The 72,089-nt window shown below is 34.7% G+C and overlaps 5 protein-coding genes across 9 annotated transcripts; 2 read left to right on the forward strand and 3 right to left on the reverse strand.

Annotated features, from left to right (window-relative positions):
* Nucleotides 1–1,302: 1,302 nt before the first annotated feature.
* LOC132545981 (endonuclease III-like protein 1) lies at nt 1,303–6,215 on the reverse strand. 3 transcript variants are annotated; one of them, XM_060209668.1, is made up of 5 exons: nt 5,325–6,215; nt 4,514–4,684; nt 3,884–4,149; nt 1,951–2,086; nt 1,555–1,665 (listed from the first exon to the last, which is right to left on the reverse strand). In XM_060209668.1, exons 1-5 carry the CDS (start codon nt 5,988–5,990, stop codon nt 1,645–1,647), a joined length of 1,260 nt encoding a protein of 419 aa, XP_060065651.1. In that variant the 5' UTR covers nt 5,991–6,215; the 3' UTR covers nt 1,555–1,644. The 3 variants fall into 3 exon arrangements, with proteins under 3 accessions (XP_060065650.1, XP_060065651.1, XP_060065649.1); XM_060209667.1 differs by lacking the exon at nt 1,951–2,086 and having other exon boundaries at nt 1,303–1,665; XM_060209666.1 differs by having other exon boundaries at nt 1,603–2,086.
* Nucleotides 6,216–6,878: 663 nt separating this feature from the next.
* On the forward strand, nt 6,879–25,735 carry LOC132545965 (phosphoribosyl pyrophosphate synthase-associated protein 2-like). 2 transcript variants are annotated; one of them, XM_060209647.1, is made up of 10 exons: nt 6,880–7,005; nt 9,392–9,444; nt 9,919–9,985; nt 10,188–10,360; nt 10,893–11,008; nt 12,461–12,671; nt 14,027–14,097; nt 14,343–14,489; nt 18,352–18,496; nt 23,172–25,735. In XM_060209647.1, exons 1-10 carry the CDS (start codon nt 6,923–6,925, stop codon nt 23,183–23,185), a joined length of 1,080 nt encoding a protein of 359 aa, XP_060065630.1. In that variant the 5' UTR covers nt 6,880–6,922; the 3' UTR covers nt 23,186–25,735. The 2 variants fall into 2 exon arrangements, with proteins under 2 accessions (XP_060065631.1, XP_060065630.1); XM_060209648.1 differs by lacking the exon at nt 23,172–25,735 and having other exon boundaries at nt 6,879–7,005; nt 18,352–18,510.
* Nucleotides 25,736–29,597: 3,862 nt separating this feature from the next.
* LOC132545989 (uncharacterized) lies at nt 29,598–40,441 on the reverse strand. The gene is made up of 10 exons (XM_060209677.1): nt 40,388–40,441; nt 38,842–38,901; nt 38,003–38,218; nt 36,269–37,828; nt 34,418–34,576; nt 33,704–33,864; nt 32,953–33,177; nt 30,971–31,061; nt 30,562–30,686; nt 29,598–29,956 (listed from the first exon to the last, which is right to left on the reverse strand). Exons 1-10 carry the CDS (start codon nt 40,409–40,411, stop codon nt 29,767–29,769), a joined length of 2,811 nt encoding a protein of 936 aa, XP_060065660.1. The 5' UTR covers nt 40,412–40,441; the 3' UTR covers nt 29,598–29,766.
* Nucleotides 40,442–40,566: 125 nt separating this feature from the next.
* On the forward strand, nt 40,567–58,763 carry LOC132545988 (26S proteasome regulatory subunit 6A-B). The gene is made up of 17 exons (XM_060209675.1): nt 40,567–40,915; nt 41,692–41,752; nt 42,093–42,153; nt 42,882–42,959; nt 43,838–43,900; nt 52,412–52,492; nt 52,745–52,870; nt 53,259–53,366; nt 53,522–53,584; nt 54,004–54,050; nt 54,699–54,789; nt 54,954–55,026; nt 55,947–56,156; nt 57,038–57,144; nt 57,367–57,512; nt 57,703–57,784; nt 58,387–58,763. Exons 1-17 carry the CDS (start codon nt 40,744–40,746, stop codon nt 58,495–58,497), a joined length of 1,680 nt encoding a protein of 559 aa, XP_060065658.1. The 5' UTR covers nt 40,567–40,743; the 3' UTR covers nt 58,498–58,763.
* A 3,954-nt stretch (nt 58,764–62,717) lies between these two features.
* On the reverse strand, nt 62,718–69,976 carry LOC132545980 (monocarboxylate transporter 14-like). 2 transcript variants are annotated; one of them, XM_060209663.1, is made up of 5 exons: nt 69,898–69,976; nt 66,179–66,424; nt 65,627–65,770; nt 63,725–64,840; nt 62,718–63,394 (listed from the first exon to the last, which is right to left on the reverse strand). In XM_060209663.1, exons 2-5 carry the CDS (start codon nt 66,378–66,380, stop codon nt 63,210–63,212), a joined length of 1,647 nt encoding a protein of 548 aa, XP_060065646.1. In that variant the 5' UTR covers nt 66,381–66,424; nt 69,898–69,976; the 3' UTR covers nt 62,718–63,209. The 2 variants fall into 2 exon arrangements, with proteins under 2 accessions (XP_060065646.1, XP_060065648.1); XM_060209665.1 differs by having other exon boundaries at nt 69,908–69,935.
* Nucleotides 69,977–72,089: the final 2,113 nt, after the last annotated feature.

The following is a 72,089-nucleotide window of genomic DNA, read 5'->3' on the forward strand; positions in this document are numbered from 1 at the left end:
ATAGTCACCAGCTGAACATGAAAAATATCATTACATCAATCAAAATGCAATCAAGTTTAAAGAAGAATACATTCCAGTCATAATAGAAACTTAAAATAAATATGAAGTGAGGATAGTAATTTTTTTTAATACTTGGAGGTAATGGCTTTCTCTGAATTTCATATGGCTAAAGAGGAAAGTGTTGCTTTGTTTTACACATATCTGACATACTTATGTAAAGTAACTGAAATATTATCATGATATAATCAAGCATTTGAAAGCTATCAATAATCAATAATTTGAAATATGATAAATTACATGATATTTAAATAAAAAAAAAATCAAAATATATTTTTTGGCATTGATATTTTACACAAAGTATCAATAACTTTCAAAATAGAAAATGAAAAATGCAAGAAATATCAGTTGCTGAATACCAACAGGTAAGTTTTATGAGTAAATTCACTTGTTGGAACTCACTATATTTTGAGGGAAAAGACTACAATCACTTTCAAAACAAATTTCCCTGTAGGGATATTAAAAATGTTGGCATTCAGAGACACACCTGGTCTTATTGCAAGATAAACAAATCTACGTAAATATGTGGTTTTAATATAGGCAAGAAAGTCAGGAACATACAACAGGCTTAAAATACGGATGACAAGCTTACATTTTTTCAATGGGAAAATTAAGTATATGCCATAAAATATTGTAAAAGACAACATGTAACTTCTTGTGTCTTGAAATAAATTTGAAATCTTCCAGGTACTGAAAACCAAATGATGTTAAAGACAGATTATATACAGTCGTTGCTTACAAGTCAGAACCTATGACCACAATGGTTAATTTCATTTCTTGAGAAAACCAATGATATTTTAGGTACACCATAAATATCAACATCCTGATCTGAAACCATGAAGACACAGGAAGAATTTAAATATATCAATAAGATCAAATATTTCATTGACTTTGCTGACGTTTGAAAAACTGTTAGAAAGATACTATTTATTTAGAACAAGTAACTGGTTAAATAATGAAAAGACATCAAATTACCAGCTATAATATTCAAATAATTTAGCTTAAGTGCGCCAAAATATAAAACTCCTGTTTGTAATCAAACTTAAATGTCAAATCAAATATTTAAAATTTGCTTATCAATCATATCTATAAATCAAGAAAACTATGATTTTAAAAATTATTTTTGCATGATTTTTTTTCTGTTTTTTTAAAACTAGACTTTAAGAAAAAATTGCAAAGTGAAAAATGAAAAAATATCACAAGTTTATTAAGCAGTATCTTTGAATAAACATATTTTATGCATGTACTGCTTTTCCAAACTTGTAAAAGATTAAACAAACACAGGCATGTATGAGATATTATGTTTGCATTTACAGAGTATCCATTTAGAACACTTGAGATATAGGATAAGATACTGCAAAAGATGTGTATTTTCAAAGTAGCCTTTGCTTGCTTTAACTTGTAAATTAGTCATAGAGAAATGCTATTTATGATTCTTCCTTCTCGTCTTTCTTTTCTTGTTTGACTTTGACCTTTGATGCTTTAATAGATGCCTTGCCTATAGCACATATCTGCTGATTTAGACAAGTAGAACATTTTGGATTGCTGGCTGTACAAATCTGCTGACCGAAGCCCACCAACAGAAGATCAATGTTGCCCCAATACTCCCTACAAAAGAGTACATTCTTATATCAATTAACAAAATAACACAACAAAAATCAAGGATCAACAACTTGTTATCAATAAACACATAAATGATTAGTAAATTGTAATGCCCTAAATCTTTCGGTGATCATCACATTGAAAAGACCATCCTTCCAGATCATGATATTGACAGGATTACTTGAAGAAACAAGTCAATGACAGATAGTCACAACTTTCAACTTTAAAACTGATTTTGGCAGAAATTCATCTTTCTTCTTTTTTAATTTTCATCTCTTTCTTGATCTTGACCCCCATTTTTTTCACAGTAGCCCTGCCGACAGCACAGATCTGTTGGTTGAGACAGGAAGTACATTTTGGTCTGACAGGCAGGCAGGTCTGCTGGCCAAAGCCTACCAACAGGTGGTTGATGGTCTTCCAATGTTCTCTGTGGAAAAACAACACAGCAAGCAACTGTAACTAAACAGGATATACACTGGCTCAGCTCAGGACATACACAGATTAAGCTGTACCAAAACCGAACATACACTGATTCAACTGAGACTATACAAAACATACATTCAGCTTTAACTGAACAGGGCAACCAGACTCAGTTGAGACTATACAAAACATACACTCAGCTTTAACTGAACAGGACAACCAGACTCAGTTGAGACTATACAAAACATACACTCAGCTATAATTGAACAAGACAAACAGACTCAGCTAGAAATAAACAGGACATACACTCACTCAGCTATAACTTAATAGGACAAACACAGACCCAACCATACCAAACAGGACATACACTGATTCAACTGTAACTAAGCATGATCTTCAGTGAGTCAATTTACACTAACAGCATTATGTAAAACATTGATCATTTAATTACCATGTTCAGTGCATTAACAGATGTATGTCTGAATTAACGTATTTAGTTAATATCCATCATATTTAACACATAACCTGTAACGTTCTAAATACAGTGTACCTTATATTTCAACATCTATATGACCTTTGCTGTTGCAAGGATATTAAGTCCACCAATCTAATGCAGAAGTAAACCTATGTCTGGTTTAATTTTTTGAGTTTTGAACTCCAAAATCGATTATAATTATATACAGGTGTGATATGTTTTTCAATTGCAATCCCCTTTAGTCAAGCATTGTAAACTTGAACATTTTCGACTTCAGGAAAAATCCAGAACTGATTTCAAAAAACTTCCATGGCTAAACACACATGAAAATTGTAAATTATATGGTCCCCGAGCCCCAATAGCCAGAGGGGCGGGGCCAAAAATGGCCAAATTGATAGAAACTTCAAAAGTCTTATTCTCAAATCCCAGGTATGGTAGCATCAAGTAATCTTCATGGATGGAAAGGCCTTTAGATGCTTTTACAAAATTTTGAATTTCATCACCCCAGGGTCTCACATTTACCCCTGGGAAGGGGGTAAATTTTACTATAGTTTATATGGGTCAAATAGACTGAAATTTCAAAAATCTTCTTTTCAACACCCAGATAATGCAGAACAAAATACTCTTTACAGGCTGTAAATTCCATGACCCCAGGGTCTCGCATTCCTCTTGGGGAGGGAAAAATTGACTATATATTGGAAAATTACATTTTTGTGCATACCCGGTAATTTGTTTATTTTCTTTCAGAAATAGCTAAAACTTGGTTGGAAATAATTGTTTTCAGTATAAGCTGACGGTTTGATGACTGACCCCCTTGGGCTGATGGGTAGGGCCAAAAATGGGTCAAATTGACTGAAATTTTAAAGACGTTCTACTGTTCTTGGAAAGAAGATTTTATACAGGAGAATTCAAATCATGAATATTCATTTCTTTTCATTCAAACTTGGTTAGAAGCCTTTGTATTGGACAGCGGTTTATATTTGCACTGTGTGTACAATATAGTGTAAGTTTAATTACTTTTTTTAAACAAAATCATGTTACTAGAAGCATTGTGACTCAGGTGGCCATCAAGACCTTTGGGCCACTTGTTTCACTGATGTTGACCTCCAAGTAAGAAAGACACTCAACTACGCATAAGGGGTATTTTTAATTTTTGATTTATAATTCATAGGTGCTGCCAAATAGTCATTCAAATCATTTCAAAATAGAATCATCTCAAAAAAAATGTATGTTCGATTGTACCATCTACCTTGTTCCACAAATAAAGATGCCTGCCTCAACCCCTGTGATTGTAATTGTAGGAGATAACAAATGAAAATGCTATCTTACCTTGGTAACCACTCCTCCAATGCTTTTCGTGTCTGTTCTGGATCTTTTGTAGGCTTCTTTACCCAACCTAGCCAGTTACAGATCCTGTGTACATGTGTGTCAACACCTATGCCCACCACCTGGTCCCAGGCACATTTCATGGTAAGATAGGCCATTTTGGGTCCTACCCCTGGAAGTTTGCACAAGTCTGCTACAGTATCAGGAATGTCACCGTTGTATTCATCTCGAAGAATGACACTAGTTTTCTTTATGTAAATCACCTTTTTCTGAAAATTGAAAAAAATACTCCATATAAATCAATCCATCCAAAAAAACAGAAACAGCTTTCCTTACCTATGTAGAAGATTTTAAAAATAAGTTCTGTCACTTTACACACTTTCCAAAATTTAAAGAGTTACTTCCCTTCTCAACATTTCTTTATGGAAACTTTTCCATCATTTGAGCATAAAACGTTAGAGTAAGAAGAAACTTGCTTCAAAATTGGCAATATGGAAACTTACAAGATTCTTCACACCCCTACCTGAATCCTTAACAATTTTTTTGTTTCCCATCATTCTAAATGCCTTCATATCATGAAATACATACCTGCTACTTACATGCCTACTTCCTAAAAACTAACTCATGACTTACCTTCCAGAAACCTACAGGGTATATCAGTTTTCCAAGTTTTTCATCAGATGTTTTGAGGATATTGTCAACAGTACAGCCATGTGAGCGAAGCTTAGACATTGCTGCAGATGTCACCTGATCTTTAGTCTGACTGGATAGCATAAGTGAAAGCAGTACTTGATAACGATACACCTGTAAGATAATTTAGAGTGTATAAGTGAAAGCTTGATAACAATACACCTGTATGATAAATTTGACAATATAATAAAACAGTACTTAAAAGTGATACACCTGTAAGATTATTTAGATAGTATAAGTGACAGCGATACTTGATAGCAATACATCTGTATGATAAGAAAGGCAGTTTAAGTGACACTAGAATTTAAAAATGATTTACCTGTAATACATGCATAATTTAGATAATATTCATATAAGTCAATGTTAGTGATAAAGAACACTTTCAATTATATGATTTAGACAGTATAAGTGGCAGCAGTACTTCGTGAGAGCAGTACACACGACATTCAGTTGAAGTATTATGATTTCATACCCGACACCCTTTGAATATAACCTAGACAGTACAGTGGTAATGTAAATCTGTCATACAATGCAAAATCATCCAGAAGTGACGGTTGTCATTGTTTATAAACACTTGTAAAGTAGACGCCTAGCCAAAAAATTTATTATCATCTTCAGATGTAGGTGCACTCTCCACGGCATCACTGAACTACATCGACTTACACATATACAACCTTAACACTTTGTGTCTTTAATCCTTCTTATGAAAATACTAGATTCTCTACTGATGAAAGCTTTGACAGTGTATACCAACCTCAGGCTTTGAATCTTTATCACTAATTTCATCACAACCCATGGAGTCTACTGGTGCACTCTTGTCCTTTCTCATTTCAATAATATTTTCAAGATGTGTTTTCCAGAGTGGTGGCTCCCATTTTGTTTTCTTTTGGTCGCTATCATCATAAGAAGTCTGAAAATCAGTATCTGTTGGCTCAGATTTTATGGGGCCATTTTCATATTGGATTGTCTGTTTGCCTCTTTTCCTTGTTTTAGATCCTTTCTTTGTAGTTCTGGTATCTTTGTCCAAATTAGGTTCAACACTGTCCACAGACGGCTCTTGTTTAATCTCCAGTGTTTCTCCAACATTCGTTTCCGACTTCACGCAGATGTTATCACATTTATTAAACGGCTCCGTTCTTCTTTGGTCGAAAGCATCGAAGGTTTGGGCATAGTCATCGTCTCGAGGCTCTTCTTTGACTTTCAACAGTGTTTCTGTAGGAAATGACGGGTGTATTTTTGGGGGATTACAAACAGTTGGTCTGTTCAATGCTAATTTTGATCTGGTTACTCTACCACGTTTGAAATATGGAGATTCAGCCATTTTCAATAATCCTAATGTCATGTAAGTATATCGGTTATATGTTTCACTCCACAACTGACGTAAAATGTTCCTATCTACAAGAATGAAGTTTCTAGGCATTGGTTACATATGTACAGCATCGCACATTTTGTTTATGTAACAGGTCATTTTCCCGCGAAATCTAAGAGGCGTTCCGAATGGTACTTTCATTTTCGCTAATATCTTGGGTGGGGTGATTTATGTACGTTGTTCCCGGCCCAGCCCCGGCCCAATTCCCGTACAAGAAAAGTAAGAAATAATTAATATCTGAAGATAAAAAAAATCTTATAAATCTCAAACGGTCCGCGATCATAACTAATGCGAAATTAGATGTGAAATATGCCTCTCTTGTGGAGAAAACTGATGTATTTACAATCAGTCATGTATAAATCTGTTTGGAATTTCAAAAAATCTTAAATCAAACCGTATGGTCAGAGACATATATAATACTGTCTATATGTCTCTGGTATGGTAGCTGTGATTTGCGACAAATCGGAAAATTTCACAGTTGCGTGCGGCGTACAAGCTTTCGCACCCTGAATACAAACAAATCGTCAATTAAAAACCCATTCGGTAATTACGTTATTTCATTCAAACTGTCAGAGTCTTACGATATATTTAAGTGGAACTGTGTTTTTAAAAAATGAGAAATTATTAGATTTTTTGTTCTAGAGATATAAATTATTTCTTACTTTCCTGGTACGGGTATCGGTATTGGGAACGGCGTACACGAACTCACCCCTACCTATGTCTTGACTTTCTCGTGCGATACAAACGCTTTGTAGATAGAATTTCGTCTCTACTTTCGGTTTGAAAGTATCTGATAATTGAATTACAACTATAGCATAAATCAGATAGTTGAAAGGATATGATTTTTAATGCTATGATATATAAACAATCAAATTCCGAACAGGATGTAACGATCACTAACACTGGATTGTTTCCCATGACATAGTTCTTGGTTGGAGGCTTCTTCGATGAGGTGAAGGCCGTCTGACCACAAAACAAGAAGCATGGCGGCCTCAGCAGGACAGAAATGCCCAATGGTTATTTTGGCAGGGAATTCTCATCCGGAACTTGCGCAACTGATCGCAAGGTGTGTGAGGATACATACTTACAGTTAAATGCGTGTTTGTTTTAAGTTAGTCATAATCTGCCATGTTGTACAAAAAACAAAATGCCTTTTAATCATATCAATAAACTAGGACACCAAACGTATATTGAGAGTTTCGACGATCACATTCACAAAAGCTCATTCTGATTGTCATGGCATGCAATCATAATCAACCTTGAGATGTTGACTAATTGACTCATATTCTTTTATGGGATATATGCATGTTTAATATTTAAAATTTCTATTTCTAGAATTCATTTAAACCAATAGACCGAAAATTTCTGCCTCTAAATGATCATTTAATGTCAGTATTCCCATTTATTTTGCCGTTAGTGATGTTTACATTTTTAGCCCAACATCATCAGATGGTAGCTATTCAAATTGCAATACGCCCGTATTCTGTCATCTGTTCATCCATAAACAATTTTTGTTAAAGCTATTTCTTTAGTACTGGATGGATCTTTCTCAAATTTCATGTGAATGCTCCCAATAGTCCCTTGTTGTGCCCAGCTAATTTGGTACTGATCAGAAAAACAAAATGGCTAACAGGCAGTCATCTTTGATTTTTTCAATGATGTTTGTTATCGCTATTTCTTGAAAAGTACCCAATGGATCTTTCTCAAATTTCATATGTAGGTTCCTGATTATCTCTTGTTGTGCTCATTTAAGTAAGGGGCAGATCAGAAAAAGACAATGGCAAACAGGCAGCTGTCTTGGATTGTCACTTTGAAAAGTTGTTGTAATGACCATTTCTTGAGAACTACAGAAAAGATCTTTCCCAAATTTAATGTGTAGTCTGTCCTTGATCTCTAGTTGTGCCTGTTTGATTTTGATACTGATCAGACACAGTTTTGGGCTAAAAGTAACCAAGTTTTATTCATTATGTAATATATAACATTACAAAATATATATCTGTGGACAACTCAGTCTACAAATAATGAAATACTGGTCTTTTGCTAAGAGAAAATTACAAACTAATTACTACAACATGAAAGGCTGAATCTAAAGGGATGGTGAGTTTCATTCAGTATCTTAAAACCATGTCAGTGCTGGAGGCCTGGACCTGGTTAATCCACAGTTCTTTGGAGATTGTGACTGAGTAGGTCAGTGCATGTGTAACCTACAAACCTGTTAGGTTGTTAATGGCTGGAACCTGTCAAGGTGAGGAGGTGATTGGCTGACCATATAAATCCCCTTCTAAGACAAGAGGGGTCCCCAAGGTTCCATTGCCCCAAATGTGACATGCCATGATTGGAACACTGATCCCAGGATGACCAACTTGATAGTTGGGACAGCCAGAAAGGAATGATGATCCATCCCACCTCATTAATGTATTAATTACTTAATACCTATGAGAAAATGGCCAACAGGTGGCCATTTTGGATTTCGCCTAGTAAAGATTGTTATCACTATTTCTTGAAAAGTACTTCATGGATCTCTCTCAGATTTCATATGTAGGTTTTCCCTTTGTCCCTAGTTATGCCCATTTAATTTTGGAACTGATCAGCGAGACAAAATGGTCATCAGGTGGCCATCTTAGATATGACAGGTAAAGATTATCGTTGCTAGTTAAGCAGAGGAATGTTCAAAATATGTTATCTTTAAGAGCAAAAACAGAGAAGAGAAGAAAAATGAGGGAAAAGATCCAACTTTCAAATTAGAAATAAAGATGAAACTATGGTGGGCACCAAGACCTCTTTGGGATCTCTTGTTATTGACTATGCTTATTTTAGACACAGAAAGGACCTGTTCATAAAAGTCGTAGAAATGTATAAAATGCTGGAATATCCGGACTAAACAGTATCAGGCTGTTTTGGATAGTACTGGACTGTACAGGGGAGGTGCCAGGATTTTATTAGTAAAACATCTTAAATTCTAAGTGTAAGTGGAAAGGGGAAAAACCCAACAGAATGGCTTAGAAATAGCTAACTATAAGGTCTGAAAAGGTAAATGAGGCAAACAAACTTGTTTTGCTTTGAAGATTTTTGGATATATTTGCTGGAATCGTCATATAATTCACTGCATCCATGATGGATGTGTTTCTAACACTTATATGAACAGGTCATTTCTGTCTCTAAAATGAACATAGTCAATGAAAATATAGATACCAAAAACAGCATAAAAAATAATACATATTTATATATATGTGAGTGATATGTACTCTAGAATCAGATTTATCACACCCATCAGATGGACTGTATAAACCTATGATCTTATCAAAACATTGTGTTTAAATGTGTTACAGTATTTAGACAGGGCCATGTTATAAACCAAATATAAAATCCTTAGTATGAAAATTATTGAAACATTTACAATAGTAGCTAAGTAATAATGCTAAAATTCAGGTGTTATTTTCTGTATGTTGCAGCCGATTGGGAGTACGACTTGGGGATATGACAGTTTACCACAAATCTAACAGAGGTAATAAGTGCACATACACAAAATAGTAAAACAATAAATACTTTTTTTTAACAAAAAACTGCTGTAAGCTGTGTTCCTGAAATAATTCCTATTTGCTGACCACATTCTTCTTCCATTGGTTCTGTAATATAAATTACTTGTTGGTATTGAATTTTGAGTACTAAATAAGGAAAAGTAAATGGCTCAATTTGCATTGTCAAACAGCAATGTTTTTTTTTTTTTTAATGATATTGTAGTAAACTTAATGAAAGATGGATCATCATTATCATCATCATCATCATCATCATTAGGATCTTCTTCTTGTAAACTAAATGATATAAGTGGGACTTAATTAATAATGTAAATTACCAGTATTAGCAAACTGAATCAAGGGTATATATAACAAGACATCTGTATTTGGACACTAGAAGAAAATAATAAGATATATATAGCTTGCACTCTGTAATGTCGTTATTATGCTTGTTTTCTTTAAAGAAACCAATGTTGAAATTAAAGAATCTGTTCGAGGAAAAGATGTTTACATCATCCAGACTGGTACCAAGTAAGTCCCAATTTTACAGTAGAGTTTTTGGGTTACATAAATACATTGTACAGGTGTACATGTGTACCGTACTACAATGACCATGCTGTAATCATTTTTGTATAATTCTTTTTGTATTTGATAGTTTGACAGCTGTTTATCCTACTCTCTCAGCATCAAATATTGGATTTCTGTTTTTTTGTTACATACATTTATATTGTAGGGATGTAAACAATGATGTGATGGAGCTTCTCATAATCTCGTATGCCTGTAAGACTAGCTGTGCCAGTACCATTGTGGGTGTCGTTCCATATATACCCTACTCAAAACAGAGCAAAATGCGAAAGCGTGGATCTGTGGTATGCAAACTTATGGCTACCATGTTTGGAAAAGCAGGTAAACAGCTGAAGATGACTATTGGTGATGATGAGAGGATGTACAAGCACTTTATCTGAAGTGAATGTTATGAATATGTATGTTGTTTGAGGTGAAATTAGTGAGTAATTTGTCTTAGATTTACTTGGACTTAGGTTAACATAGGTTAACCTCATATTCTTCCAGGTTTTATCAGTGTGTACTATGTCAGAGGTAAATTTTGTGTGTACTAATTCTAAGGTATAGTTAAGGTGTATTTTGTCTGAGTCTAGGTTAGTGTGTTGCTTCAAGATTGTGTGTACATTGTCCAAGGTTTACTTTGTAGTATACTTAATCACACAATAACATTGTGAATTATTTTGTCAGATGTTTACTTTGTGATAAGCTTCATCTCAAGTTTACTTAATAACCTACTTTTTTATATAATGATGTACTTAATCTGGGTTTTACATTTTGATATACTTTATCAGAAATTTGCTTTGTGATTTAATCAGTGTCAGGTTTAATGTATGATGTATGTAGTCACATGATCACATGATATACTTTGTCTCAGGTTTAACACATATCATTACGATGGATCTTCATCAGAAGGAAATCCAGGGCTTTTTTGACATCCCAGTTGAGAACCTTAGAGCCTCACCTTTCCTCATCGACTATATAGAACAGTCTGTAAGTGATCTGGCCAGCTAAATACCACTACTTTTATCATTGAAATGTTATTGTACTGTAAAATCTTTTATTGTTGGAAGGTGTTTATTTCTTTATTATCTTTAAGGTACAATGTATCCAAACACCCACATGACCATGAGATGATAGACATTTAATTTTGAGCCTCACAAAAACAGGATTTTACAGTAGTTTTCTCCCTTTGACCGTCTTATCCCAAGGAAGAATATTTAAGGATGAAAATATCATATTTAAGTGACTTTTGAGAAGTGTACAAGATATGATATTTTCATTTTGTGTTTTGTATTGCATCAATATTTAATCATGAAAAACAGTGTATATTCGGGAGGGAGGGGACATAAATTTTAAGGTCTTTAAAGTCTTGTGGTCTATTGCTATCGCTTTTGTCTGACATAATGTTTTTTGTGCATCTGTAAACTTTTAACATTTTCAACTTCTAAAAAATCCCTTCACCAATTACAACAAAATTTTGCAGAAACCTTCCCTGGCAAGAGTTGAACCAAAATGGTGAATGATATGGTCCTCCACACTTGAATGCCTGTGGGGTGGGGGAGGGCCAGAAGTGACAGGTTGACTCAAATTTCAAAAATCTTCTTCTCAACACCCAGAAAATAAAATGCAATTCATTGATGGAAGCGTCTTAAGGTGCTTAACCAAAATTGTGAATTTCATAGCCCCAGGATTTTACCCCTGTGAGGAGGGGGTAAAGTTGACTAAAGTTTATGTAGGAAAAGTACATTTCGAGCATAATTTGTTTATTTTTCCATTGGAAATATTTCAAACTTTGTTAGAATTATAAACAAAGGATAACGACTTGACAGTATGCACATATTGATCCTAGCTGACCTCCAGGGGCTGATGGATTGGCCCGAAAAGGGTCAAATTGACTCCCGATTTCAAAAATCTTTTTTCATGTGAAGTTTACTTCAGTTTTTATAGGAAATACAGTAATATAGGAAAAATATAGGAAAATTGCATTTTTGAACTATATGAAGACTGTTTTGATGGTATGTTTATACTGACACTGGCTGACCACCAAAAACATATCACTTGTCTTACTATCATCAATATCATAGTTTCTTTTCACGACACTTGCAAGCTAATACTTTACTATTATCACTGTCACATTTTGTTTTTTGTGACACATGGAAGCTAATTACCCTACAACTTTTATACCTGATATGGCTTAACTCAGGTGACCATCAAGATTGCTATTTGTGAATTTTGCATTTAAAATTACAATGTACCACATTAACAAACTAGAAAGGCGAAATGCATGATTCTTGTTTGAAATGTTTGTTTTACCACTTTATCAGTATGTCGTTTTTTCCAACTTTCTTTTCTCTAGCCATATTAATAGGCAATTTATTTATATTTCATCAGAACAATTGTATTGCAAGCAATATTTATGTATCTTAAAATTGTTCTTTAAAGATACCAGATTACAGAAATGCCATAATAGTTGCTAGAAATCCGAATTCTGTGAAGCGTGCTACATCTTATGCTGAACGGTTACACCTGGGAATAGCTGTTATACATGGAGATGATAAAGTCACAGAAACAGACTCCGAGGATGGACGCAATTCCCCACCGTTGCAAAGACAGGCACACCATAAAATGGAATTTGGTCTTGAAATATTACCAGGTAATTCTATAAGATTCTATTGTGTCCTAGAGAGTAGGGTTGAAAATGAATCTGCATAATTTTGGCTAAACAATGTATTATTTCTGACCATGATTTGCCAGGAAAAACTCAGAAAAAAGACAGGATTTTCTGTGACAGATACCATTTCTCAAATTTCATTTGTAGATGCCCTATAGTCCCTGGTTATGCCCCTTGATTTTAGGATTGATCAGAAAAACAAAATGGCAGACAGGCGGCCATTTTTTATTTGACAATGAAAGATTATTATTCCATTTTCTTCAGAAGTTTAAGATGGATTTTTTTAAAGTTCCTCTTGGTCCATACCGGTGCTGTATTCATTATTGGATGTACCAAAAAAATCAAATAGCTGACAAGTGACCATGTCCATTTATAGATAAAGGTTATTGTTGCTAAATCTTGGGAGGAATAAACAAATTCCTCTAAATTGGAAAGGGTAGTATTCCTCATACTGAAAGCATGGAAAATTTCCTGAAATAGAGACTAAGCAGCATATTTTACTGAACATATTTTCAAATTATGCCATCATGAAAAAGAATTATCAATCAAAACTCGCCATTGTTATATTTTATTCGTGTCATCTCCATGTATGTCATATATTTTACCCTATCCCTTTTTTGAATTATGAGGAAAAGGGCTGTCCAAAATTTCTCAATTTTTTAAAGAGACATCACAATACAAACATTAATTTTGCTATTAATTGTACACGCCTTTTATACTCTCAATTACGTTTATATATGGTAAATGTTATTTGATAACTATAAGTCAATTCAGAATTAGGAAATAAATGACATTAATTGCCAACATTGTTGCGAATGATTCCGGCGGGAAGCCTTTTAATGCTTTCAGGCGACCATGCTTTTCGCCATGCATTATCATATATGATTAAAAAATTTCCATAAACAGACTGTTGTTCAACAGATAGGGATTTCCTTTTTATCTTTATACCATGATGCCACTTTAGAATAAGCCAAAAATTCCCCTTTTTCCACTGTGGGTATTATTTCACAAATTCTAGATTAACTCATGATTAAGAGCAAAAACGGAGGAAAGAAGAGAAAAGAAAGGGAAAGCTAAAGAGCTAATAAAAATCTGATGATAATGGATGACAAGATTCCTCTAGGATCTCTTGTTATCATCCAGTTTTCTCATCTGTGCAATGCCTGTAGCAGTATTGGAAATTTCTTGGGTTAGCAATGTTACATCATTGTTGATCCATTGTAACATCACACACATAAATAAATGGTACATAAAGAATATCACAAGAGTTCCAATAAAGGGAGAAAATTGTTCACTTGTTTTTCAACATATATTTACAATATGTTTTTTATTTACAGTGTTGTTGCCTAAAGAGAAACCACCTTTAAATGTAGTAGGAGATGTTGGAGGAAGAATAGCTATAATAGTGGTGAGTAGGTTTGCTGTATCTAGCCAGTCATAACACTACCATGTTTTGCCACAAATAGGTACCATACTCCTCACTAGTAAAAAGAAGATTGACGAAAAGAGTTTATTTGCAGTAAAATACAGTTTATTGATAGCCTTTATTGCGCTAATGTGTACCTGGTATACATAATGGATGAAACTGCTGTTCATGTGTGATTTGTACATTGTACATTTCTAAACAAGAAGTTCTATATTTTTTCCTAACAGGATGACATGATAGATGATGTGAAATCCTATGTTAACATTGCCGAGGTGCTGAAGGACCGGGGGGCATACAAGGTATATGTAATGGCTACACATGGTCTGCTCTCCTCAGATGCTCCCCGCTTACTGGATGATTCCTGTATAGATGAGGTAATTAAACTTTTCTTGGAGATAAAAATCTTTTCCTTGATATAAGATTTGAAACAACATAAGGAAGTAGCATTAACTTATACACAGCCTCACTGCTCTTTCTCACACTATGTAATACACAGCCTCATTGCTCTTTCTCACCCAAACTATGTAATACACAGCCTTACTGCTCTTTCTCACCAAAACTATGTAATACACAGCCTTACTGCTCTTTCTCACACTAACTATGTAATACACAGCCTCACTGCTCTTTCTCACCCAAACTATGTAATACACAGCCTCATTGCTCTTTCTCACCCAAACTATGTAATACACAGCCTTACTGCTCTTTCTCACCCAAACTATGTAATACACAGCCTTACTGCTCTTTCTCACCCAAACTATGTAATACACAGCCTCACTGCTCTTTCTCACCCAAACTATGTAATACACAGCCTCATTGCTCTTTCTCACCCAAACTATGTAATACACAGCCTTACTGCTCTTTCTCACACTAACTATGTAATACACAGCCTCACTGCTCTTTCTCACACTAACTATGTAATACACATCCTCATTGCTCTATCTCATACTAACTATGTAAAACAGAGCCTTACTGCTCTTTCTCACACTATGTAATACACAGCCTTACTGCTCTTTCTCACCCAAACTATGTAATACACAGCCTTACTGCTCTTTCTCACACTAACTATGTAATACACATCCTCATTGCTCTTTCTCACCCAAACTATGTAATACACATCCTCACTGCTCTTTCTCACACTATGTAAAACAGAGCCTCACAGCCCTTTCTCACACTAACTATGTAATACACAGCCTCACAGCCCTTTCTCACACTAACTATGTAATACACAGCCTCACTGCTCTTTCTCACACTAACTATGTATTACACAGCCTCATTGCTTTATCTCATACTAACTATGTATTACACAGCCTCACTGCTCTTTCTCACACTAACTATGTAATACACATCCTCATTGCTCTATCTCATACTAACTATGTAAAACAGAGCCTTACTGCTCTTTCTCACACTATGTAATACACAGCCTTACTGCTCTTTCTCACCCAAACTATGTAATACACAGCCTTACTGCTCTTTCTCACACTAACTATGTAATACACATCCTCATTGCTCTTTCTCACCCAAACTATGTAATACACATCCTCACTGCTCTTTCTCACACTATGTAAAACAGAGCCTCACAGCCCTTTCTCACACTAACTATGTAATACACAGCCTCACTGCTCTTTCTCACACTAACTATGTATTACACAGCCTCATTGCTTTATCTCATACTAACTATGTATTACACAGCCTCACTGCTCTTTCTCACACTAACTATGTATTACACAGCCTCATTGCTCTATCTCATACTAACTATGTATTACACAGCCTCACTGCTCTTTCTCACACTAACTATGTATTACACAGCCTCATTGCTTTATCTCATACTAACTATGTATTACACAGCCTCATTGCTCTATCTCATACTAACTATGTAATACACATCCTCACTGCTCTTTCTCACACTAACTATGTATTACACAGCCTCATTGCTTTATCTCACACTAACTATGTATTACACAGCCTCATTGCTTTATCTCATACTAACTATGTATTACACAGCCTCACAGCCCTTTCTCACACTAACTATTTAATACACAGCCTCACTGCTCTTTCTCACACTAACTATGTATTACACAGCCTCACAGCCCTTTCTCACACTAACTATGTATTACACAGCCTCACAGCCCTTTCTCACACTAACTATATGATACACAGCCACACTGCTCTTTCTCACACTAACTATGTATTACACAGCCTCATTGCTTTATCTCATACTAACTATGTAATACACATCCTCACTGCTCTTTCTCACACTATGTAAAACAGAGCCTCACAGCCCTTTCTCACACTAACTATGTAATACACAGCCTTACTGCTCTTTCTCACACTAACTATGTATTACACAGCCTCATTGCTTTATCTCATACTAACTATGTATTACACAGCCTCATTGCTCTTTCTCACACTAACTATTTAATACACAGCCTCACTGCTCTTTCTCACACTAACTATGTATTACACAGCCTCACAGCCCTTTCTCACACTAACTATGTATTACACAGCCTCACAGCCCTTTCTCACACTAACTATATGATACACAGCCACACTGCTCTTTCTCACACTAACTATGTAATACACAGCCACACTGCTCTTTCTCACACTAACTATGTATTACACAGCCTCACAGCCCTTTCTCACACTAACTATATGATACACAGCCACACTGCCCTTTCTCACACTAACTATGTATTACACAGCCTCACTGCTCTTTCTCACACTAACTATGTATTACACAGCCTCATTGCTTTATCTCATACTAACTATGTATTACACAGCCTCATTGCTCTTTCTCACTCTAACTATTTAATACACAGCCTCACTGCTCTTTCTCACACTAACTATGTATTACACAGCCTCATTGCTTTATCTCATACTAACTATGTATTACACAGCCTCATTGCTCTTTCTCACACTAACTATTTAATACACAGCCTCACTGCTCTTTCTCACACTAACTATGTATTACACAGCCTCACAGCCCTTTCTCACACTAACTATGTATTACACAGCCTCACAGCCCTTTCTCACACTAACTATATGATACACAGCCTCACAGCCCTTTCTCACACTAACTATATGATACACAGCCACACTGCCCTTTCTCACACTAACTATGTATTACACAGCCTCACTGCTCTTTCTCACACTAACTATGTATTACACAGCCTCATTGCTTTATCTCATACTAACTATGTATTACACAGCCTCATTGCTCTTTCTCACTCTAACTATTTAATACACAGCCTCACTGCTCTTTCTCACACTAACTATGTATTACACAGCCTCATTGCTTTATCTCATACTAACTATGTATTACACAGCCTCATTGCTCTTTCTCACACTAACTATTTAATACACAGCCTCACTGCTCTTTCTCACACTAACTATGTATTACACAGCCTCACAGCCCTTTCTCACACTAACTATGTATTACACAGCCTCACAGCCCTTTCTCACACTAACTATATGATACACAGCCACACTGCTCTTTCTCACACTAACTATGTATTACACAGCCTCATTGCTCTATCTCACACTAACTATGTAATACACAGCCTCACTGCTCTTTCTCACACTAACTATGTATTACACAGCCTCATTGCTCTATCTCATACTAACTATGTATTACACAGCCTCACAGCCCTTTCTCACACTAACTATATGATACACAGCCACACTGCTCTTTCTCACACTAACTATGTATTACACAGCCTCATTGCTCTATCTCACACTAACTATGTAATACACAGCCTCACTGCTCTTTCTCACACTAACTATGTATTACACAGCCTCATTGCTCTATCTCATACTAACTATGTATTACACAGCCTCACAGCCCTTTCTCACACTAACTATATGATACACAGCCACACTGCTCTTTCTCACACTAACTATGTATTACACAGCCTCATTGCTCTATCTCACACTAACTATGTAATACACAGCCTCACTGCTCTTTCTCACACTAACTATATATTTCTCACACTAGCTATATACAGCCTTACTGCTCTTTCTCTAGTTTACCATATTTTTTAACGGATTGGAATACTTTGTTTGTCTAATGTATGAAAATGCTTCAAAATAGTGATATTGACTGTGTATCTGTCTAACACAAGATCAAATTTGTGTAAAACAAATTGAGAAAATTGAGCAAAATTGATAAAAGAAATCATCTTATCTTGGATGAGATAACCTGTTGTATACATATGATATTTAGACAATTGATGATTACAGGTGGTGGTAACCAATACAGTGCCCCACGAGATCCAAAAGATGCAGTGTCATAAGATTCGGACTGTGGACATCAGTGTGATGCTGGTTGAAGCCATTCGTCGGATACACAACAACGAGTCCATGTCTTACTTGTTCCGCAATATAGGCATGGAAGACTGATATCTCTCTCACTGCTCTCTCCCACACTAACTTTACCACAGAGTAAATCACTCATATTTCTCTATCTTGATAAGCCTATAATTCCATCCATCAATTTCTGGTAGATTCTGGGTAATCTTTATGGTTTCTTGGCTGGAGTCCTTCACTGAGTTTCAAACAAATCTTGGATTCTTCCAGTGGTTGTTCATATATCATTTGCTACTTTTTATGGTCTCTAACAGAGGCTGGGATTTTCTAGTCATGTCACTTATCAGGCACAGAAATAATTTAAGACATTTATAATAATACATATGAGGAAATATAAGTGATTTACATAACTTACTAATAGGTAATCATTGCACCACTGACTTGTGGTTCTGTGATGAGCTGTAATCGAGAGAGGTAACCGTTAGTAACGGATGACACAGGTCACCAAATCAACTGATGATACTGAACCTGTCTTTGTATAGAAATATAAAACATCTAAACAATGTTAACTGCTAAAGATTTGTTCCTTTTGCAAAGAGTATGATAATGTATCCATCCAAACTTGTGGGATGATTTCCACAGTAACCACATGTCCAAAAGTTGGTGACCTCAGTCCCATTCCTTATTGGTTGATATGGAGAGCATGTTGTTTAATTATTCTGTTTGTTCATTCCTTATTTGGGTATGTAAAAATATGAATTAAAAATTACATATATTATTGACACAAGCTAGCTCTAGAGAGTCATAGTTTGCTTGCTTTGATGTACATGTACTGTAATTTGTAGAGCCACGTACCTAAGACATATATATAGTGTGCACATTACATTAAAGATACATGCGTTTAAGGTGAAAGTGAAGATGCATGTACATAATAAAAAAAGATAACTTACCAGTAATAAGGAGGTGCAAGGGTATATTGTGAAAATTATGACATGGAATATTGTACTGTGAAAGCTGGCCCTCATTTTATCATCAGATAGGGAAACATGGCTGTAAGTTCATCATCAGGCACAGAAACCTGGTAATAAATTAATCACCAGGCAAGGAAACCTGGCCGTCAGCTATTCATCAGACAGGGAAATCTGGTCATAAGTTAATCATCAGACAGGGAAATCTGGTCATAAGTTAATCATCAGACAGGAGAATCTGGTCATAAGTTTATCATCAGACAGGGAAATCTGGTCATAAGTTAATCATCAGACAGGGAAACCTGGTCATAAGTTATCATCAGACAGGGAAACCTGGTCATAAGTTATCATCAGACAGGGAAACCTGGTCATAAGTTAATCATCAGACAGGGAAATCTGGTCATAAGTTTATCATCAGACAGGGAAATCTGGTCATAAGTTAATCATCAGACAGGAAAACCTGGTCATAAGTTTATCATCAGACAGGAAAACCTGGTCATAAGTTTATCATCAGACAGGAAAACCTGTTATAAGTTATCATCAGACAGGAAATCCTGGTCATAAGTTAATCATCAGATAGGGAAACCTGGTCATAAGTTAATCATCAGACAGGAAAAGTTAATCATCAGACAGGGAAACCTGGTCATAAGTTAATCATCAGATAGGGAAACCTGGTCATAAGTTAATCATCAGACAGGGAAACCTGGTCATAAGTTAATCATCAGACAGGAAAACCTGGTCATAAGTTAATCATCAGATAGGTAGACCTGGCTGTCAGTTAATCATCAGACAGGTAGACCTGGCTGTCAGTTAATTATCAGACAGGTAGACCTGGCTGTCAGTTAATCATCAGACAGGTAGACCTGGCTGTCAGTTAATCATAAGACAGGTAGACCTGGCTGTCAGTTAATCATCAGACGGGGAAACCTGTCTATCAGTTGATCATCAGACAGGTAGACCTGGCTGTCAGTTAATCATCAGACAGGTAGACCTGGCTGTCAGTTAATCATCAGACAGGTAGACCTGGCAGTCAGTTAATCATCAGACAGGGAAACCTGGATGTATGTTAATTGTTAAGTAAGGAATCCAGCAATCATTATCAAACTTACAAATCTCTAGACCTGTTTTCCCTACAAGAAATTTCATATTTCAAATCTTCCATTTTTTTCTAAGGTTAATATACTTTGTGATAGGCTATCTATTCATAGGTATACTTACAGCTTTAAAGGTGTCTAAGTACTTGGTCTCTTTAATGAGGGGTATCTTTATACATGTACATATGCATAGAAGTATGTTGTATATTTATACTTCATTACTTGGTCTCTCTATGGTGGTATGCCTACAATGTATGCCTGTTCTTTATGATTTGGTCTCTCTGTGGAGGTACGCCTACAATATATGTCTGTTCTTCATACTTTGGTCTCTCTGTGGAGGTACGCCTGTACATCGTATACTTGTACGTCATACTTTGGTCTCTCTGTGGAGGTACGCCTGTACATTGTATACTTGTATGCCATGAATTGATCTCTCGGTGGAGGTACACCTGTACATTGTATACTTGTACTTCATACTTTGGTCTCTCTATGGAGGTACCCCTGTACATTTTATACTTGTATGCCATGAATTGATCTCTCTGTGGAGGTACGCCTGTACATAATATACTTGTACTTCCTGGTTTGATCTCTCTGTGAAGGTACACCTGTACATTGTATACTTGTATGCCATGAATTGATCTCTCTGTGGAGGTACCCCTGTACATTTTATACTTGTACACCATGATTCAGTCTCTCTGTGGAGGTACACCTGTACATTGTATACTTGTACTTCCTGGTTTGGTCTCTCTGTTGAGGTACGCCTGTACATTGTATACTTGTACTTCCTGGTTTGGTCTCTCTGTTGAGGTATGTTGTATTCATTGGTTTCTTTGGCAGTATACATGTATTTCTTACCTTTGTCTCTCTACAGAAATAATCTACTAAGATGTTTGTGTTGAAGTTTATGTTGTGTTGTGGGGCAATTCATATTCTCACCGAGATATTAGGGTATTCACCATGTTTCACAGGTTAAGCCAGTGCCATCAGAGTGTTTCAGAATAGATATGATATTTTGGAATGGATATTTTTTGTATAAGAGTAGATATTAAAATATTTTGGTTGCAGAAATATTTTTGTATATTCCACAATCTTTGTCTAAGAAGAAGCATAGTACATGTATAATGGTAGTGAGATATATATAACATTCTTGCAATGTGGTGACTACATCAATGTATATCAAATAAGACTTTTGAAATTTTATTGTCAATTGAATAATTTTTTTTTCAATAAATCTGTCATTCTTTTTTTTATATATAATTCTTGGCATCTGCAAGCATAGTATCTTGTGATTTGGTTTATTTATGCTTTGAACTTTTTTTCATTTGCAAATATTTTCTATTGCATCTACGATATGAATACTTGAATGACTATAGAGCAGTTATGTAAACAAATTCTAAGTTCTTTTTACCATAATATGACACTATCAAAAGATGATATAACATCATCACACTTTTTCACTGTACATATATTTGTAGATTGTGTGATAAAACAGGGTTTTAAATCTAGTTTGTTTCCATAAGCAATTTTTTTAACTTGAAACTTGCATTTTTGTTTTGGTTTGCAGAGGCTCCCTGTAATGAAATGTTCCCAAGATGTTATCAGTCTCATTTCATGTTTATAAGATAATCAATATATCTATATATTCGATTTCACAAATATATTAGATTTGAATGAAGAGAAGACATTGGCCTGACCTTATTTTGCAGAAAGATAATTTTGTATCAGTAGAAATGGCTGTCCTGAACCAACTCTCATTGTAAGACATGTTAGGAGTAATCTTGAACTCTATAATAAATCTTAACAACAAAACAGGAACTACAATGTGAAATGACCATAACTTCCCATATCTGTTTGTCCTTCATCAGAGGTGAGTTCTAAACCATTCATCCTGGGTAATCTCGATGTGTTAACAGCAATGTAACAACAAAGATTGATGTATATTTTATAGAGGTCATTGGTCACTTGGATTTTATTTAACACCAGAGATGTATATTTTGTAGCGGTCAGTGCTCGGCTTACAAGAGTGATGTATATTTTGTAATGGTCAATGCCCGGCTTTACAAGAGAGATGTATATTTTGTAGTGGTCAGTGCCTGGCTTTACAAGAGAGATGTATATTTTGTAGTGGTCAGTGCCCGGCTTTACAAGAAAGATGTATATTTGTAGTGGTCAATGCTTGGCTTTACAAGAAAGATGTATATTTTGTAATGGTCAGTGCCCGGCTTTACAAGAGTGATGTATATTTTGTAAGGGTCAGTTAAAATTTTATTTCCTGTTATTTGGCTTGGTTTGATTGCATGAATCTTGCATTTCACTTCAAATGCATCACTTGCTTTGAAGTTTAGAGTGATTAGAATTTTTTTCTACCATATTATTATAACATAAGCAGCAACAAGTAGAAAGGCTAAGTAAAAGATGGATGCAATTTTGATTTCATGAAAATCAGAATATTTCTGTTCATTTCAGATTGGAAAATGTCATTGTAGCAGATAAGTAAAAAAATGAGGCAGTGAATGATGGGCTGCTTGTAACTTCTATAAATACTCTTCAAGTGATTCAGATTTGCACTTTTTTGAAGTCTATGATGAATGTAAAGACTAAACTTTAGACAATCTATTTGCATGATATGATTTCTTCAATAATATTGATGAATCAAAGGAAATTTTAATAGATTTTTTTATGATTTTCACAGAAACACACGACTAAGAACTTAAGCAGGACTTACAGATGAAGAGGTTGATGGTTGAAGGTTGTCACTGTTTGTCTGACCTCTACATAGTACAAACTTAGTCTCTAGTCTATGCAAGGATCTAAACCAAGTGCTGTTCTGGTTACAAATTACTTTGACCTCTTGAGAATACATGCATGGTTTTGATAAATGTTCATTTCTTAGGAATACATACATTTCATAGTATGTTGCTGGAATCCCATGTAACATACAGTAAAACTGATTACTTGTACAGTTTTCACAGTGAAAGTAAAACATCTAGCAACACGACAATCAGTTATTAAAGCCTTGAGCAATCATGGCCTACTTTATGCATTTCTGCGTAATCCTTGTTAGGCATTATTGAAATATTTTTTTTAATCTGTTCATATATTAGAATTTAGTTTAAAATGTCAGTATTTGTAGCATTAGAAATTACTGAATGAAGAAAAGAAGGTTGCATGAAAATAAAGTGACTTGCAATGGTGCACTGGGCCCGTCACTGAAAATCTAAGTGGAAACTTCGGAACTCACAGACTCTTTAAAAAAAATTGGCAGAATGTAATTTAGGATGTGTTGTCAATTTGTCCGTTACTTGATTTTTTTAAATCTAAACTAATATGGCTACTAGTTCTGGATTTTTTTTTCATGGGAAGCTTTAGCTGTTGAACTATTGTCTTTTGTTTGTTTGTTTGTGTTCAGCTTTTTAAACTTGAATGCAGAACTCTATCAGATTTTAGCTCAAATGGTTTATTTTCCATCCTTCCATCCATTTGTCTTTTTTTTTTTTTTCACTCAACACATGCCTTATATACAAAACATACCTGGGATGGAGTGCTGTCAAATTCTTTATGTAAATGACCCTCAAGGTCACAGGGGTCTAGTTTGATGAAAAAAAAATTAAAGAAGAAACATAATCTGAACATACAAATGGTTTATGATGATGATGACAAAGGTAGAGTTTGTAGATCTGCAGTACAATTATGTTTAGGACAAGTTTAACTTTAAAGGATTGCTAGAGTTTGTTTGTCCAGATTATTGCCCCATGATTTCTTCATAGTGGCTAGTGGCTGCCTCTCTAAGCAATATATGGGAAGCCCTAACTGTGCAGAGCAATTAGGGTGAAGGCAGTAAAAACTGGTCTGTTTCTCAGCTTAAACACCACAATAGGTAGGTAGCATAGAACCACACACCATTGATCCTCATCTGAGGTTATATAGGTCAATACTGAAAACTGATCAGCCTGATTGCTACACTATAAGCATAATCTGTAATAATAGACGATTTGGAAAGTGTTACCGCCTTTTCTTTTGATTTTTTTCCTCAGTGGTATTTTTGTCTACATTTGAATGTGTTTGACTGTTCTCTTAGAAAATTGGTTTTCATGGTTTATGCAGTTGCAACCTCCCAATTTTGATTTGATGATAAGATTTTATTCTCTATCTCATTACATATCTCTATTTATTTATGCATTTTGACACAAAATTATTTGTCACTTTAGCACAGGACGGGTGTTTATTTTACAGATCTGTGGTACTCTTTATGGTTAATTGCATTGTAAAGGATGCCCATAGTTGTTGAATAGTTTGCTTAAAGCTATGATGAAGGATGTCCAAAGCTATCATCAGGATTCAAGTTATTCTTTTCGATTCCTCACAAAATCAAAGGATTTCCGAGGGTATGATGGAAAATGATCTTAGTTTTATTAAAAGATATTTTTTGTTTTGATATTCTCCACAATTTTGTGATTTTTTTTTTGCAGCATGGCAAAATTATCTTGAAACAAGTAACCACTAACAGTGTCATACCCTAGAAATAACCTCTTATATTTATTTACAGAGCTTGGCAAAAGTTCCAACCTTTCATAGGAAAATCTCATTTTATTTCACTGCTCTAGAATGTTTTTTTCATGGTAATTTGCAATGTCTACTAACTTAGTTTGATAGTTTACAACAATGTCATCTTGTGCTGGTTGATTTCTATGTACAGGTAATTTCTAGCACTTTTAAAAAGATATAATTGAAACTACTGGTGTCACAGTGCAGATCTAACTGAAGTATATGCTTCAAACATTTGCATTAAGCATACCATAATTAACAAGCAAAGACAGATGTATATAGGATATATTGTAAACAAAGACAGATCTGTATAGTATATACTGTAGACAAAGACAGATCTGTATAGTATATACTGTAGACAACGACAGATCTGTATAGTATATACTGTAGACAAAGACAGATCTGTATAGTATATACTGTAGACAAAGACAGATCTGTATGGTATATACTGTAGACAAAGACAGATCTGTATGGTATATACTGTAGACAAAGACAGATCTGTATGGTATATACTGTAGACAAAGACAGATCTGTATAGTATATACTGTAGACAAAGACAGATCTGTATAGTATATACTGTTAACAACAGATCTGTATAGTATATACTGTAGACAAAGACAGATCTGTATAGTATATACTGTAGACAAAGACAGATCTGTATAGTATATACTGTAGACAAAGACAGATCTGTATAGTATATACTGTAGACAAAGACAGTATGGTATATATAGATCTGTATATATATACTGTAGACAAAGACAGATCTGTATTGTATATACTGTAGACAAAGACAGATCTGTATAGTATATACTGTAGACAAAGACAGATCTGTATAGTATATACTGTAGACAAAGACAGATCTGTATAGTATATACTGTTAACAACAGATCTGTATAGTATATACTGTAGACAAAGACAGATCTGTATAGAATATACTGTTAACAACAGATCTGTATAGAATATATTGTTAAAATAAATCAATCGTTATCACTTAATCTACCATTTAATATGACCTGGAGCATTTCTCATTACCTATACCATTTCGAAATCGATTGTGACATCATAACATGAACAATGCCTCCATTTGATTTTGTCCTCCATCTTTTTACTTTATAACCTCTCAGAATGTAATTTTTCTGAGTAGTGTGATGAAAGGTATTTTAAAATTTGTTTTCATTTCGCATGAGATTTTCGTAGTCTCATATGACATAAAAATTCATATAAGATCCTGTATGTACAGGGACACAGAAGAAGAGTATTAGAATATGTACTACAGACAACAGAGATGACATTGATGTAACTAGAGGATACGGATTCATATTTTGAAATTATAGAATGTTTTAGTCATTCACGGAGAGACTTTGTTTTTAGTCAGCATTTTGTTTCTGGTAGTCAGGGGATATTGTGTAAGAGGTCTGAATTAGTCTAATTCTTTTACTAATCAGCAGAAAGACAGTGTCACCAACCTCGTCAAATAATCTGATCATGGCGTTCAAAATCAAGGGTGACTGGGTGTTTTGTATTGTCATCAGCTAAAAACACCTTATTGTCCATTGTTATATAGTTATTACATTCGTTGGCATTGAGATAGTGCTTTGCCAGGGTTGATCCAAAAAGAAAATTTTAAATATTGATCAAAAGAAATATAAGACTATTCTAGAATTTTTTAACATCAATATCAGATTAACCTGAAGAAATTGGCAAGTTGGTGATACTGCACAAAGGAAATACTGACGTTTTGAACACTTGTACTAATGTCCCTCCTGTTTCAAGCTTTTATCATATTTACACTAGCTGTGATCCTATGTTTACAAGGATAATTGTTTGCTAATTCATATGTTGCAGTCAATTTAAATGTGTTACGGTAGAATACATGTTTTAATATTACCAGACTTGAATTACAGGGGTGCCTATGTTTATTGTTGTTTTGTTGATTGTGATGATGTACCAATGTTACTTTTGTGTTATGTGTAGAGATCATTGTTGTGAATACCTCGATAATGAAAGATGTTTATTCATTGCCAGTCTGAATATGATATTTATCATATTTGAACAGAAATATTTTCAAACAATGAACAGTTTTTGGGATAACGTTCGTTGATGTTAATGTGGAGTCTTAATCAGGATGAATAATAATGACTTTGCTGTCAGTATTTGTTTATAGGATGTACATACCAACCATAACAGATTTGTCAGTTTGTGTTGATTAACAAATTATATCCATGATCATGAAATATTCTTTTGATACCAATTTCTAATTTGATATGAAATGAATATTTGGATGCATCTGTCGTAAATAAGGAGAAATAGTCCATATTCAAAATATGTACTGATATGATATCAAGCAATATTTTGACAAAAACTTTCAAAATTAAACACTGAATTTGAGATATCTGAAGTTCTTCAAGGACTTGGGACCTAAGCTATATGTAATGTAGTACAGAACTTTGGTACATTGTACAGAGTTGTAACAAATGTTGTTCAGTATAATGATGAAGATTACACATTGAATGGTATGGCATTAATATAATGAGAGAATGAAATAAAAGCCATTGTTGTTCTTTGTAGTTTTCTCTTGTTCTTTAAAGCAAATGCTGTTCTTTGAGGCACATCTACTGTAAGTATGCATTTTGATTGTTTGCCCCATGAACAGCCAGGGTCATCTTGAGGCAGATCTCCTTGCAAAAGCTGGTGGTTAACTTACTGATCAACAAACGTGAGGCATGCCATCCAGAACAATGGGTTTGAAGTGTCTCACCCAAAGACAACCACAACAACACAGACCAATCCCTTTCTCAGCTTCCTGTGAAACATATTGCCCTGGGTTGGGAGTGTTGAACCACACACCTTAGGGATTTACCTGAGGTTGCATATGAAATATTCTATCCACTTCTGGGTTTAAATAATTGACTAATATGCAGGCCACAGCTGTGTTTACACAATGCCTGGGTTCTGCTTGCTGAGTATATATTTGGTTTTATATATTTTTTTGTTTTTGATCAAGTCCACAGATTATTTTTCCTGAACTTCCATAGCTGCTGCATTAAACTTGTTAAGGTATTTTTAACAGAAAGTTTTAATGTGATAGGCTTTTTACTATTTGTATTAAGTCCACAGATAGCCCTGATTTTAATACAGGTCCTAACCATTTTCCATCCTTGATACTCCAGGGGTTACAATCACTTTCGCTCTCTGCACCCATGAAATATGTTATGGAAAAATCAAAAGTTCCATGTGCAACACTTAGTGGACACAAAAAGACTGCCTGTAGTTTGATCCTTTGATGTACATCAGACGAATTACAAGGTTGCATAACGGTAGAGAATTGTAATGACTTTGAAGTTGGATTTCTCTCCTTTATAATCTTCAAAAGGAGCATATCAGCCTGTAATTGGTCTTCTTTTTTTCTCCTGGAGCCAATGAAATTACTTCATTTGTGCCTTCAGTTTTGCTATGAAATTTTCCAGGGGTGTGGAGAGCGAAAGTGATTGTAATGCCTGGAATATTGAGGTTTACCATATTCAAGATGGCGTCCATTTGGAAAGAAGTTGACCCAGACAAGAGAGTCACTCAGGAGTTGTATTTGGTTCTCTTATAGACCCAGCCACATTTAAGTGGACCACCTTAGCAGCCTTATTCAAAAGCATGTTGCCACTTAGAACCACATAACAGAAAGTAGACAGGACTGAATTGTTAGGTCCACAGATTTTTAAGTGAAATTGGGACCCTAGCCATATTCTAGATCACTGTCTTAACTGTCCTCAGCGATCCATGTGACAAGCTATATACAACATTTATATCAAAATTGCTGATTTTTTTTCTCCAATTAAAAAAAAAATACCCAGCAGCAACTGGCTGCTTATATCAACCATCAGAAGTTGTTAACAGAATAAGAAAATGGTTGGATAACCAACACCACACCACAGTTCACTATAATAGCTCGGTGACTGATAAGTTACCGAAATCTACACAATGATATTGAAGTAAATCAATGACTAATGCTTTAACAATAAATTTTATTGTGTTAAACAAGAACATTGTTCAATACTTGTACAAATTATCACAGATCTAATCAAAGAAGAAAGTAGATATATTTCACAGAACAAGTACAAAGAGAGACAAAATATGAAATTAGGACAACAGGTTTTGTTATCTTGTTAAATGATTGCCTGGACACAGTTTGCAAAACAATAACAACTGCAAACACAGGACAGCAATAACAGCTGATGCACAAGAAAAGACTGGTCCCAAAACACTTAATTTGGATTTACTTAATAATTTAAATCTTGCATGCTGGTAGTCATTAATGGTTGGAGTATGATAATACCACTAATTAGAGGTGATTTTAAACCTCTTGATGTTCACATATTGCCTGTCATTACATAGTGATGTCACTAAATGAAGTGTACATTGAAATTTAAGTTAGTGATGTAAATGAAAGATGTATGCACAAAAATAGGCCCCACTGCTTCATCGAAACTGCTGGAAACAACATTCTAAATATCTACGCAAACAACACACTACATGTCTAGATTCCCACTGGGCCTCACCCCTACTGCCCCCAGGTGCCCAGACCCACTGCTTATAATGGTTCAGTCCAAATTTGGTCACAATTCACTAAGTTATTTATGACTAGTGGAAATTTGTAGAAAAAGTTGATGTCACTTAAAGATGTGTACACAGTTATGTCACTTAAAGATGTATACACAGTGATGTCACTTAAAGATGTGTACACAATGATGTCACTTAAAGATGTGTACACAATTGGTGAACATGGTGATGAGTTTCCTCCAATAGTTGCCAAGACCTTTGATACCTGTGGAGGGATCACACTGATATGCCAGGTGGCCAGTGTAAGGGTCCCACACACAAGTCTGGCCTCTGTAGTCTGTGGCAACAATTCGGTCATCCAGCTGTCCAACACACTTCACTCTGTAATCACAATATAAAGATGTGAATTCACCCATATCAATAGAATATATTATACAGTCTAAAGCAGATACATCTATCGTAACTCAGGATGAATTTACTATAACTCACCTCTCCCAACTAGACATTATTTTATAGTAAGATAAATCTGTTATAACTCGCCCCTACCACCTAGAGACATTATATAGCATGATAAATCTACTATACTCACCCTACCATCTAGAGACAATATACAGCATGATAAATCTACTATAACTCGCCCCTCCCACCTAGAGACATTATATAGTAAGATAAATCTATTTTAAGTCACCCCTCCCACTTAGAGACAATATATAGCATGATAAATCTACTATAACTTGCCCCTCCCACCTAGAGACATTATATAGTAAGATAAATCTATTTTAAGTCACCCCTCCCACTTAGAGACAATATATAGCATGATAAATCTACTATAACTCGCCCCTCCCACCTAGAGACAATATATAGTAAGATAAATCTATTTTAAGTCACCCCTCCCACTTAGAGACAATATATAGCATGATAAATCTACTATAACTCACTACTCCTACATAATGAATGATGATAGTATATATATTTACTATACTCACCCCTCCCACATAATGGCAGAATAGTGGACCAATTCTTTGCTTATTTCTGTCTCTGGGTTTATCACCAATAGAACACCAGCATCATCAGATTTCTTGTCATTAAGCAAAGACAGCAAAAAATACTCCTGGTAAAGTAATACACTTAATGAACTGGATGCTATATATGTAATACACTTATTAATCTGCAATAGCTATTTTAGCATTGAGTTTTTTCCAGCACTACAACTTAATAAGCCATATGTCTATTACTGGTATATCCACATTTTTACTCATCACTCTGTTAATTCAGAGATAATGCTGACAAAAAAATCCATGGCAAACTACAATTTGAAATAAATGAATATCTCATTACTGTAAATTACTCGAAATAATAGCATGAATGGAAATTGATGCTGGCTAATATACTGACCTGCTGCCATTGTACTGAGACTAATGTGGAGTCCTCAGGCCAGGTCATTGAAAGTTCAAGTGTCCATACCAGTGTCCCTGTTTCAATATTCCTGGAATAAAGTGATATGAAAATAACAAGAGATTCATAGAGTCTGTTTTGCTCACCTGGATTGGGCTGGCTAATATTGCTTTATCCAAATTAAAAGAAAAGGAATTCTAAAGATTTATATATATTTCTTAATTTAGCCCTACCCCTCTGCCCCAGGGGTCAGATAAACCATTAATACAAAAGTCTCTTACACCAAAGGACGCATCAGATCAAATTGGAACAGAATCCTACCATTGCTTCAGAAAAAGGATTTTAGAGAAATTGCTCTATTTCTTCCTATGGTATGTGCATCGCCTATCCTTTGGGGCCATGGCCTACTGTTTATATCAAAGTGATTCCCCTTCACATATCATGCTTCAGGACAAATTGGGACAGAATCCTAGCATTCCTACAGAAGAAGAATTTTAAAGAATTGGCTGCATTTTCCCCATTGGGCCCACCCTCCTGCACCAGGAGGCTGAGACCCACTGCTTATACAAAGTTGATTTCCCTTCAACCAAGGATGATCAGACCAAAGTGGGACAGATTCCAGGTCTTTCTAGAGAAGAAGAATTTTGAAGTTATTCTGTTTCTTGAATTTGGCCCTTCTTCTCAAGTCCCAGGGGTTGTGACCCATCATTTATACAAATTTGAGACCTGTTCACCTAGGGATGCTTTAGAATAAACTGAGATAGAATTCAGATATTCCTACAGAAGACAGATTTTAAAGGATTTGTCCCAGGTAACCAATACCCACCATTTATACAAAATATTTATTTCCCTTTACCAAAGGTAGCTTCAAAAGAAATTGGCACAGAATCTTGGTATGCATTCAGGAGAAGAATTTGCTCTACTTCCCCTATTCAGCCCTGTCCCTCAGGTCCACCATTTATACAAAATCTCCTTCCCTCAATGTTGCTGCTGACCAAATTTGATCAAAATCTCTCTCAGTCCCAGATAAGTAATGTTTTTGAGAAATTAACGCATGATAAGCATCACTTTGGACCAAGTGAGCTAAAATTTGTCAATTCTATATCTGCAGACAAATTCTATATCCCATTCTGCCTGATAAGATACATTTGCAGAACAAAGTTAATCCTTCACTGTCTGATACGATATAGATTGCAGGCTAAAATAGTAGTAATACTGATGGGGGAATGATTGAGAGAATGACAGTGTAGTCACCTCTGTTAGTACTGATGGGGGACCGAGAGGAAGAATGACAGTGTAGTCACCTCTGTTAGTACTGGTGGTGGACTGAGAGAGAGAATGACAGTGTAGACACCTCTGTTAGTACTGATGGGGTAATGAGAGGGAGAATGACAGTGTAGTCACCTTTGTTAGTACTGATGGGGGAATGAGAGAGAGAATTACAGTGTAGTCACCTCTGTTAGTACTGGTGGTGGACTGAGAAAGAGAATGACAGTGTAGACACCTCTGTTAGTACTGATGGGGGAATGAGAGGGAGAATGACCGTGTAGTCACCTCTGTTAGTACTGGTGGGGGAATGAGAGAGAGAATGACAGTGTAGTCACCTCTGTTAGTACTGATTGAAGACTGAGAGGCAGAATGACAGTGTAGTCACCTCTGTTAGTACTGATGGGGGAATGAGAGAGAGAATGACAGTGTAGACACCTCTGTTAGTACTGATGGGGTAATGAGAGAGAGAATGACAGTGTAGTCACATCTGTTAGTACTGGTGGGGGACTGAGAAAGAGAATGACAGTGTAGACACCTCTGTTAGTACTGATGGGGGAATGAGAGGGAGAATGACCGTGTAGTCACCTCTGTTAGTACTGATTGGAGACTAAGAGGGAGAATGACAGTGTAGTCACCTTTAGTTTTATCACTGATACATTGCTTTTCACATTACTAAATTCTTATAAGTTTAAAGCATAAAGTTATAGGCATACCATAGCACTAATGTGTTATTGGAGGACCAGAGAGCTAATGCTGATGGGAGATTTTCCACCAGCATCAAACGCTTCGGTGTAGTCAAACTGTCTGAGCAGTGGTCAAATTCCTGTTGTGATATCAGCTGACCATCACTGTCCACCAAATATTTGACCACTTTAGTAGTATCATGGTCAGTGTGGCCCACGGCTAAAGCTTCTACATTGAGGCAGCAGGCAGTTACACTAAAACATGGTAAACATATTGATGCCATATCATAACATCAATTAAAGACATGTACAAGAAAATAAACATTTCATGAGTATATCATAGATTAGATATTTCAAAACAAGAACAATTGCAGATGTACCCCTTCACATTATAAAAATACTGCATCATTTAATGCTGATTTATGTGCAACATCACCATAAATTATTTGCAGGGTTGTAATTGTTTAAAAAGACTGGTTGAACCTCAGGTCTACAGATCCATATTTACCTGTTTCCCAGTAGACAGCGTAACACAAAAGGAAAGTATACAGATATACTTGTGTTTAACCTGCACCTCAGGTCTACAGATCCATATTTACCTGTTTCCCAGTAGACAGCGTAACACAAAAGGGAAGTATACAGATACTCTTGGGTTAAACCTGAACCTCAGGTCTACGGATCCATATTTACCTGTTTCCCAGTAGACAGTGTTACACAAAAGGAAAGTATACAGATACACTTGGGTTTAACCTGAACCTCAGGTCTACGGATCCATATTTACCTATTTCCTGTTAAACACTGCACTAGCTCTGCTTTGTCTTTTCTGGCGTTGAAGTGAACCACATGAACAGAGCATTCAGTACCACGCAGTACAACCACAAAGTAACAGAAATTGTCCCTAAACACAGCAGGGTATGTATAGCATTCCACAGAACTGTAGTCCTGGAATAAAGAAGTGGGTTACTGTACATATAGTTCTATACAACACAGGGTACAATGTAGGTATAATTCTCCACAGATCTGTAATCCTAGAATAAAGAAGTGGGTTACTGTACATATAGTTCTATACAACACATGGTACAATGTAGGTGTAGCTCTCCATAAATTTGTAGTCTTCAGTTAAGGAAGGGAGTTAATTTAGATATCAGTCAAACATAATAAGCCATCTACAACATTGTCTTTGCTCAGTATGTAGAGAACAGGACTTTCTCCCTGTTGCTCTATAATTATGCATATGATAGGCCAGGATTGTCTTCAGATGGGGACTCCTTGAAGCAGCTTACTGAACGTCATGTAGAAGGCCTATAGCATGCTTTCAAGAACATCTGGGGTAAAGTGTCTTACTGAAGGATTCCACCTCTAGCTTCCTGAGAAGTACCAACTGTCCTGACAAGTGATCATCACATCACACACCTCAGATCTTCACTTGTGGCTGCATTAGTCTGACAATGATTCTGTCTGAGCTATGGTAGACCCCACTTTAGATTATAAGTACCTGTTCAAGCTGCCATGTGTTAACACAGATGTATGTGTTTCCCCTCTGGTTCCATAGACTCATTGTTGATTGGCCAATACATAATAATACATCAGTCCTGCGACGAATGATCTGTATACAACAAGCAGCAACACACCTCAGGGACTCATTCTGTGATAACTGCAACAATAAATACATTTTCATTTACAATAAAAACTGATGTTGTTGGGCTTCATCCTAGGAATATTCCGGACAAATCTGACCCCTGTTGCCCTGAATATGAAGCAAGGTAATTTATTTTTGCAAAACATTGTCAGGCTTCATCCTAAGGATATACCAGCCAAATAGCATGCCTCTAGGCCTTTCAGTCCATGAGAAGAAGTTGTTTAAATTTGACCCATGAGATTGAACATAGGTTAAGGTCATTTCTTTTCGCAAATTTAGTCAGGTTTCATCTCGGGAACATACAAGCCAAATATCAAAACATTTGGTCCATTAAGCCAACAAAGTGACCAGGGACTCACATAGATATATTCCACTACTCACTATCTTTTTTCTCCTGATCTTAAATCTATTGAGGTGTTAATCAATTAAAAGTATAATGTGAATATGAACTAAATCTGTCAATGGGTCCCTGAGATATCATGTACACAATATTGTTTGCAAACTGGCACTTATAAGTAATTGTCTTGGTCTTAATATAGACTGACAATTATCTCAGATTATCAAAGAAATCTGAATAAGGAGAGTTAAAAGAATTATAACAGCATTACCAAAACATAATGCTGCCTTCTATAAGGATACTTCAATGTGCTCATCCCAATATAATTTAAAACCTTGATAAGCTAAAGTGATTGAGGCACCTCACTCACTAGCTTTACATGAGATTGACTTCACATAGTTGATAAGCCTAATTTCTATCAGCTTGTTTTTCATATCAGTGTGGAGTCCATGTATGCTTGACTACTTCTCCTTGTTTGATATGTAATTACCCTGATACAGCTGAGGTGTTGGAGGACTTCCCCTTTTCTGATTTGTAATTACCTGGATACAGCCGTGGAGTTTGTGGACTTTCTTTTTGTCTGATATGTGATTACCTTGATACAGCCAAAGTATTGGGGGACCTTTCCCTTTTTCTGATTTGTGATTACTCTACATAGCCAAAGTATGGGGGACCTTTCCCTGGTCTGATTTGTGATTACTCTATATAGCCAAAGTATTGGGGGACCTTTCCCTGGTCTGATTTGTGATTACTCTATATAGCCAAAGTATTGGGGGACCTTTCCCTGGTCTGATTTGTGATTACTCTATATAGCCAAAGTGTTGGGGAACCTTTCCCTGGTCTAATTTGTGATTACTCTACATAGCCAAAGTATTGGGGGACCTTTCCCTGGTCTGATTTGTGATTACTCTATATAGCCAAAGTGTTGGGGAACCTTTCCCTGGTCTAATTTGTGATTACTCTATATAGCCATGGGTGACCTTTCTCTGGTCTGATTTGTGATTACTCTATATAGCCAAAGTATTGGGGGATCTTTCCCTGGTCTGATTTGTGATTACTCTACATAGCCAAAGTATTGGGGGACCTTTCCCTGGTCTAATTTGTGATTACTCTATATAGCCAAAGTGTTCGGGGACCTTTCCCTGGTCTGATTTGTGATTACTCTATATAGCCAAAGTGTTGGGGGACCTTTCCCTGGTCTGATTTGTGATTACTCTATATAGCCAAAGTGTTCGGGGACCTTTCCCTTTATCTGATTTGTGATTACTCTACATAGCCAAAGTATTGGGGGACCTTTCCCTGGTCTGATTTGTGATTACTCTATATAGCCAATGTATTGGGGGATCTTTCCCTGATCTATTTGTGATTACCTGTATACAGCCGAGGTGTTTGAGCCTCTCGCCTTTATTTACTCTGTAAGGGTTGTTGATCTGGCTATCCTGTGAGCCACAATCTCTAGAAGAGGAAGAATCCTTAGTTTCCAGGCTGTTTGGTGGAGAGGTAAATAAGGCAGGTGACATGGTAATAGATTCTTCACTGTAGCTTTCTGTTCCACGCTTGGGTGTTTCTAGGCTCTTAAAACAATTCCTTGACAATGTGACTTCATTGTTAAATACTGAACTGTCCGAGTTCACAGACAGTTCTTTTTTACACAAATGATCTAAATCTGTTTTAAGACAGTCTTTGCTGTGTTCCTGGTTGGCATGGTCACATGGGCAGAGACCTGGACAGTCCACTGATACTGGTACAAGAGGTGATTCTTTAGTGATAGGTTCAATTTTGTTACCATTTACATCTCCTGTATAGGAATAAGGTAAAAACACTCCAGGAGTAGATTTATCATGATGATGAGATAACAAAAAATCTTCACTACTCTCCAATTCCTTAGCTTTAAAACTGTTCTTAATTTTCAGTTCTGTAAGATGATTGGTTGACTTTACCCTACTATCCATGGGAAAAAAATCCAGCGGAGTTTCCATGAAATTTGATCCTGATTCTGCAATTGGAGGTTCAAATCTCTGATTTCCCTGATGAGTGTTTTCAAATTTCACCTCTGTCATTGGATTTAAACGCTTCTGCATCATTCTTCCAAACTGATCCTCTGGAAGACTAAAATAACTCCAATCTTTCTGTCGCCGATTTTCGTCAATGAAGTACTGGAATATTGAAGACAGCATTGAAGGGAGATTATGAGTTTTACCATGTCGGGTAGAGTAGTCTACCCCTGATCGATAGCTCTGCTGTATTAACCGCAGAGTTTCATACTCCTCACTATTTTGGGAAGATCCCGAGATATCTATTTCCTTTTCCAATTCAATATCCAGAATTCTTCCAATTGTCCTTCGCCTTCTTTTCACACACTTACTCTTGACTCTGCTTTTTTCTGACCCTAGTTTTGTTTCCTTCAGCTTCCCAACAGGGTGTTTTTGCTTCAATGGGTTAATTTGTTCTATTTGTTTTAATGCAACATCTTTCTTCTCATCTTTGAACATAGAACAGTCAGTAGTATTTGTTGATTTTCTACCAATGTTCTGTTGTGTTTTCTGCACACATTCAGGGTCCTGAGAAAGGTTAACTGAATGGTCTTTGTTTAATATTGATGTATCCACCATGCACTTTGATGTGTTCCTTCTCCGTTTAAGTGATAAAGACCTCTTACTTTGTTGTTCATTACTAGACATTGATTCACTTGAAGAATTCCAGTTTAAGGTTTCGTCAGTTTCTTTTCTTGGAATCTCAGTTATTGAATTGATACTATAACTACTACTTACAGCAGAGACCCCATCATCCTGTCTTCTGTTGTCAAAGAAACATTTGCCACTTTCTTCAGATATTTGCTTATCAGGTTGTAAACACTTATTTGTGTGAACAGAAACTATTTCCACATTTCCATCTTTGTCAGAATTGTCAGTGCTAACAAGATGTCTTTTCTGCATAAAATTGTCAGAACAGTCAGCCAGTTCAATGGCAGTTGTTTCTGATTGTCCCTGACAAATATCATTTTGGATTGTTGATACTCCAGTAGATCTGTGAGTCTCTCCAATAATGGACTGCTTAGTATTACATGCTGCTCCTGGTTCAACTGACAAGTCTGAACATTTGGCTATTGTGTAGTAGCCAGGGTTGGTCAGTCCCACTAAAACAGTACTGTGGCTTGACCTTTGACAAGGAGACTTATTGGTTTGGCATGTATCAGAAGAGACTTGAGGAAGACAAGTGTCAGAGGTCACGTGAAGCATATCAGTCTTCCCTTCTAGTACCTCTTGTTCTCTTAACCGCCTTTTTACATACTCCTTGGCAGAGGCTGCTCGAGCACATTTCTGTGGAAGAAACAAATGAAGAATATAGTCCATGTCCCTTGTTTGATTGTAATCACAATGTTTTTAATAATCAGCTGGTTATCAGGATAAATAATCAATACTATAAAAAATCTTTAGTTGAACAAGCTCAGAGTTGACTGAACTTTAAGAAATTATGAACTTCATCTCTTCATTTGTCTTTCCTTCAATAAGAATGTCAAAATACAATACAAAATAGATATAATATCAAATGAAATTAAGTTTTGAATAAATCATGATAGTAACTAGTAACTGTTTAGTAATTATGAATGGTCATCCCCTCTACAACAGCATGTACTGTGACTTGACTTTAGACAGCATTTTACTGACTAAAAATGTGTGATATTAATATAATTTGTCATGCTCTTACCTGAGTTAAATTCATCTTTTAATAAAATTGTCTGATATATCCATTACATCACAAAGTACTTCAAACTAATCAAATATTATATCCAGTAAGTAAAAAGATTAATATATATGTATGCAGATTTTTTTTCTATCACTATTACTATGAGACTTAGATAATCTATTTTCATGGGCAGTTTTTACATGTGTATGTTATATGCAAGGTTATTCATATCTATCTTACAGTGTTGATCCAATACCTTAAGTTTTTTCTCTTTTCTTGCTAGTTCCTTCTTCATATGCACAAGCTTTGCCAATAACTGAAATAAAAATAAAACAAGAATAATAACGAGTTTGTATTGAACAATTTTAGTAATTGTTGTTCTAGTCCAATTTTTATAGAATTAAATTTGGGACGGGGTCATTCCTAACAATTCAAATTAACTTAAGTATTGCAACTTCTGAAAAATTATATTATGAATTAATATTTCAAACCACACAGATGTCCATCTACTGCTGGTAACTATATCATACCTAAACACAAATCTGAAAAGTTTAGAAATTCCTTCCTATATACTGGACCAACTTTGTGGAATCAGTTTCCAGAAAATATCTCCAATTTACCAACCTAGATCCACATTTTTATGCCAGTCTTATTTCAGCCCTAAGATAATATGGTACCTTTATGAATGTTGCCAATTAATTGTTTTAATTATCAGTCCTGTATCCCTTACAAAACCTCGCTAATTTAGTCCTTTTATTATATTATTAGTCACTCTATAACCGTTTTCACTATGTGCCTTTATCATTACATTTGTTTTATTGATGTACATCTTAGTCCTTCATGATTATGCTAGTTTACTGTGATATTTGTGATTTTTATACCATATGTGATGTTGTAATCTTAATGTTGTATATATTGTACATTTTACTGTCGACCACTTGTTAGAAGAGTCTTGTACTCAAAGTGTTATCGACTCTTAAATAAAGTCATTTATTATTATTATTATAAGTCTGAACATCCAAATTATACAGATTGTAAATTCCCTAACTCTTGGAGAAAGTTGAGGATGTCTTGCTCCTTATGCACATGTGCCCAAAGGATATATTTGGAATTATTACATTTCTTTGAAAGGAGGAGGAATATGAAAGGTAGATTTTACAGCTCTTTGGTCTAACTTTAAGCAAACAAACTAAGTTTTGATGAAATTAAAAAAAAAAATAAAAATGAAGCAAACAAGATCTTGGGTTACCCCTCTGTGTCCAGTTGCTTTACTGGGATTTAAATCTTGCAGTACTGTTTGTATACATCTGGAATAATTACAAAATCTGGCATAAATAGGACGTACTAAGGACAAGATTAAATGTCACAATTCAGTTTGGGATTGATGTTTTATGGGGTATATTATCCTTTAAGAGATCAAAGTTCGCATATCTGATTAACAACTCCATTTTATTGGCTCAACATCGGTAGTGTGGAGGATAGACAGACAATGTCTCACTATATCCCACTTTGCTTGTTGTATACAAGGCCATTTTGTGGAATCATGATATACATACCGTTATAAATGTATACATGTATTTAATATTCAGACCAATACTACTTTATTATTCTGACACTCTCTCCCAAAATATATACTTAGATAAATTGAAGGCCGATTATCAGCTGTGTCGATTTAACCATAAATCTTGTGTCCAGGCGATGGCAGTTCAACAGCAATATATTATTGGTATGGAATATAGATCTATTGAAACGAACTTGCACAAGATATAGAAATTTACAGTAGGACTGTTTTAAAAGTTTACCTCTGCTTGGTTACAACTCATCATTCCAGAATACTGTCTACACCGGTACTGATGGCATCAGGAGATCATTTATCACAGATCAAAACACCCGCCATCCGCCACCATCTGTAAATAGTAAATGGTCATTTTCCAATTTCCTGTAAACTACTTCCGGTTGCGTGAGCATTTCAGAATGAAAATGGATGAAAATGGATAGGAAGATGAACATGTTTACATATTCAAGATGAGATAGCGAGACACTAAAAAATTCGCTTCGTTGTATCATCACCGATGGTTCCTTTAATGATAATTTTGTTTTACAATGGACCAAAGTTAGGGACATTCACCATGCAGATAACGTGGTAATTGGCTAAAATATGAGTAGTGGTGTCAGTTCCCCCAACATTAGCATAGTTCCAGGCTCGCCAAAACCGTACGACTACCTGCTCAAGTTTCTCTTGGTTGGAGACAGTGATGTCGGGAAGGAAGAGCTGCTTGGGGGAATGGATGATGGAGCTACAGAGTCTCCATACGGATTCTCTAGTTGTGGTAATATATATGGTGTCAATAATTCGGTGGTGGTTTTGAACTTTGCCATATTTGGTCGCTTGAGTTTGTCATTTGACTTATAAGATAAAAAGAGATGAATCGATTTCTATATCACACTCCTCAACAACCAAAAGCTTCTGTAAAAGAATCGTTGTCAGCATTGAGAGAGAAGAATTTGCATTATATTGTAACTGTTGTAGAAATTTAAGTCATAGATATAATAAATGTGATCATAAAGTTTGCCTGAGCAGGGTGACTAATAGTATGTAAGTTAATTACTGGCCTCCTTCTCGGTCAAGGCTTGATATCAACATGGTACAATGCCTTGTTATCGAGCAAGCCTGATACAACATTCATGTCTTTTACTTATATACCAACATCTTTTTTTTTTTAATCGTAGCCAGGTGATAATTACTAATTCCTTGCTTTTTTTATAGCATTTACGAGGAGAAAATTTCACATTGCATTGCCAGAGTTGCTGTAGCCTAAGATACAATCCTTAAATATGCTTTTTGTACCGAGCAAAATCAATACCAATGATTTCAAATGTGTATGTTGATATCAAAATGATGCATGTATGATAACAGCAATAACAAATCTTACCAAAGGAGAAGAGCTTTTCCATGAATGTTGGCCAGAATCCTGTGGGGAAAAAAGAAGGAAATGTGTCAATACATTGTATTATGTAATGTTGTCTCAAAATCGGACTCGGCATGTATGACCTGTATGACCAGGTATGGATTTAAAAATCATTTATATATTTTGTTTTGTCACAGGTATCGATTACAAAACTACAACCATATTATTGGATGGAAGGCGTGTGAAGTTACAGTTATGGTAAGATTATATTATTAGTGGTTGATTTTATTCTATGTAATTTTTAGTTACCATCTTTCATTATTTAAATAGCTATTGATTATCAGTTGCTTCATATATAGAAATTATCATTGTGAGGGGCACCAGTGTTCTGCTGTAGTCTCTAATTTCATACTTATTTTGGTAAATATCTTATATTACCTTATATTGTGTGAAAGACCCTATATACAATTTTTCCATGCCCACAATTCTACAAACTATTTGACATTACTATAATAGGAGATACTTTCACATATATAAGGATTGAACACCATATTTACAATTTTTTCTGATATTCTTACCTGTAATGATTTATTTTCAGGGACACTTCAGGCCAAGGACGATTCTGCACCATATTCAGGTCTTACTCCAGAGGAGCCCAGGTGAGAAATGTGATCTCTGTAGTCAGTGGTACATGCTATGGCATCATCACGTTATAGCTCATTATTACCTTCTAAGTTATAACAATATCACTCAAAGGTATTATTTAAGTTTGCAAGTAAATGCTTTTTTACCTGTTGCTACACTAAGACTATCTTGTTTAGGGTTAATATCCTTCCCATTGTAATGACGTTTTGGATGGGATATAGTTTTCAATTGCATACACTCACATTTTGCTATCACTTTGTTGATTTGACTTATTTCTGAACAGACTGTAAAGAAAAATCATGTATAAATCAGGTGTGAAAATCTTATGAGTGGTAATATGTTCAAGGTTTCAGCAAGGTCACTGTTACTATTTATAGTATCATTTTTTGTACCCATTCTTTATAATCACTTTGATTTGATCAACCTTCATACCTTCGAAGTCAAAATAACTACATATTTTACTGTATATAGAAAATCTCTCAACTTTCACTTTATTTTCCATCAGATTATAAAAATGTTCACAGAGTTATTTATTGTCACAGTTCTAGCTTAATTATTATGACAAATTTTCCATGGTAAAATGTTGCTTGCTCTGTTTTAGATACATCACAGTGATATAATCTTAACTTCGGAAATAATCTGTGTGATTCAGATAATGGTAACACAAGGATATTTGTCAGTTTGTTAATCTCTGTTGATATTGCTATAAGTTAGTTCATGTGTACACATTTTGTATTTACAGGGCATTCTGCTGGTTTATGACATTACCAATAAGTGGTCATTTGATGGCATTGACCGTTGGATCAAGGAAATTGACCAGGTAGTGTCTTAACTTGCACAGCATCCTCTATGACATAAGATATGTTTTGTTTTATAATATGAATGATATAGGTCAGGTCTTAAGATAAAAATATTCCTGCAAATGTTTTGGATTTTCAATCATCAAAAACTGTAGTTGACCTAATAAGCCCGTATTTTCTTCATAAATGCAATTCATTGATATTAATTTATTTTGTCTTATAAGTGTTGTAGTCTGTTGTTATTGATTTCAAATATGGAAAAAACATACCTTGGGTACTGTGAAGGAAGATGAAAAATATCATATAACATAGATTTAAGGTACTTGACCTCTAGGTTCATGGGATGAAGCCTAACCTAAAACTGCGGAAAGAAATTATACAAACCCATATTCAATGTCAGAGGGGTCAAATTTGTCAAAACTCGGAAAACAACATCATATAATTTACCAAAATGTCTAGCATCATGGTATTTGATTGGTAGATTCAAGGAGGGAAGTCCAATTAAGATGCAAATAGAAATTTATCTTCTAGGAAAAATATATTTAATGATTGATGAGGATTAGCCTTTAGTGCTATAAGCTAACTAGTTTTAAAGTTGGTTTGAGTAAATGTGATTTAGACCAATTTTGGATATCAGTGATGTGAAATGTAATTATATTAAGCACTGAATATCAGATAAGCAATGCAGTCCCATTGGTTTCAATTGTCATGGCATGCAGGTGAGTACATTTTTTTCAACATTGTACTCTCTGGGAAACTATCTTGAGGCTTTATATCAAAGTTTAGAACAGAATGCAGATCTTTATAAATTTGTATTAATTTATTTAACTTGTTGTTGAAGCCAGATTTCAATGAAAGAAAAAACTGTCTCTGATGATGACTGATAATCATTTTCCAGCATGCACCCGGTGTTCCCAAGATTTTAGTTGGCAACCGTCTCCACCTTGCATTCAAACGACAAGTGAGTGAAGCAACAGCAGAAGCATATGCTTTGAAAAATGACATGGCTTTTTTTGAAGTGAGCCCTTTGTGTGACTTCAATGTGACAGAATCTTTTGCAGAACTATCTCGTCTGGCTTTAAAACGGAATGGCATGAGTCGTACTTGGGGGCCAAGCAAAGGTGTGTACATTTATTGCATGAGTGATCTGGCCTCTAAGGTCTGTAAACAGCATGAATATTTATGATGAATTGAACATCATTTGTTGATGATGAAATCCTGTTTAAAATAATTTGTTGTATTATCAGGATGGTGAAAACATTTTTATTGACTAAAAATAATACAAAGTTTTGAAAGAAATCGTTTAATATTTGGATTTTTTAAGTGTAGAACTAGATTGACTAATCTCCATTTCAATGCTTTGTATTTGAGGCTTTGTGGTTCAGATTGGTAGATTGCAAACCAATGTTATTTTATCAAATGAATTAGTTATTTGGAACATCTTGTTATATTGGATAATAAAATGTAAAAGACATGATTGATGATGAAAAACAATTATTTTAGGTAAGAGGAAAGGGTTTATATTTAAACCAAAAGGTTTCGGCATTCTCCAGTTAATTTACCTTCAACAAAAAGAGGAAAAAATAGTTTTGATCTTATACATAATTATTCTAAGGAAGGTGGCATGAATTTTTAGTTAATAAATGATGAATTGGTAATTATTTCAATTTGAATTAATTGATTATTGCTAGCAAACCAATCACAACACTATTCCAAGTTGTTCTATTTATTTTTTAGTATTGAGCCTTCAGGAGATAGCATGTCACACGATTGTTGCAAGGACAACCATATATGGCATTGATCAACTTCCATTACCACAGACATTGAAATCATATCTGAAGTCTTACGCACTCACCAACAAAACGAGAGCAAGAATGCAGAGTTTCATCCACCGTGATAAATCAAAGAAAAATAAGTATCTCAATCCCACAGACTCACCTCCCGCCAACTGTCGACGCAGCTGCTGCATCAGCTAACACACAGGGATATATGGTGTTGTCTAGAACTGCTAAAAGTTCTAGACATGGACACCAAAATCTGACAAAATTTTAGTTTCTGGAAAATTTGTGTTTTTCCAATTTATGTGATCTTATATTCTGTTTCATGTGCTGGTTAAATTGAAAATAAGATCAGGTAACTGTTTGTCAGTTGAATCAGATATAAGAATACATCATGTTTTTTATTTTCTATTGGAAACTTTTTCTAACATAGTGACAAAAAATGTGACTTTCCAATGTTTTTTCAAACTAGTCTTTGATTCAGCAATAACCTGAAATTGGAAAAGCATTTATTTTCTTGATTACTTAAAGCAATAGATACAAGTGGAATCTTGTCAATTATACATATGTAAAGCTAGTCAATAGGCATTTGAGAATTATATGAGGTCTTAAAATGTTGTGAATTTGTGTGGAAGGGGGTTAGGTGAAGATGGCTGTAATGAGTCGCTGTACCTTCTTGGTGCTGTTTCATAATGACAGGAATCTGTTCAGTGTGAGAGAGTTTATTTGTGTAGGGAGTCTGGAAGAAAGAGATCTCAGTAACATGATGTGGTTTAAAATTTGGGAAAGGGGGTACTTTGAAACATTTTGATAGAATAACATCATTGGTTCATAAAAATCCTTATTGGTTCATTAATTGAAATCATTCTGACAACACATCATGTATAACTATTTATATCATTTCAAAATGTTTCAGCTGAAAATCCATGTAAAAGGTACACTTCAGAACTTTGCTCATTTTGGAAGTATAAAGCAATAATGAATAATAAATAATGGTATTTTTGAGAATCTGTTGTCCTACTTTGTGTGACTATCTCTGAAGTATATGAATTGCCTTCTTGTTTTACACCTGTACTGATCAGTAGTTGATACGTGTGAGGTTTGGTTTCTTGATAGGTCAGTAGACTCTCCCTAACTTAGCATTCAGTTTTGTGTTAGTCAGTGAAGCATAGTAAATCAATCTTATTGCTTAATTTTCCTGATTTATCATGTCTCTCATGGATACCTGGTACACATCCACCTGGTAATAAATATTTCATTTCTTTTTGGATTTTTTATCAAAGATAATTTTGATGTGTGAATTTGGTTATACAATATATAATCGGTTCAGAATTTTACAGTTCTGACTTCACAGCATTACACATCAGGCCTAAATAGATTGCTATTTATCAACTCTGTTTTGGCATATACATACTTGTGTATAAACTGTTTTAAAGGTGTTCATTGGTAAATCTTGAAACATTTTAATTGGCAAACCCTGAAACATTTTTTGAACTACTTTTGCCAGTAAATATTAGATACTGGTCAGTAGTGCTAAATCATATAAAATTTGAGTTCTTTTTGACTGGATATACTTCATGGTACAACGTGTCTTAACAGACTGTGCTAAATTCACATAGTGTTTATACTTTTAGACTTTTGATAAATTTCTTTTGTATTTAAAAACAGAAGCTTGTTACAGTTGAATAACACTGTTCAATAGTCAAAAATAATGTAAAAATCTAAGATTTATACATCAGTAGTATTGCAGCATTTCTAACATCCTGTTTGGGATATTTTGTACTGTTGTGTAATACCGTGTGATGGATATACAAGGGATGGATTGCCAGTATGATGTCTTCCAATCAGTGTATGAATCATGTTACTGAAAATTGCCTCATGTCTGTTCTTTTGATCTATGATGAACAATAGCCTATGCTAAAGGATAAAGTAAACGAATTGGAAAGTATTTCAAGTGAAATACATCAGGTACAATTGTATCTGATCATTAAATTAACACCAGTTTAATTAGAATGCCAGAACATTACCCCTTATGGGATGTCAGATCCTAAAGCGCAGAATAACGTAGTGAGAAATAGAATTTACATTTAAGTCAAATTGAACCAAAAACAGCATTGATTAACTGTGTTTAGTTGGTAATAGTTGCCAGTCTTACATGCCAGACATGGAGGAGGAACCTATTAGAAATCCATGTCGTACAACTGCCTTTTATACTCTGATATTTGATAGGTCGCCAAAAGGTCATTCAAAAACAAGAACATATACCAATTAAAAATCAGTGATAATAGAAAAAATTATATACTGCATGATGTTGTTGAAGTAAAAAATGATATTTCACGACTTCCCATTACGCATGCATATGCTTATGCAACTTAGTTTAATTTTGGTGTTTGTGATAGTAGCCACATCATAAGAAGATTTTACTCTCACCTTCATGATATTGTTACATATATATATGTAAAAGATTTCTCTAAATCATAACAAAAACATCATTAGACATTTGTCTATAGGAGCCAACCTTTGAGAAATTGAACTGTGACTGGTATCTTTGTTCCAAATGTTTCATTGATAAACTTGCTCAGAAAGCATTCTCATTTAAACATTTGGTTGTGCCTTTTAGCTGTTTGTGTCCTGACTGTATCTTGCTTATTGGTATTTGACAGGAGTGGTTATTGACAGTAATGATTCATCATTGTGATGACATTTATTTCAAATATACACACCTTGGTCATTCATTAATGTTCTAACTTTGTAGTCAGCGTTAGCTGTGTTCTTGCCAGTTAGATGTCAGAGTTCAAATGACACTGAAAGATTCTTATCAAATTGACATTGAAAGATTTGTATCATTCATTATTCTATACAAGACACATTATGAAAATCTAGTGTTTGTTTCTGCAAGTATGAAATTTCTCATATAAATGTCACTATATATATATATATATAGCTATCAGCAATATCCTGTATACCAGGATTGGATTGGTTCAGAAATATCCTTATTCTCAAATTTGGTGTCGATACTCTGTATTCTCATTTGTAGAGCCGGTAGTGTACATGGATATAGGCATATACAACTGTGTATGTATTCTGGGAAAAAATATCTGTATTTTGAAGTTTTGAATGAAAGGAGCTTGATATTTATATTTGAATATTCAAAATCTATAAGTACATGTTCACCATTGATTGATATTAAGATTACTGATGAGCTGTATTATTTTGTATCTACTTGGCCATATCATTTGTTTTGTTATATTGTCAATCAGTATTATCTGTATATATTGGCATTGTTTTTATTTTTCTGTACTTGATGTATCTATATTGTGTTGACTTGGGCTGAGAGAATGCACTTTATCTGCATCTACAGCTACTATGGATCAAGTTTCAGTGATCATAGTTGTAGTTACTCTGCCCATTACATTTTGTCTTCCTTCCCAGAATAGTCTTTTCCTCTTAGATATTACATAGAGATAATTGTTCCTCCCCTTTTTCTGCTACGTAATGACACAATAGCAGTATGGAAGTATTTTTTTGTTGAGAATTATCTGTGATGTAAGAAGTTAATTATATCTTTATGTAGCTCAACATTTCATTCAATGAAAAATTTTACATGTTTTTTCTACTGAGACAAACTTTTGTTCAGATATTCATGTTTTGAAGATACAATTTTAATAAATGATTTCTATATATTCTTAATCCAAACCTTGAATTTCGTTTGGTGTGACCAAACATTCTTAATGGTAGAGAAAGTGCAGTTGACTGTGTATTGGGAAACATTAAACAAGACTTAGTAGTTTGGTGTTTATTTGTAAATTGCCTTCAGTGGTTGTGCCTGTGCTTTTTGTGGATTATTTAAGTGTACATGTATTATGTAAATTTGCTATAGAAGGTGCTATATTTTGTATGTTAAGTTACATTACTGTTTTTGTGTATGCTAGAGAACTATGTTGCCTCTTAATCAGATTTCTCACATTTTTTCTTTATCAGAGTGTAAACTATTCCCACTGAAATTTAACAATTTTGATGATATATGTGTTTATGCCTAGAGACTGTAAATTTGCCTGATTCAGTAGCAATTAGTTTTTGATCAAGGGAAAACAATAAGGTATCTATATAGTGTTTTGGTTATATATTTTACCTAAAGTTAAAAAAATGCACTATATATTCAGTCTGGTTTATGAAAGAGAGATGCAAAAGGCTTTGCAATTAAAACAATTCATTTGACAACAATGTAAATACAATTTACAGATTTTATATTTCCAGCACTGATGAAAAGATTACTGCCAAGTCATCTTTATAAACAGGATGTCTCCATTGTATAGTGGTTGACTGTTTTCCTCTTGGTTGACATATTTGTTTCCACTTCTTATTAAAGGACATTATCTGTTTATAAATGTATCTTGTAGCACTTAGAGTTTTTAAATTAATTGAACTTTAAAAGAAAAAATATGAAAAATTGTATTAAAAAGGCACACAATGTCATTGCATAATGTTTGTTTTATGTTTTTGTCACAATGTTAAAATGTCACATCCTGAGTAGCTGGTAATGTCACATGTGATAGTCATGTTTCATCTATTTTATCAAACATTTCACCCACTCAAAATTATTTGGAAATCAATTTGTTGAATTAAATTGAAAACATAATTGAATTATTTGTACAAGATTATCAGTCACATTTGTGATAGTTTAGTCAGGTTTCTTTCTTAATGCATACAACTTGTCAATATTTGAATCTCTTTTTATTTAATTACAATATATACATTGAGTAATATTCATTTTGTATATATTCAAGCAAATGGATCAGATCTTTCAAGGGGACAGTTTTCTGGTTGTTTTTTTTATTTGCTGAATCAATTACTTCATCAGACTTCTTGTAAGTGGTTTTATGATATTTCCTTCAAGTCTTCTATTTGTGATTTGATTTAATTCTCTAAAACAATAGTCAGTTATTGTATTATACTTTCTGTAAGTCTGTTGTCAGTGATAGTAGGCTTTCTGTTCAACAGACAATATTCAAAACTTGTATCTTGTTTCCTGTAAGTCTGTAGTCAATGACAATCTCATACTTCCTTTAAGTCTGAAGTCACTATTGTCAATGATTGTATCATATATTGATCAATAAGATTATAGTCTTCAGTCTTTTTCTACATTAATGCAATTGGTTGTCTTTTATGCTGTGGAATACTAGTCCCCTTAAAAAAGGATCTGTTTATTCATTTGCAGAATAATTACAAATTGTATGAGATCAACATAGTGATATGAAGATCTGTTGTATATACAGCTGTAATATTTATTAAGGGATGCTTGGTTACCTGCCATCCCTGTATGATACATCCCACTTGGGAACTTTGGCTGCTCACAGATTAGTGAGCTTATTGTTAGTTACCTTTATCTATATAACCATGATGTTGTTTAATACAGTTTCAATAAGAGTTATTCCTTGTGTTGCTTTATTTATTTCAAAAGTTAACTGGACATTTGATACTTATCCTTAGAAGATTATAGTGATTTACTGACAAAATGACAAACCATTTGACCTGTGACAACCTATATTTCTTCATTACATGTTAATGATGTCTTTGTGATAAAATGTATGAAGTTTGGTGATTACTCTCAGAAAAGAAAAGGCTGTTTCAGTAAGGAAACGCTTTATGAAATATGACCTTATAGTCACTTTGACCTCCAGACTCCAGAAAACAAACCCGATCAAGCACTTTCAAAATGATTCATAGTAAATATACGAAGTGTATTTTTGTTGAAACACTTCAAGTAAAGCTTGGGACATTAATGTTGACAAATGATTTCATATTTAATGGCTTGCTTTTAATACACAGCATTCAAATTTTAACTACATTGCAATTGTTTCATAAAAAGCTGTTGACAGCCTCATCAGGAAGTAGAAGTTAAGTTATTTAAATGGATTGATCCACCAAGAAACTTTTGAGTTGGTATCAAAATTTGCATTTGTATTCACATGGTCTTAATTGCTAATTCAGGAGAAGTACTCATTCTCAAATTTCTTATGTATGCTCTCAAATGTGCATTGTCCAATTTGGGACCAATTGAAAAGTAAAAAAAAAAAAAAATTGAGAGACTACCATCATGGATTTCGACAGAGTTTGTTATTGTCGTTTCTGAGTATGGGTCCCAATAAAATTGGCATGAAAGAACTAAATCAACTTATTCTGCCAGTGAGTCGTATTGTGATAAGCTTGACAGCCGATGGAGGCTGAAAGTTATCAAAGTTGAGGTTTGGGTCACTCATATTCAATGTCAAATGGTTAAAACTGTCAAAACCTTCAAACGACTTCTCAGTGATGGAAAAGCCTGAATCCATATTACATTTAGCTTGTACTTGGTTAAATTGTGGTTGGGATCAAGTCCGACTTCGTTTCCGAAAAGAAATTACCTTGACCATATTCAAAGTCTCAGAGGTCAATTTATTTCCCTCCCTCTCTCTCTCTCTCTCTCTCTCTCTCTCTTTTAGACAATGTCAGTGGTGTGAAATGTAATGTAGCCAAGTGAGTAACGCAGACCCATTGGTCCCCATGTTGGTAAAAATTAATTTGACGTTAGAAATACTGTGCTTAATGTATATTGGCCACACAAGGCTTTAGAAACTGTTAGACATGATATTAAAACATTGATACGAACACACCTCTTCGAACGCGCCGACGTAGCGGAAGTTGTAGGTCACGTGATACATACATAAACCCCGGCGAAAATGGCAACTTTAGAAGATAAAGCGATTTGGGATGACGGAGAGGTAGACTTTATCTAAATTGTAGTGAATTTTGCATATATATTGATACTTTTTTATGAAATATTTGTATATCTTTATTGAAACGAATTGAGAGATGTTGTAAATGGATTGTATATTTGGTGTGAAGTTATAATTTTTAGGTCAGGCTTTCAATTCCACATTGTCATCATAGAGTTAACGTTTGCTATATTTTGTTATGTTTTCTGCTGTTGAGGTGTTATTGCCAAAATGATCTGACAGTGACTCTGTGTATTTGCCAAAGATGTTAATATCAGAGCTGTGCAGGCGTAAAAAATAGGGGGTTGGGTGGTTGTTGACAATGTTGTATCAACCCCCCAACCCCCCCCCCCCCCTCACAACAACACGATGTAGCCTTTTACACGCCTTTTACTTCTTTTAACTCTTTTACTAATTCCATTTCATTTTATCTCTTTTAATTTATAATGACATAACAGTTACCGAATCAGAAAAAAAACACGAATTTGCCTAATATACATTGTACGCCAATATGGAGTATGGATTTGTTCTGAAAATAACTGAAATTATTTTAACAGTTATTTTTGCTATATATTATTAAAAGTCGCATTAATTTATGACATAGTAAACAATATTTTATTTAAAGATGTTGGCTGAAAGTGCTGAAACTTAATGTGACTATCATTGCCACAGTAATTGTACTATCGTAACATCTGCCATATAGTCTGGAAGCACTGCATCTATATTCGTTACTTTCCCATCTGCATATGAATTTTTGATTTCAGCTACTTTTTGTAACAAATCCATACCCCAGTTGGCATATAATAGACCAGTTTGCATATAATACAAAAATTTGTTGATTTCTCCGACCTAGTTCACATTATAGCAACATAACAATGTATTGTTATATCCTGAACTGTCATCATATTATTCAGATGAATTTACATTTTTTTGTTTTAGGAAAGTCTAGGAGAAGAAATATTGAGACTTTCGACAGATGAAATAGTCACAAGAACAAAGCTATTAGAAAATGAAATTAAAGTAAGTAATAGAAATAAGAAATATACACCTTGTGTTAAATTGAAATTATTAGATTGCATTACAATTAAGCATCAAATATTATCTTTTGATTTAAATGAAATTGATAATCATATATTCAACTTACACAAGTTTTGTCAAGCTGATTTACAATACTACAATGCTCATGCAACTGTCTGTTTTTTTTTTTTTTTTTGTGTGATTTCCATTCATTTATGCATTTAAAGCAAAAAATGTAATGACTTATTTTCAAAGATTATGAAAAGTGAAATTCTCCGCATCAACCATGACTTAACAGCGACCAAAGAAAAGATAAAAGAAAATACAGAGAAAATCAAAGTCAACAAGACTCTGCCTTATTTAGTTTCCAATGTCATAGAGGTAAGTGCAGTTATTAAAAGGTCATTGAAAAGTTAGAAATGAAGAATGATGCATACAAAGGATCTGGTCACTTTCAGGGGTCTTCAAAAGGTTTTGATGGCTGACAATGTTTTTAAAATGCTTTTAAGATAGATGAATTTTATGCGTAAATTCCCAACAAAAAAAAATTGATAAAGAGTAAAAAACTATGCAAAGCATAATTTTGTAACAACCCTCCAGTTTCAAGCACTTTATGTTTTCCCAAACTTTGAGGTCATTTACTACAGTCAACAAATTGGATGTAGTTAAGTTGTAACTCTCATGCTAAAAGGTGATTTACCAATGCCTGATGAAAAAGAAATTTTGTGTCTTGTGTCATTATCACTGTGATAGAACTTGTGACTTGCAGTTACTTGACATGGATCCTCAAGAGACTGGTGAGGAGGATGGGGCCAACATTGATCTGGATGCACAGAGAAAGGGCAAGTGTGCTGTGATCAAAACTTCTACTCGACAGGTAACACTACTTACATTATTTGTGTATCCTCACACTCCACACATAGTATAGGTAATGCGATCTACTGTAAAACTTTTTGCGGTAGTTCTGTTTGTTATTTTGATATTTTCCGAATGTATTGTTGAAAAACGTAAAACAAAATATTTTTATTTCAGACCTATTTTCTACCTGTCATAGGCCTGGTGGATCCTGAGAAATTAAATCCTGGTGACTTGGTGGTAAGTATGTGATGTTCTTTGTGTTAGGGTGTTACATCATTGCACACATTGTTGAACCACCTCAAACTCAGTTTGTTCATCCTGCTTGATAAAATTAAATGACTAAACAACATATATTTTCTAGTAAGAACCATTAACGGTAATATAAAAGACTTGAGGAATGTCATGTATGATTCTTGAATTTACTGTGTCTGAAATGTTTTCAGAGAATCTTTTTTTTTTTCAGTATGATGTTTTGACAAATTATTATCCTAACCAGATTTTGATGTGGTACAGATAGTTTTCTGGGTGCTTCAAAGTGATTGATCATTACAACTCCATCAAAATAAATTACAGTAAATAAAAGATAAGGCCATTGTTATGTAGAATGATTATTCATCAACTGCTGATTTCTATTGAATGAGCATTACTTGTTTCAGGGTGTCAACAAAGACTCATACTTAGTACTTGAGACCCTTCCTCAGGAGTAAGTATACATACACAAACATAACTTGAAAGATGAAAGAAGTAGCTTTTAGTAAAATAAAGCCTAAAATAAAATCTCATCTGTGACAAAAAGTTGTATTTAAGTAAATTTTGAGAATCAAAGAATTAACTTTTTGTTTCACATTTTGCAATACACCAATATCAAAATGTAACAATTTGTGTACTTTGTTTTTTGGATGTTTTTTTCTTTGGATATACAGGGCTCTCGATCTGCCAGATTTGGGGCCGATATTTGGCCCCATTCCCAATGCAAAATAGTATCTTTTTTTCCCAATTTAGACCCCAAGTTCTCCCAATTCTAAGGAAAACACCATTATTTTTCCCAATTCTAAGGGCTCCGGGCCCCAGTCCCAAAATGGGGTGTGAGAGCCCTGATATATTACAATTGATATCTTAAAGTCGTATTCATAGAAATTTACTAATGAAATAGTTGAGGGGGGAGTGTAACCAAATTCATGTGTCTTTTTTTGGAGTGATTTATATGCATGACTGAAGATTTGACTTTTCAAATATAATAAAAAAAGCTCCTTAATGGTTCAAATGGGAACAATTTTTTAAATGAAGTCCTGTGGAGGAAGACAAATTTTTATCTATACATTGACAATTTTTTCCCCTTCTTTTATTACAGATTTGACTCTCGTGTAAAGGCTATGGAAGTAGACGAGAGACCAACAGAGCAGTACTCAGATATTGGTGGACTGGACAAACAGATACAAGAAGTAAGTGAATCCAATGTTGGATTTTGTGATAGTAAAAATGTTTGCATGTTATCAATTATTCAACAAATCAACTTTACTTTGACATTTCCTTCATGTTACAATATTTATATTGATGCATAGTGGTGCTGATTTTAATACTCTTCAAATTTCTTTGTTTATTTCAGTTAATAGAAGCTGTAGTTTTGCCAATGACTCACAGAGAACGATTTGAAGCCCTTGGTGTACAGCCACCCAAAGGTTAGTACATGGAATGTATACTGAGACAGGATTAAATAGAAGTCTACGTTTGGTTGGAAAATTCACATGTCATCTATCTAATATATTTTCTGCTAGTACGATTCTGTGTTGGAAAATTCACATGTTGTTTACCGGTTGCCATGTGTCAGATTATTATTTGTATATAATGCAAAAAGAACGTGTCTGAAACTTGCCACACATTATCATATTTCATTAACTATTGCATAAGGTTGTACCTGAAAGAAAAAATGCTAGGTATAGATTGAAACAGAGGCTGGTTTGTGGAATATTCGGTATGTGCAGTTTGAGGGGTTCAGCCATACCTATCCAAAACAAACTTGCTGGATATCATGAGTTTCATAGAATTTTACCGTAAAGCAGGATTGTTGCACACACACATATATCAAAATGTTATACTATATTTTGCAAGTTAAAATAAGATATATTTTATTTTTTGTTAGTTTTTTATGTTTGACAGGAATTTTTAACCTACATTTTTGAGTTTTACATTTATCAATTCCAGCTTCTGGTACAAGTGCATTCATCTATTGTAGAAATAGTTCTTGCCCACCTGAACTGTTTTTACTAGGTTATACGAAAGTGGCCATATACTTGTTAATAGAACTAGTTAGGCCACGCATGTGTGTTTAAAATATTTGTCAAAGTTTATAGGTAGACTGCTAAAATTCACTTATGTGTATGTAATTTCCTGTATACCTTCCACACCTTTGGATAGCCAGTGAGATTCCAGTGAGAGAATGTTTTTAGCAGTTTTTAAAAATAATTCCAGATGCTAAATCTACTCACCATACAGTCTGCAAAATCACTTCCAGAAATAAAAAATTATTGTCTTTAGGTCTTTATAAATGCAAAGTATTATAGTATGTCCTGTACAGTACATGTAATTTGAATGCCTGCAGGTGTGTTGTTGTATGGTGCCCCTGGTACAGGTAAGACATTGCTGGCCAGAGCATGTGCTGCACAAACTAAGTCCACCTTCTTGAAGCTAGCTGGACCGCAGTTGGTACAGATGTTCATTGGAGATGGAGCCAAGCTTGTGAGGGATGCCTTCGCACTCGCCAAAGAGAAACAGCCAGCAATTATCTTCATTGATGAGTTAGATGCCATTGGTAAGCCAGCTGTTAAAAAAAGTTCTATGGCAACTTTACATCAGGGCTTGTAAATGGATGCTTTTTTGTGATTGGACAATGAATATACTTATAGCTTTATTGTAAACAAATATTGGTTCAGAGATATATATCTTCCGTAAATTAAAACCTACAATTAGTTTGAATAGCAGGGTAGTTTGAATGTGTAATTCAGACAGGTCCATATTTATTTATGTTTGTTCAGACTGATCAAAAGTTTACCACATATATGTGTTACATAGCTACCTTTATAAGTGTCACAACACCAATGAAAAACAGCTGTAGTATTTTTGGTATGAATACATTTTGAATAATACGTAGAGCAGCTAGTGAAACTTCATAATATCTCAATCATAAATGGCATAACGATGTCACTAAAAATAAAGATATCATGGCTGGAGAAGAAAAAGCAGATTTCACAATAATTTGCAGCAGACATTTTTTATGTTAGCAGAACCTGTAATATTGTATTGCACTTGTTAAAGAACCATTAGTTAAAATAATAATATATCTGCAGAAGTGTTAATAATGTTATTACAATCACTACTACAAGTAGTTAAAGATTGAGTAAGGACAGATACAGGTCTGGATTAGTATTCAGTTCAAATTTTTATAAATTCTTTTCTGGATGATCAACATTGAAAAGAAATTCCTTACTTGTTTTGGAAGGTGGGTGGAGGGTTGAGGTCAAGGTCACCTTTACTGATTTAGTGATGAAGCATAATTCTTTTTTATTGAATATGCCCAATTGTTGGTGTCAGCTTAGTGGTTAGTGAAACTGATCAGGGTTGTTTTGTGAAATTTTCACGTTTTTCTCTTTAAAGTTATCAGGCCATTTAGTTTATCTCTCATACCTTCTACAGGTACCAAGCGTTTTGACTCTGAGAAAGCTGGAGATAGGGAAGTACAAAGAACCATGTTGGAACTCCTCAACCAGATGGATGGATTTCAACCCAATGCACAAATCAAGGTATCTGAGTGTAGTTGAGTAATAGATTAGTTTTAAACAGCAAGTAACAGAAAATGACCAATGTTTATATGGATTCTAAAGAGTTGTAGAATATTTGAATTTAAACATGTATTTTGTCAGTTAACCTTATCTCTTAGTTGTAAGACAGTAAAATTACTAGATATATGATGTAGAACAGGGAGATTTTGAATACTGCATTGATGATTACATGTTGTATTACAGGTTATTGCTGCCACAAACAGAGTTGATATCCTTGACCCAGCCCTCCTCCGTTCTGGCCGCTTAGACAGAAAGATTGAGTTTCCACACCCCAATGAGGAGGCCAGGGCACGCATTCTGCAAATCCATTCCAGGAAAATGAATGTCAGGTAGCAAAGACACTTTTGTACATCAAGTGATCTTTACATTTCAAGATTTATCTCAATACTTCTAAAAAAAAAGTTTTGGTTGGATTTTACTGGTGATTGATATGGTTCTTTTATGATAAAGTCACTTAAAACCTCATTTCAACTTCCTGTATCACTCATCAAACTGTTTTGTTATGTTTCTGGCTTTCAGCAAAGAGGTGAACTATGAGGAACTGTCAAGATGTACTGATGACTTCAATGGAGCTCAGCTGAAGGCTGTGTGTGTTGAGGCAGTAAGTACCAGCCCAATACAGACATTGTTTAAATCATTGAGTGTCCATTGAAAAGGTCTACTTCATTGAAGAATTCACTTTAAACTTTGATTGGAAAATCCTCGTAAAATCTATAAAAATACACTTCATTATTCTTTCAATATTGCATTCTTCCATAAACATAAGAAAGGTATGTTTATTTAGTCATTTTTATGCATCAAAAAAAGCAAGGACATTTAGTGTTGCCCTTCATCGTCATTCAGTCATAATATCATTTCCACTCTTGTTTGTAGCCTTTGCAGATAAAGATAATTGTACTGTAATCAGGAATATACAATATAGTTGTAAAATGTAGATCAACTTATGATTTTTGTGATGATCCATCTATTTATTCTAAAGTCTAGGCTGTTTAAGTTAATTTTTTTAACAAAAAAGACATGACCCAAATGGGAGAGCCTTGTTTAGCTCAGTGGGAATGTCTTTCTTTACTTTGGTTATAATGAGCTTTGATGTTCCTATTGCACTGACAAATCTTCTTCTATTCTTCTATTCAATTAATTGATTTTTCATAATCTCTCGTGATGGCGAATGAGTTTATGTGGTGTTTTGTTTGGATTCTTCAGGGTATGATTGCTTTGAGGAGAGGAGCTACAGAGCTAGCCCATGAAGATTACATGGATGCCATAATAGAAGTACAAGCTAAAAAGAAGGCCAACTTACAATATTATGCATAGTGCTACATAATTAGAGACTTGAAGACCTTGATAAGATCAAGGATTTGTGATCCACACACATCCAGTGCTTGTTTATCGCATGTTATTGTGTGGAAAACACAAGACAGAATCTTTAATTTACATGAGATTCTGCTTAACAAGTGTTCAATGATTGTGACGTGGAGATCTGAGAAATATGTATTATAAAGACATTTTGTGACGTCATTTACAATTTCCATGGTTTTATAATAATGTCATGTTGATTGTAATAAACTTCAAGGAATAGATTCATTTCATCATAATTTTTTCTTTTTGAAAAAATACATCAACAAGAAACCGAAACTAAAAGGGCTTTTATCACTCACCAGTATACTTAAGTAATTTTGGAAAAGCCTTTTCATTAAAATTGATGGTTGAAAATAGAGTTCCATTATGAGGACTAGATTCCAGTAACATCTACACATCTCTTCCTGACCAGTAAACACATAACATTATTAGATGGGATTTGAATAGTTTCCATATATCCATGAGCTATTAACCTGACAGCTCTAATATCATGGATATATGAGGGTACATCAACTGTTTTAAAAAGGCCTTTATAACTCACCTGGATACTTACATAATTATGGAAAAGACATTAAGATAAAGAAGTAGCTCAAAGTGACAAGGGGATGAAGTCCCTATAAGCACCATGGACTTTGGGGCTGTGCGTGATATAGAAATCTATCTATGAAACTAAGCAATGCTATACATGGTTACAGAGTAGAAATCTTGGAATCCCTGATACTGCAGGGGTTACAATCACTTTTGCTCTCTGCACCCCTGGAACATGTCCTTGATACTGCAGGGGTTACAATCACTTTCACTCTCTGCACCCCTGGAACATGTCCTTGATACTGCAGGGGTTACAATCACTTTCGCTCTCTGCACCCCTGGAACATGTCCTTGATACTGCAGGGGTTACAATCACTTTCACTCTCTGCACCCCTGGAACATGTCCTTGATACTGCAGGGGTTACAATCACTTTCGCTCTCTGCACCCCTGGAACATGTCCTTGATACTGCAGGGGTTACAATCACTTTCGCTCTCTGCACCCCTGGAACATGTCCTTGATACTGCAGGGGTTACAATCACTTTCGCTCTCTGCACCCCTGGAACATGTCCTTGATACTGCAGGGGTTACAATCACTTTCGCTCTCTGCACCCCTGGAACATGTCCTTGATACTGCAGGGGTTACAATCACTTTCGCTCTCTGCACCCCTGGAACATGTCCTTGATACTGCAGGGGTTACAATCACTTTCGCTCTCTGCACCCCTGGATCATTTAATGGCAAAATTGAATGTTCCAGGTGTGATACCTTGTGGACAATACGAAAAGACTAGTTTGATCTTTTGATGTACATCAAACCAATCTTGAGGTCACATGATGTGATATTGTAATGGCATTGAAGTTTGGCATTACTCCTTTGTAATCTTCGAAAGGAGCATATTAGCCAGTGATTGGTTATTTTTTCTCCTGGAACCAATTTGATCACTTTGCTTGTGCCTTCAATTTTGTCATGACATATTCTAGAGGTGCAGAGAGCGAAAGTAATCGTGATCCCAGGAGTATCGAGGATGATATCTTGGCTAGTTTTAAGTTATTGCTCTGTAACTAGGATGGATCATATTCCAGAAACAGATTCCTAGTTATTTAGCATGATGGTTCTCAACTCTTCATGTCAAGTAATAGCGTTTCTTGGTATCATTGGGTCAGCATTTTGATGGTATGACTCGGACAAAAATCCCCTGTTGCAAGGTTGTATTCTAACCAGTTACTGATTCCTCATATCAATCTCATAACTGTTACAAGATGTAGATGATCCCAACTGTTTCTTCCACATCCTACATTTGTACATTTGTTCTGACAGGGTGAACTGAAAATTCTATAATTACTTTCAGGAATAACAAAATCTATTCACTCGTAATACAATGTATAACAAAAACTACTGTTTAAGAATTTAAACAATTTTTTATTATAACAACCAAAAAACACAAAAAAAACTGAGTAAAAATATTTGTAAACATTCCAGTAAAAAGCAACACAAATTCACAATGAAATGTTGTTAAATGATTTTTCTACAGATGTCTCGTACAAAATATTGAATTTTGATTTCAAAAAAGGTAAAACAAACACGGCAAAAATAAACTGTCTGGTTAACCTTGAATTCAGTCAACTTTTCACCATTGATGTATTTCTTAAACCTAGTACTGTATAATGGGAAGCTTGGATGGCATTGCAACTTTGCCCAACTGCCGATAGGGCCAAAAAGTTTTATGTTGAAGCCGAAATAAGGTAAATTTTATGTACATAATACTTCAGGGCAATTGAAGACTTGACAAAATGGGGGATAAAGAAAATATTTAGCAAATATTTCCCAAAAAAAACGTATTTCTAGGCCTCTAGTACTGATAGTAAAAATCTGTTTCCTTTATTTACATTCACTAAAGTGAATCATTCAAATATGGCACTTTTTACAGAAAATTTGAGGAAAAACAACAATAGAAAACAAAAAATACAATACATATCAATATTAAATTAACATCAAATGCAATATACAATTATATAAACACTACCAGTGGGCAATTTTTATACTAATTGAAATATCTGCAAAAAATATTACTTTCGTAGTTTATCATGTTAAAAAAGAATTATGCAAGTATAAAAATACATATGCTTGAATATGAAAATTTTCTTTAAATATATCTATAAAGATTAAAGATAAACTGTAAGTAAAATTTGAGGCTGCTGGAAGTCAAGTACACCTGTACTGTATAAACCACAGACATTTAAGTCTATACATTTTGTGTAATTACATATGTCAGGCAGAAGATATGTTTTTATTACTGTTTTTATGGATCTGACTGAACAGTATATTGCATACCCAACAGTTACATTAAAATGTTTTCAAACTGAAGAAATGCTACTGATAATTTGAGAGAATAACACAGCCAATTTGGTAAAAATGGAGAAAGATATAAAGTGTCTTGTTTATTTTTCATAAGACAAACCTGTTATTTGGAGATACATTTTGATCACCAGTGTTTTATTTAACACTCTCATTTACTCAGGATTTTAATCTTTTTTATTTTCATTAGGAACAGAAACATCTTTTGCAAAACACAACACCCAGATAACTATTACATTACATGATTATCAGACTTATCAACAACAACATGAAATACACAAAGGTGAACCTCCTAATTATTACAGGTTACAATAATTTATAGTCAAGATTCTTTTGATATTCAGTTTTTAAAGCCTTTTGTAGGACTAGTAACTCTTGATATAAAAAAATAAGCATAAAAACTGGAAAGATATATAAAACATTTATGCAAACTGCGACAATCAATTCATTTCATCAAACTTTACATTGTGATTGAATATTACTTGTACACAATGGCAAACGATATGTTTTTGAAAACACATCAGTATATATGGCTGACACTCTAAAATATTGAGGAGTGCAATATGTAATAGCATACATTTGAAAGTTTAAAAAAAAATCAACTGAAAGAAACTGAATATTTACTAATATCTGATAAATATTTTTTTAAATTTAAACAAATTGCATGAATATCATATATCAGAATTTTTCCAAAATATACCGCCAAAATATTTTATCCTAATACATCATACCATATTAAAAAAAAAATGTACAGTCTTAAATTATCTTTCCAATATTTATGAGCGACATATATATTATTCTGATTATAAAAAATAAAAATGTCAGTGAGTATTAAACTTAACATTAGTAATACCTACATATATATACGTAAATGATGAGTCAACATACAAAGTATACTTAGTCTAGATTGTGCTCTGAAATATGAATGGTAGGCTAGTAACTAAAGCACCAGGCTATATACACATACCACATGTAATCATATATAAACTGTAAATAATTGTCACTATAAAAACCATCTATGGCTGTAACTGATTAAAACAGTAAATAGAATTCTGACTAGTCAATAAGGGTCCCACTGGGTGCCTGGCAGTATCTCTTCCCCAAAAGTAACTATCTTGGTTTGAAGGATATTGGTAGTATGGCCTTGTTCACATATGCTATCTTGAAGAAAACCATAGTAATAAACAAAGTATCCCTCACATGTGTCACCAGTGATTTCAAAGTCTTTACAATTTTGTATTGTCATATCATACAATATCATATGCACAACAAGAAGTCTACATGTGCAAAATGTATTTTTAGTCAGTATGACCTAGACTTTAGGACCTTTCTAAACCTGTATTGAATATTGTACATATCACAATATTTGCATTCTGTTGGGGCCTTGCATGATATGTTTTAAACGTGTATTCCTGGTTCTATTTTTAGTATCAGTGACTTTAAACTTTACAACTGCAAATCACAGTGTATTATTACGTGAAATTCAGAAACTTTGACCTTCTGGATTCTGAGGTGATATGGGCCACAGTGACTGAATGGTAAAGGCATCTAACCATCTTTATCACAAGCTATCCACCTATGGGTCGTGAGTTTGAGGCCTATGTGGGGCAGCTGCCAGGTACTAAATGCAGTCTTTTTTCTTTGAGAACTCCAGTTTTCCTCCACCAAACAATCGTGGCATGTGCTTAAATGACCATGGCTGTTAATTGGACGTAGAGCAACAGTATCTGAGATAATATCACAAATAAATGAACACAATGATATGTTTGAGGAAATTACTGTCTTACATCTCTATGCCTGATGTTCCAGTATCCTTCAGGCTTTCATCCCTGGACCCTTGATGGTTGAATTTAGACAAACTGTATTCCCATACAGGAGCAATCATCATGATACCTCCACCAACCAAGGTGACGGACCCTGCCATGTAGAATGCCAAAGTGCAGGAGCCTGTCACATCCTTTATCCAGCCTGAAAAGTGAAATAACTTTAAAGTAAAAAAAACACAGCAGTCCTAATCTGATTCAACTCAATTCATCCACACATACCCTCTATCAAAAATTTAACAAAAAAATTAGTGAAAGAAGCTGTTCGAAATAGACTGATTAATGAATACTCTGCATTAATGACACTGATGATATTAAATCCAATACAATAACAAATGTTTTTTGAACAATCCAGTTGCATGCTTACAATCTATCTTAAGAAATAAGATGAAATAAAATACATGTATAAACATGTTGGCCTTGTGGTATTATTTCATTTCTGACTGAAACAGAAAATAAACAACTATATCAATACCTCCAATAGGTGGTCCAACAGTATTACCAATTCCGTTTGCAAAGAGGAGATAACCCATGCCATCTCCAAGTGCCTGCGCCCCCAATATGTCTGCTGTAACAACAACCAGCAATCCAAGAATGATACCAAACACCATGCCCATGCTAAGCATGTCCAAACATACTCCAAGGAATGTGTGCGTAAATGGTAATGCAAGCAACAATATGAACACACCTGTGCTGAAGTTGGCTGTTATGTATAAGGCCATCCTGCTGACACAACGCAGATTACCAACACCCCCTCCAAAAACCCCACCAACTATGATAGTAGCATTGAAGCACATTAGACAAATGGTAGACTCCTTTACAGTAAGCCCAAATTCTGTAAAGTATTCAGGACCAAGCACAAAAACCAATGATAAACCCATGTTCCAGAATATATTGTTGATGCAATAAATCAAGAAAACAAAGTTACATAAAACATAACAATTTTTCACTTCCTTGTCTGTTTCTCTTTCACACTGTTCTGTATTGGTCTTCAAATTTTTCTCCAGTGAGTCTGTCCTCAGAAGTTCCGAGTGTGTCATAGAGTTGGTCCTCAAATTTTGCTCAGAGGTAGTCCTCAAATTTTCATCAGAGTTTTTTCTCAAATTATGCTCCAGTGAGTTTATCTTTAAATTGGGCTCAAGAGAGTTTCTTCTCAAATATCCATCTAGAGAGTTTGCCCTAAAATTTTCATTGGAGTTTGACGTAGGCTCTATTTCAACTGAAGTATGATTTATATTACCAGTTTTATTTTGCGTACTTCTATTTTGCCTTGACACTTGTGCTTCATCAGCTGTGCAAGTCAACATGACTACCAACTCATCTCTTTGTACAGCATCTTTAGGTTTTCTAGAAACAGGAACAGGAAGAAGTAATGCAGCAAATACAAAATTGTTCATATTGATGGCAGAAATGATAAACATTGACCCCATCCATCCATATTCAGTAATAAGGAAGTGGCTGATGTAAGGGAAGACAACTCCTCCCAGGCCTGATCCACTGGTTACCAACCCAGTAGCCAGGCTTCTGTGCTTGTCAAAATAAAGACCAGAGAGTGTATGTGATGGCACATATACCAGACAGAATCCAATACCTGAAAATAGTTACAGACATAATAATTTATTATTCAAAACATAAAATGCTTTAAACTATACATAGGTAAATCCTTTACAACATAAATGCTACATGTTGTAAGGAAAAACATATAGACACCCATTACTTATAAAACCGTCCTAGAGCTGAAATAATATGGGCTATTGTATTATGTTGCAGAAAACTGTTAAAGAACATCTCTATTTTTGCACGATTTCTAGATGAACAGATCCATGGTGCATGTTTTTACTAGTAAATGATTATGAGAATAAACATACAATATCAGAAGAAAAAACTTACTACCTAGTCATATACTTAAAATTGTCTATTGTATTCCTAGGCATATGAATTAAATCGTCTATAGTATATCTCTTTTCATATACTTAAAATTGTCTATAGAATAACTAGGTATATACATAAAATTGTCAAGAGTATACCTAAGCATATCTTAAAATTGTCTATTGTTTACCATGGTATATACTTAAAATTGTCTATTGTTTACCACGGTATATACTTAAAATTGTCTATTGTATACCTCGGTATATACTTAAAATTGTCTATTGTATACCTCGGTATATACTTAAAATTGTCTATTGTTTACCATGGTATATACTTAAAATTGTCTATTGTTTACCACGGTATATACTTAAAATTGTCTATTGTATACCACGGTATATACTTATAATTGTCTATTGTTTACCATGGTATATACTTATAATTGTCTATTGTATACCTCGGTATTTGCTTAAAATTATAAATTGTATTAAAGATTGTATTGCATTTTTACCTGTTACAACACCATAAAATACATCAAGATAGATAATGTTTGGTGCAAATGGACAGAGGAGTAGACCGACACTGCTGAGGAAAGATCCAAGGAAAGACACCTTCCTGTAACTCATCTTTCTCATCAGATAACTGGCTAGAGGTCCTGTACAAATTAACACAATATCCTTATAAGAGATTATACAGGATCAGCTGATCATGCAGTATTTCTAGGCATTTATTTCATTAAACAAGGCATTGCACACAATACAAATACCCTCACACCTCAGATTTGTATGACATGATAAGAGTAAATGGAAACCTATACCTGTTCACAAACATCACCTCTTGTAAGAGCTTGTATTTGTACTTTCTGTAGTACAAATGTAGGTTACGGTTACTATAGATAATTAAAATTGTGTACATTTTATCTAATTGCTGCATAAATGACTGTGTGGTCTGTAAAAGAGAAGATGGTGTCCCATTTGATGACATGATGGACCTCATCACAAAGGTATAATAAATTAACTACAAGACCCTTTTATATTTGTCAGAAAACAGGCATTAGAATTACCTCCTCCTAGTAGCAATCCAATGTTTAAAGCACCAATCATGGATGTGGCAGCAACAGAAGACTGGAAGTGCTCAAGCAATGCAATGTTGTACACCCCAAAAGACACTGCAATGCCAAAGACGACAAACTGGACCATAAAGGCAGCCACACACACAACATAACCCCATGACCCATCCACATTACTGGTAACAACAGGAGCCATTATGTCATGCTCATTGTGTGTAACTCAAATCATCATATTTCAATCTGAAAGTAAAAGATATACCACAAAATAGCCTTGTTTCAGGTAAGTACTAATCATCACTTACATCAAAAACAACTAGACATGTGTGTGTATGTGATGGTTCATATCTATGTATTACCGACAGAAGCTCTATACATAGTATGATTTTCTCTAAATGACATTCTCAGTGTATTTTTTTTTCTTCATATTTTCATTCTCTTCAAGGAAATTAGTGAAAAAATAAACCCCAACTGAAAATAACAGCCTTTATGTTAGGTAACAGAGATCAGGTGAACACCATTATTTTCAAAAGAGATCAACCTTTATGGCATCCTTGAAACTCCAAGGGTTGCAATCATTGTCACTCTCTGCACCCTTCTAACATGTCATGGAAAAATTGAAGATCACAGAGATCAGGTGAACACCATTTTGATCAATAGAGATCAACCTTTAGGATAGGTGAGAGAGATCAGGTGAATGCCATTGTGATTAATAGAGATCAAACTTTAGGATAGGTGAGAGAGATCAGGTGAACACCATTCTGATTAAGAGATCAACCTTTAGGATAGGTGAGAGAGATCAGGTGAACACCATTCTGATTAAGAGATCAACCTTTGGGATAGGTGAGAGAGATCAGGTAAACACCATTCTGATTAATAGAGATAAACTTTTAGGATAGGTGAGAGAGATCAGGTGAACACCATGGTAATTAATAGAGATCAACCTTTAGGATATGTGAGAGATCAGGTGAACGCCATTCTGATTAAGAGATCAACCTTTAGGATAGGTGAGAGAGATCAGGTGAACACCATTATGATTAATAGAGATCAACCTTTAGGATAGGTGAGAGAGATCAGGTGAACACCATTATGATTAATAGAGATCAACCTTTAGGATAGGTGAGAGAGATCAGGTGAATGCCATTGTGATTAATAGAGGCCAACCTTTAGGATAGGTGAGAGAGATCAGGTGAATGCCATTGTGATCAATAGAGATCAACCTTTAGGATAGGTGAGAGCGCTCAGGTGAATGCCATTGTGATCAATAGAGATCAACCTTTATCGTAGGTGAGAGAGATCAGGTGAACACCATGGAGAGATCAACCTTTAGGATTGGTAAGAGAGATCAGGTGAACACCATTTTGATCAATAGAGATCAACCTTTAGGATAGGTGAGAGAGATCAGGTGAATGCCATTGTGATTAATAGAGATCAAACTTTAGGATAGGTGAGAGAGATCAGGTGAACACCATTCTGATAAGAGATCTGATTAAGAGATCAACCTTTAGGATAGGTGAGAGAGATCAGGTAAACACCATTCTGATTAATAGAGATAAACTTTTAGGATAGGTGAGAGAGATCAGGTGAACACCATGGTAATTAATAGAGATCAACCTTTAGGATATGTGAGAGATCAACCTTTAGGACAGGTGAGAGAGATCAGGTGAACACCATTATGATTAATAGAGATCAACCTTTAGGATAGGTGAGAGAGATCAGGTGAATGCCATTGTGATTAATAGAGGCCAACCTTTAGGATAGGTGAGAGAGATCAGGTGAATGCCATTGTGATCAATAGAGATCAACCTTTAGGATAGGTGAGAGCGCTCAGGTGAATGCCATTGTGATCAATAGAGATCAACCTTTATCGTAGGTGAGAGAGATCAGGTGAACACCATGGTAATTAATAGAGATCAACCTTTAGGATTGGTAAGAGAGATCAGGTGAACACCATTTTGATCAATAGAGATCAACCTTTAGGATATGTGACAGAGATCAGGTGAACAACCATTATGATAAAGTGAGATCAACTGAAATCTTTGTCCTCGCTTACATTCAGTTCAGGATCTCTTGCATGATTATTAGTTCAAAAAAAAAAAAAAAACAAGAAACAAAGTAAATCCAGGTATGGACTGAAAACATTCTGTGATGCCATCTGAATGTGTTGGTCTGCCAACCCATCTGAGGGATGGATGGATGTGATCATGTTCAAGTACTGTGATTAGTTCTGGTTTTTACAAATGCCAGGAAACTGTTCTTTTGTTTAGTCACTTGTGCATATGTATTTTCTGTTTCAAGTTATAGATATGTACTCAACAACTGACCAGTATGATTGTTATAAGTTCTTCTATCATTCACCATTATTACAATACAACCAGCAACATAATTGCCTAACACAGTGTTTTTAAAACTTGATCATACTCACAAAACCTTAATCTTTTTTTCAAGTTAACCAATTTAATTATCATTTTAGCTTCAATTTCCACTATCTTAGTGTAAGTTTATTTTTACTTTTTGCAAAAATATTTTTCAAGTACATTTTGTGCATGTATATTTCACTGTATTGATATATAGTGATTTAATAGAGTTTACAAATGTTGCATTAATTAAATTATATGAAATCAATTAATTCTTGTAACAACAGTTCAGTTTTTATCACTGTCTCAGTAAGAAATGTTACATAACTTTTCTTAATCACAATGCACTTAATTATGCTTCTGATAATATTGTGCTTTGGGAACATTGTTTTCTATGACCAATTTTTCAGTGAATCAATTCATCAATATGTGAACTGTTAAAACATCATGCACTTATTAATAAGTGGTTTTTTCACAGGGGCTTGCTGCTTTATGAATCAAATCACAAAAAGAAGATGAAACTCTGAGCAGCTCAGAAAGAGATTCTCTAAGTTTGAACCTCAGAGCTTTTATCTGCTTGTTGCCATTTTATTCTGGTGTGTTTTTATGCAAAACTCCTGTATGTAAAAAATACAATGTATTCATCTTAAAACATTAAAGTTCACATTATGATATCCTAGAATTTGCTTGTGCTTTGTTCAGTTAACGTTCGGACATTTTGCATATATTTCAAGAAGATGAAGTGATAGAGGGGTCAATAATGGGAACAATTGTAGGCAGATGCAACAGTTGGTACTTAGCATGGGATACTCTGTTAGTGAAATCAGGGACATATAATACATATAATGTATTATACATCCCTGGTGTAATAGTCCGACAAAATGTACAAATATGAGTTACAAACCCATCTGGGTGTATTTTACCTTTTGTCATTGTGATGTTGAAAGTAACAGCGAACGGAGATAAACGGTAAAACTTATGTTAATTTTAGTAAATATCATGTTTTAGGTGATGGAAGGGAGATAACTCTTATGCATTAATTAATCAACAATTTATTTTCTGTTTTGGAAAAACATCAGCAATAACAGTACATGTGAAGACTGTTTTTCATTCTATTTCTTATCGATTGCATAATATTTGGGCGATCTGGGTAAACACGGAAACGTCTGTTTCAAGGTTCCATGACGTACAGTAGTGATTAGGCCTACAGGAGTGAGTAGACGTACTGTCTTAAGTCTCAGCAATCGGCTGCTGCTGTATCTCATTCAACTAAACTTAGCACACCAATGTCTATTTCAAAGAGTTGGATACTACCTGTTGATGGGGATTCAGAACTACAAATGTTTTCTGAGTCAATACCTTTACTAACCAAGTCTTCTTCGCCTGTCTCATAAAATATCGTCTGCTGCGGCATTCTTCCCTCTTCCTCATGGCTTGTCTTTGGTAATGTCACAGCGACGCTTTAAAACCAGAGTTGGCACACGTGCGCATGACATGCATCCAGTGGTGTTTGTTAAATGCCGAAACCAGAGTGCAGACCAGTTGAAATCTAACTAACTCGCATATCGTATTTTAATCAATATTTGAAGAGGTAATTGAGAAATGAGGTATCTTGAGTAACTTATTGTTTTTGGTAAACATGAGGACCTTGGGCATTAACAGTCATCAGACTACAAAAACTTTCAGCATGGAGAAGAGTTAATTTTGCTACTTTGAATGAATTCTTACTAAGAAGATGTTTTCCATGATGCAGATTGTAGTTTTGGTAAGGGTAATGTAACGTTAAGAAGTGTTACCCGTTTTTTTGACAGTAAAGTTGGAGCTCAATCTAACAGGTGAAACTTGAGAAGTTTGAATTAGGTGTTGCACAGGAAAACCATGATTGTGCAATCATGTTACAAAATGGCCTCCCTGACTGCCTTGTCAAAGTTTCAACAAGGTCAAAAAATAACACTTTGTTGGCTACCATTCCTTAACATTCCACTAATTTTTAGCTCAATGGCATGAGTGGTACGGGAGAAGAAGTTCAAAATATTTTTTTTTCAAGATGGCAGCCATCTTGAATTTCAGACCAACCTGAAAAATATCAACACATGGTCAGGATCATTTCAGACAAGTTGAAGAGGAGAAGTTTAAAATATGCTTTTCAAGATGGTGGCCATCTTGGATTTCCAGCATACTCGAAAAATTAACAACACTTGGTCAGGATCATCTCAGAATCATTTCATAAAAGTTGGTGCTCAATCCCACTGGTGGAACTTGTGGAAATGTTTAAAATGTCAAAAGTTTACACATGACAGACGGCGCATTGCAGATGACGATGGGTGAATCACAATTGCTATAAGTCATCATGACTCTTGGGGTCAGATGACATAAAAATTTAATCATGTTCATTTGCATGGCATTTGTGGGCATTATGAATGACAACTAAATAAGGACAAATTAAATGTAGTACTTAAATGTTATAATCATCTTCATCCAGTTATTCAGAATGCACAGGAATACCAACTAAAACAAATTCAATGATTATATTAATCATGTTTACCTTGTTTGCATACATATACAGCTCATCACAGACAAAAGTCCACCCAAACTTCTTTCAGTCAAGAAACTATAACCTCATTTCCAAACAGTGAACGAGCAACTTACCGTTGATAAAAATAATGGGTAAATATTTTTTCAAAACCTCACTTCTCTTCGTAACATCCGATCACCATACGCAGGAATTACACTGTTTCATTACAAAAAAAATGTTAACTTTGTATGGCTCTTAATTTTTCTCACCATGTTAACCTAATGTCACGCTCGTCAGAGAAAGCTATTGAAGACCATCGGCAAAGGCTAATGATGTTGTTTCATCATGTATTGGATTAACAAGAGCATGTCTTCTTACATGGACTAATTGGTCTAGTTTTATGGTCGCCATTGAAAAGAATTATACAAATTACACATTTCAAATTAATAAGACCTTCACATGTATACAGCTTAGTTAATTATTTAATGCACAGTATTGCTAATGAAACAACGAGCAAGAGACAGCTCCATTTCATGCTAACAATCTGGGTAAAATGACAGAACGCGCTTAGCGTAAGGAAGGGACACTGCACAAGTTATTTTTTACTTCTAGATGGTAAACTCTGCCAGTAATTCATACAGTCCTTTTAAATATTAATTTTGAAAATTACCAAATTTACGTTGTATATCTACCTAGCATATAAACATTTATTCCAACCAATTTCAATTTTCCAATGTCACCTCCTGAAGATTGAACAATTTAGATCCCAAACATCACTGACTTGTCCTAAAATTATGAAACAGCTGTATGACACAGTTTATTCACCAACTAAGCTGTATATGGAAAGGTGTTTTTCACTTCAGCGTCTTTAAAATAATCTTACATATCAAACAGCCAATTTTTCCACTTAGTTTCATTTCATTGCTCCATTTAACATCAGTTGATAATAATGATAGGAGAAATTGATGTGTTTTGCCACATACTCATACATATCTGTCATTGTCATATGAGCACAATTTCTGAGAAGATGAATATA

The sequence above is a fragment of the Ylistrum balloti genome, unplaced genomic scaffold (genome assembly GCF_031769215.1).
Source record: "Ylistrum balloti isolate Yb309-2 unplaced genomic scaffold, AGI_CSIRO_Ybal_v1 Utg369870, whole genome shotgun sequence".
Taxonomy (NCBI): domain Eukaryota; kingdom Metazoa; phylum Mollusca; class Bivalvia; order Pectinida; family Pectinidae; genus Ylistrum; species Ylistrum balloti.

Bases quoted from the DNA above. Each gene is read 5' to 3' on its own strand.
- LOC132545981 (XM_060209667.1), bottom strand. From the start codon at position 5,990: ATGCCTAGAAACTTCATTCTTGTAGATAGGAACATTTTACGTCAGTTG. The intron at 4,685-5,324 runs GTTGGTATACAC...ATTATCTTACAG, and splicing joins ATAAAGATTCAAAGCCTGAG to GTGTATCGTTATCAAGTACT. The intron at 4,150-4,513 runs GTAAGTCATGAG...TTCAATTTTCAG, and splicing joins ACCCTGTAGGTTTCTGGAAG to AAAAAGGTGATTTACATAAA.
- LOC132545988 (XM_060209675.1), top strand. From the start codon at position 40,744: ATGAGTAGTGGTGTCAGTTCCCCCAACATTAGCATAGTTCCAGGCTCG. The intron at 42,154-42,881 runs GTGAGAAATGTG...TTGTATTTACAG, and splicing joins CTTACTCCAGAGGAGCCCAG to GGCATTCTGCTGGTTTATGA. The intron at 54,790-54,953 runs GTAAGTGAATCC...TGTTTATTTCAG, and splicing joins TGGACAAACAGATACAAGAA to TTAATAGAAGCTGTAGTTTT.
- LOC132545989 (XM_060209677.1), bottom strand. From the start codon at position 40,411: ATGATGAGTTGTAACCAAGCAGAG. The intron at 33,178-33,703 runs GTAAATATGGAT...ACCATGTTTTAG, and splicing joins CAGTGTTTAACAGGAAATAG to TGTAACTGCCTGCTGCCTCA. The intron at 31,062-32,952 runs GTATGCCTATAA...ACTTTATTCCAG, and splicing joins AATAACACATTAGTGCTATG to GAATATTGAAACAGGGACAC.
- LOC132545980 (XM_060209663.1), bottom strand. From the start codon at position 66,380: ATGGCTCCTGTTGTTACCAGTAATGTGGATGGGTCATGGGGTTATGTT. The intron at 65,771-66,178 runs GTAATTCTAATG...TAATTTGTACAG, and splicing joins TGGATTGCTACTAGGAGGAG to GACCTCTAGCCAGTTATCTG. The intron at 63,395-63,724 runs GTATTGATATAG...TTCACTTTTCAG, and splicing joins TGTTGGACCACCTATTGGAG to GCTGGATAAAGGATGTGACA.
- LOC132545965 (XM_060209648.1), top strand. From the start codon at position 6,923: ATGGCGGCCTCAGCAGGACAGAAATGCCCAATGGTTATTTTGGCAGGG. The intron at 11,009-12,460 runs GTAAGTGATCTG...TGTTCTTTAAAG, and splicing joins TCGACTATATAGAACAGTCT to ATACCAGATTACAGAAATGC. The intron at 12,672-14,026 runs GTAATTCTATAA...TTTTATTTACAG, and splicing joins TGGTCTTGAAATATTACCAG to TGTTGTTGCCTAAAGAGAAA.